General features: G+C 45.6%; 1 long non-coding RNA gene and 1 pseudogene across 5 annotated transcripts; one reads left to right on the forward strand and one right to left on the reverse strand.

Annotated features, from left to right (window-relative positions):
* The first annotated feature begins 12,250 nt into the window (after window positions 1–12,250).
* Window positions 12,251–17,118, forward strand: LOC132417872 (uncharacterized; annotated as a pseudogene).
* Window positions 17,119–21,400: 4,282 nt separating this feature from the next.
* Window positions 21,401–44,965, reverse strand: LOC132420294 (uncharacterized). Of its 5 annotated transcripts, XR_009518349.1 has the most exons (5): window positions 40,851–44,965; window positions 40,615–40,699; window positions 25,832–26,240; window positions 24,808–25,105; window positions 21,401–22,107 (listed from the first exon to the last, which is right to left on the reverse strand). It is a non-coding gene; the product is annotated as an uncharacterized lncRNA (long non-coding RNA). The 5 variants fall into 5 exon arrangements; XR_009518348.1 differs by having other exon boundaries at window positions 40,615–44,965; XR_009518350.1 differs by lacking the exons at window positions 40,615–40,699; window positions 40,851–44,965 and adding an exon at window positions 37,319–37,457.
* Window positions 44,966–50,501: the final 5,536 nt, after the last annotated feature.

The following is a 50,501-nucleotide window of genomic DNA, read 5'->3' on the forward strand; positions in this document are numbered from 1 at the left end:
CTTTCAACTGAAAAGGCGGACTTATAAGAACTCAGAGCATGTAAAGAGTGATTATGAAAGTTTTAAGCCTTTTTTGTGTTATTGACTTTGAGCTATTTTGTTGATCCTTTATTGTTTAGTTAATTGAATCTATAATTCTTTTTTTTTTTTTTCAAAAGAGACCCTGAGTCAGAATAGCCCTCTCAGGGTCAGACAATAGTAGAGAGCAGGAAGCCAGGCAGGTGCTGTCACCAGGACTGCTCTAGATGCCCCCGAAGTGGTCATACGTTACCGCTGTCTACCTGAACCACTCCTCCGCCCAGTAGATGTGGTACAGGGCGGCTGTCCGTCACAGTACCCACCTCCCATACCCACCAAATATGAACCACCAGCAGTCTCCTAGCCACCTGACAATGCAATTGGCTCAGGGGACATGCTGGCCTTTCTTGCTGCCTGTGTGGATCATGCTCTGTGTAAACTCCAGGATTTGCTGCCCTTGAGCTGTGCAGTGAAAACGTGCACAGCCATAGCATGGGTGTACATCCAGAGCCTGTGGGTACTGCCATAGCATGGGGTATAACCATAGCTTGAGGGTATAACCACAGCATGGGGGTACAAGCATGGACTCCGGAGCCAGACTGCCTTGTTTCAAATTCTGGTTCTACCAGTTCATAGCTGTGTGGCCTTGGGAAAGCAGCTTAACTTATCTGTACCTCAGTTTCTTCATTTGCATCGGAGGTATTAATGGAACCTAAATCATAGGCTTTTTTTTTTTTAAACAGGGATAAGTTACTGTTTGTGACCTGCTTAGAACAATGACCAGTTACTTAAGTGCTGGATTCAAAAGAAAACATCTTGCATCTGTAAAACACACAACCCACGTGAGGCCAGCATTCTTTCCTGGGATTGATTTTCAGAAGTAGAGAAAAGCAGCTCTTTTTTCTACTGGGATTTCTAAATTGGGGCTTCTGGTGGCCATGATCCTCACCACGTGGCAAAGGATGTCTGCTGAAAGAGAATGAGGGCAACAGGCAAGGATACAGGGAGACAAGCAGAAAGGCGAGCAGGGGAGAGCCCTGCAGGCTGGAACAGCCGTTGCTGTGGCTCCTACAGTCCTTCGGCGCCTTAGGTCAGGGGCTCCAAATTCAAATGCCAGCAGGAGCCTGGCGGTCCAGGGTGGAAAAATCCCTTTTAATGGCAAAGGGAACACTGAGAAATCTTCCTCGACTGTGAGAAAAACAGTCGTGCAAGTTCAGGGTCAGTAGCACCTGGCTGCATGTGAGGGACGTCTCGGGCGTGGAGCGGAGAGTGAAGAACTGTCAGGCCTGCACTCTGTGTAACCAGCATAGACCATTTTGCCACGAGAGCCCAGTATAGAATATCCTTGATTTTTTTCTTTTCTCTAAAAGAAGACGTAAATCTGTGACTCTCCGAGTCCATAAACGTTGGATCAGTTTTTTGTTTTTTACAATATTGTGCAACACATCTGCAAGCGAACGTGTCCCCCAGGTTGCTAGTTATCACCGTAGCAGTCCAGTTCCAGGGTCTCTGCCTGAAATCTAAATAGAACCAATGTCCTGGGACTCCAGGTCTGGGGTTCAACCTCTGGCAAAGCATTCCCTGCTCCACCCACACGTCAAAGCTGGCTCTGTGTAAAGGGATTCCCCATAGTCCTACGGATCAATCCATTCCTCCCCACTGTCCTAACCTCCTCCCTTTGGCTTCTTGCCCCCAGGCTGTATTTTTTTCTGTATGGGGGCAGGGGTGTGGTACTGATGGAGGAGGTCTGCCAGCCAAAGGTAAACCCACAGCAGTTGGATGCTCCGGTGTTACTTGGGTTTTCATAGCTCCTGTAGCTGGAACCTGGGTGCCCAGGGCCTACAGCAAGAACATTCAGGGCCAACCTGGCAAGTGACAGAGGGAAGCTTTTCTGGAAGTCTCTGAGGGCAGGTCCATGGTGGCAGCCATCCAAGACCTCTGCTTCTGTCTAGCTGAATCATCAGCCCTGCTCCACTGAAACACTTAGAACAGGACAGAGTAAGGGGAAATGGCTACTTTAATGTGGGAAAAGCAAGTAGGGATTTCGGGCTCTCCTTGGAAGACTCTTTTTCTGCACTCTTCTTCTGGAAAGTGAGCCGTAGGAGGAGAAGCCTCTTGTACGCTCTAGCTTTTGTTGGTGCAGACAAAAAGAACCAAGAGGTAATTCTCAAGAAATACTCCAAGGGTTTTTAGAGACAGGGATTGTTTCTATGTGAAAATGAGAAGAGATCCTTAGACGCCTTTCAGAATACAATTATTATTATTATTATTTTTTTTTTTGCGGTACATGGGCCTCTCACTGTTGTAGCCTCTCCTGTTGCGGAGCACAGGCTCCGGACGCGCAGGCTCAGCGGCCATGGCTCACGGGCCCAGCCGCTCCGCGGCATGTGGGATCTTCCCGGACCGGGGCACGAACCCGTGTCCCCTGCACCAGCAGGCTGACTCTCAACCACTGTGCCACCAGGGAAGCCCTGGAATAAAATTAGATGAGAGAGGAAGCAAAGGACATGAGCAGTTAATGCTCCGCCACGCCATTTTGGAGAACCTAGAGGGGCTTTCTTGGAAGCAGCCTCCAGAGGCTTCCCTTGACGACCCAGCAGCTGCTCTGTCCAGGGCACACACATTTAACTTCATTCACCTGGTGACTCTGGGGGGTGTGGCCCGGTACCTGAGAGGCCAGGTATTCTTGACTGGTCTCACCAAGGCAGACTTCCTCTCATTTATCGCTAAAGGACTTCTGAGATTTGCAAATGCTGAGTCCAGAAGAGAGAGATTAAGGCAGCACTTGGAACCCTCTAAGGTTTTACCCTAATTTAGAATCAGCAAGGATATGAGCACCTGGGCAGCAGGCTGTTGCTCTGCTCCCTTCTCTCATCTTGATCGGTCTAAATCCCTCACACAGGGCCTGGCTTCAATGCATGCTCCAAGAAGGCTGCTGAACTGAATTGGAGTAAGAGGCACAGGAAATGAATTCATTCATTCATCTGTTTGTTCATTAAGTGCTTCTGCACGCTGAGCACTGTGCCGTTGGAGTGGTTTCAGGCCCCCAGTGGGAACTCCGTGTGAAGGGCACGCCTGGAGCTGTGCGCCTCAGCACAGCACTGGATTTATGCCCCTCCTTTACTGGAGCAGAAACACTGAGCTCATGGCAAACTAGAAAACTGCAGGTGGGCCCCAGGGATACAGACATTGTTGCTGCTGAGGACACAGCTTCACAGGGGATGTGTCCACGAGTCAGGGAAGTTCAGCCCACCTCCTGCCAGGATTTGGGAGCATGTCAGAGTCTAGGCGGAGCCAGCCAACAATCTAGATTCTTAATTCCTTGACATTCCAGGAAAGTTCCTGTAATTCCTGCAATATTCACCTGCTCTGTATCATGGTCACCTTTTCCCAGGGTCTCAGCCTGCTTTCTCCTTGAACTTCACCATCTCACTCCCTAAGCGTTGCCTTCTGCCCTGCCAGCTTTCCCTGCCTTTTGAGACTATACCAGTCCCTCTTCCTGGTCCTTTTGCTTCTGCTCTATAACTTCCCCACCCGCTCTAACTTCACCCGATAGTGGTGTGGGGAGAGTTGGACCACTGGAACTGTGCTTTCCAGCATGTTCAATTCTTTGCACCCCAGGTCTTACCCCTACCCCTACCAGGGAAATCTCACACACAGCTTCCTGGTTTCTAACTTCAGCTGAGTCCTCAGATCCTTTAAAATAACTAGCGACACTTGGAAGGAGGGACCTAGGATGAGGGGTGAAGTGGTGGGAATGGATGAGCTCAGCCAGACACAGAAGAAGGGAGAAAGGGGTGCATGCTCGGTAATGTCAAAGGCTGCAGAAGGACTGGCTAGAATGAGAACTGAGGAACTGAGGAAAGGCTATTGGGATTGACCGTTACATCTCAGATGATCTTCGTAGGGGCTGTTTCTGCAGAGGGTGAATGCAGAAGGCGGACTGCAGCAGGCTGAGGAGTGAATGGGAGAGGAGGAAGTAGACACAGGAAAAGGAACTTCTTGAAAGGAATTTGGCTGGGAAGGGGAGGAGAGTTTTCAACAGCCTGAGTACAAGTGAGGTTCAGAGTATTAGAGGCAGATGAACCTGGAGTGAGCCCTAGTTTCATCACTTGGCAATTGCTTGAGCTTGGGAATGAATGTCACTGAATTCCCTGAAGCCTCGGTTTCCTCATCTATAAATGGAAAGGATATCTCCTACTTCACTGGGTTGGTGTGAGGATTAACCAAGGTAAGGCAGGTAAATCACCAGGCACCTGGCATATAGCAGGTACCCGGATCACCGTCTTTGTCACATGTGCAGGCTCATGGGAAGCAGCCAGTGGAAAAGGAAAAATTAAAGATGCTGGCAGGGGTGGTAATTGGCAGGGTGTGTCCTAACGGAGATGGGAGAGGATGAGGTCAACCTCCAAAATGGAGGAGGAACAGTTCTTCTGAGGCAGGAGAGAATGAAAGGATGGAGGAAGATGCAGATCAAAAGTTGATGTGAAGGGACTGGAAGTTGTGATCTGAAGAAGTTGTAGCCTTTCTTCAGTTCTCCGGGCTCCCTTTCCACCTGACCAATCAAGTGTTTGACGGTTTTCGAGTCGGTAAATCAAGTCCATAAATAGACTGAACATCAGTGGTTTCTCACATGGTGTGGTTTCGCACAAATACCATCCTCCTGAGATATCCTTCCAATATGTTTAAGTGTCTCTTAAAGTGTGGACCCAGAACTGAGCCTAAGCATTTCAGATACGGCCCTGCCCTGTGACAGGGCTCCTGCCTCCCTCTCTAGACACTGTGACTCTGCCAACCCTGTCAACGGCTGTTCGGGCTTCCAGCTGCTAGATCAGACCTTACACGGAGCTTGCAGTCCAACAAAATCTCCAGGCAGCTTCACATACAACACCACCGAGACGGAATTCCTTCTTCTTTCGTCATTTTTTTCCTTTTAACCACTAAGTACAACACTTTACTTTGATTCCCTTAAAATCTTATCTTCATTGTGACCCATCCTTCTAGTCTTTCAGATTCAGTTCCCCTGGCCCCAGAGGAGGAAGTTATATTTCAGACCTGTCAGGTGACTCAGCCGCATCTACACAAAGAGTCCTTGTTAGTTGCAGCCAAGCAGCTCTGATTTCCCCGGGGACAACCCGGGACTGTGCAAAGATAACTCTGGGTCTCCTGAATGCCCAGGAGGCTGTGCAGGGAGACAGGGGTTCACCTGAGCCAGGATGCGTAAGACTTCTTTGGAGAAGTGGGCCCCTCCCTGAGAACTTGAGACATAGCTTTCAGAAAAGGTTGTGAGTAACATCTACTTTCAAGTTCAAAACCACCCTTGGGAAATGAAACTAATTGTACAGAAAGGTCAATACGAATACATACTCTTCCTGGTAGCAAATGGAGGCAAGGTTTCCAGACAGCACCTACTGGTGCTCAGTAAATGCCGAATAAACAGAGAATGAATAAATGAGCCAATGAATGAATCAAATATAAACGTGGGTGATTTTGAAGCCCCTGTTGATGTAGGCTACGCTTTGCTGGGCACACACACTTGCTGTGCAGTGGGGACGAACCTGGCCCCAGGGTAGGGATCGTACTGCCCAACGTAAAGACCGGGAGGACGTGGTGCCCAGAGATCAAAGAGCTGTGGTGGCAGAGGAATGGGCTCTGGGAATCGCTGGTCTTTCCCCAGGTCTTCTGGCATCTTGTTTTCCTCTCCCATGGGCATTTTATGCTGCCCTCTGTCCCCTCCCTTATCATGTCACCTGGGAAGAGCTCGTGTAAAGAGTAATGCAAAATGAAACAGCCATTTTGAAAAGCCAGCTGTTTCACTCCTACATTCCCAAGAAAGGTTTGATGTCAAACCAGCTCTTGGGAAGCTCCACATGCTTCACAGCTATCACTGCTTTCATCAGCACAGAGTGCAAGGGATGGAGGGAGCTGGGAAGAAACAAATGTAGTTGTTCTCAACTTGGAAAGGGCTAAACTGAGGCAGAGGCTCAGCTAGGGAGTGGGAGGTGATGGGGCAAACAGAAGACACCGTTGCTGCTGTTTCCAAGTGTCTACCTGCAACTCCCCAAGCCCTGACCCACGTGAAGTACCTTGAATCCTCACTATCTCTTCCAGGAGACAGACGTGGGGATTTAGAAACCAGCTTCTTCAAAGACACTTACAATTACAAATGCAGGAAGCAGGACCCCAGCTTCTTTTGATTATTTTTTATTTTGTTTTGGTAATTGACATGAAATAAACAGTCATGAAATAAAACACAATTCTTTTTTTTTTTAACATCTTTATTGGAGTATATTTGCTTTACAATGGTGTGTTAGTTTCTGCTTTATAACAAAGTGAATCAGCTATACGTATACATATATCCCTATATCCCCTCCCTCTTGCGTCTCCCTCCCACCCTCCCTATCCCACCCCTCTAGGTGGTCACAAAGCACCGAGCTGATCTCCCTGAAAACACAATTCTTATCTTCCCTATTAGACAGTAAACTCCTTGAGGGCAAGGATGCCATCTTTTTCATCTCTGTGATTCTCCATGGCTCTTAGAGCGGTCCCTTATACATAATAGATGTGTAATAAACATTTTTAAAAATAGTAATGATGACGATAATAAGTGCTTTTCTCACCCAGAAGTACTCAGGCCCATATTCTATTAATATTTACTGAGCCTCTACCAAGTGCCAACCAGCATTTTAAGCACTTTGCAAATGTTAAGCAGTGAACGAGGAGGTTGGGTTTCTTCTCTGAGATAGTTAGTTGCTTGGTTGTGAATGACCTGCCAGTGTGGCTATAGCTCTCCTAAGGTGCAGAAAGAGCTCTGGGATCCAACAGCCTTGCATGGAATGCCACAGTTCACTTATTCATATCAAAGGGTAGTGAAATACATCAAGGAATTCTTCCCACTTAATTTTTTTCACTAAGAAAGCTACTATTGTGTGTTCTCAGCTGAGACGAGGTCAAGTAGGGACACAGCTCCTTTGCCTGTTCTCTGGCTCCCTGAAAGTTTCCTGAGATGTTTCTCTGGATCTAATACCATCATAAGTCCAGCTGTGCTGGAGAAACTGAGATGCGATTTGAGTCCTTATTCCCTAAGGACAGTGACTCCTGAATGGTCAAGACACAGAATGATGGGGAAGGTTTCCCCAGGTGGTCCCAGGCCATTCCTTAGCATTTGTAACAGGAGGCTGTTACACACACAACTGATGCAAATGGAACGAATTATTCTTTTTCCCAGCGGCCCTTGTTACCAAACGGAACTTGAGTCTGCTTGCCGAGCAGAAAAGCCAATTTACTGACACCAGGTTGTGGTGAAGGAAAATACATCATTTATTGCAGGCACCAGGCAAGGAGAAAGGGCAGCTCATGCTCAGAAGACCCTAACTCCCCAGTGGCTTTCAGGGAAGGGTTTTTTAGGCAACATCTGTGGGGAGGGCTGCAGTGTACATGACTTTCTTCTGATTGGTTGGTGGTGACGTAACAGGGTGGTGTTCCAGGAATCTCAATCATCAACCTTCTGGTTCCAGCCAGTCTGGGGTTTCGGCCGTAGTTACCATCTTCCACCTGGGTGGGAGTGGGGGGGTCTTAGTTTCTGTAAAACAACTCAAAGGTCTGTGTCAGATTGTTTTGTATGTACCCTGAGGAGGAACTAGGACTCTGTTTTACTTTTCTTGCTTGACTACTTTTCCTTTGTTTCTGCATTCCCTCACTCCTTGTGCCTGCTTTTTGGAGCCCAGGGAAGGCCTAGGAGACTATAAATCCTTTTTCTAAAAATAAGACATGGGGAACATGGAGGGGCTTTTGTACCTGGGAAGGCCCCACAGGGTCCTGCTCGGTTCCATTCCCCCCTTTTCTTTGATACTCCTCAACCCTGAGGGGGATGGGGGAGGTGTTGCAGGAAGGGGGACTCCTTCCAGAGCCTAAGAGTGGGCTCTTGTCTAACACTTGGAAATGAATTGTCCGAGGAGACACATGTGCTGACAAAGCAAGAGATGTTACTGGAACTTGTTGCCCAGGCAGAGAGCAGCAGGGCAAGGGAACCCAGGAGAACTGCTCTGCCACGTGGCTCCCAGTCTCAGGTTTTATGGTAACGGGGTTAGTTTCCAGGTTGTCGCTGGCCCATCATCTTGTTTGGCCCATAGTGTGACTCAGGGTCCTTCTCGGTGGTGTGCACATCTCTCAGCCAAGATGGATTCCAGCGAGAAGGACTCTGGGAGGTTGATGGTCTCCTCCCTCTTTTGGCCCCTCCCGAATCATCCTGGTTAGTTTCTGGCAGCTGCGCCGTGCTCCTTACTGGGACCTGCTGTTGTGAGACAACTCAGGCAAGCGGGCCTGGTGAAGGCAGGTGGTTTCAGTCAACAGTTCCCTGACGGAGGGACAGGAAAGAAAATAAAGTTTTGGATAGAGAGGTTAATTAAAAACTCAGCAGGGGAGCTTGGTTTCAGGGACACTCGGTTTCACCCTCATTGGCATCCCCAGAAGTGGAGCAGTTCCTGTAAGGGGTTTTGCTCTGTCCCATCATAGGGTAACCTATACGGCAGAGACTCCTAGTATCCCCCAGTATCCATTTTACCTTTCTTCCTCAGGAGTGGACCCCCCAATATTTAGCAGGCACAGGGAGTAAAGGGTGTCTTTCAGCCTCCCCTGTTGGTCACGTCTCTGGGCAATGATGTAAGTGAACGTGATGTGTTGGGGTGGGAGGGAAAGGGGGAGCAGGGGCGGGATAATGGAAGGAATAGGCCGAATGCTGAGGATGGTGAGAAGGTGCCGTAAATAGATACTGGGTTCTTGACAACTTCCTGAAGCCTAAGTCCAGACTTTCTTTACACAAGAGAGAAATAGATTTGTCTCGTTTTAACCGTTCGGGGGGTGGAGGGTGGGGTCATTACAAACTGAATCTAAGTCTCACTGGCACCCGGTTAGGGCATGAGGCTGCTTGTCCCACTGAAGGTTTGAAGACTTCTGGAAGTCAAACACTTACTCCAAGAACTATTTTCCAAGTCATAGGGGGGGATCCAGATCTCCATTCCTGCCCTGGCCGCTGCCATCAGCTCAAAACAATCTCAGGACGGATTCATACCAGGGATCCTTGGGGAGAAAACGTCACTAGGGTCCAAAAATTCTGCATGACCAGAGCAAGTCTCTCAGAGACTCCTTTGCAAGAGTGTGTTGCGAAAAGCACAGTAGAGGCAGATTACATGGTTACGAGGGAGGGAGGGGAAGGGTTTTAATAAGCAGTGAGAAAAAGGCAGCATTTTACAGATTCCCGCCTCTCCACCCCGGTTTCTGTTATTCCTTCCCCCTGCTTCTTTTTTCTCGCCTTTACCTAAAGAAACACATCATCTCCAATTGCTAGAAATCAGTTTACACATCAGACAGCCAGCAGTCAGGTCTCTTTAAACTGAGAGTGAAATAAATTCCAATTCAAACGGACCTAAACACAAAGGAATTAATAATTTATCAGCTCATCTAACTAGAAAGTCCAGGGGCTCCACACGCAGCTGGATTGGGGGTTTAAACTGCGTCCTCAGGACTCTCTCAGCTTTGCTCTCCTCAACAAGGATTCCCCCTCCCCAGGCAGTGGCAAGAAGGCCACCAGGAGCCACAGATTCACCTAGTTCCAGCCTAGTCAGCCCTGCAGAAGGCCACATCCTCCTTTCCAATGGTTTCAGTAAAAATCCTGGGACTAACTCTATGACTGACTTGGGCCTGGGCCTATCTCCGAACGCACTGCTGATTGACGGGCCAGACCGCCTATGCTGTGCGGCCCCGCCCGTGTCACGTGTCAGTCCTGAGCCTGGCTGGGGTCAACCTTCCAGTGAGCAGCGACGGGGCAATGCTACAAGAAAAGAATCCCGACGCGGCTGAGGAGTCAAAGCACAGCGTTTACATCTGTTACATGCAGGGTCACCTCCTACCCAGGAGGCCGAGCTGGCTTACTCATTTCGGTGCTCTTCATTAGGGAGAGACCCAGCACGGGAAACTAAGGAGGAGTGGGGTGGGGCGTGGAGCTTGTATGGGTAGGAGTTTGGTTTTTTCCAAGCCAAAAGCTAAGAGGGTGGGGCAGTGGCCTTGGAACGAGGTATAAGCCTGTCTTCTGAATCCTAATTGCTTATTTTAAATGACGGCCGATCTCCGTGGACCCAAGAGCGGGATGTAAAGAGCAGTTCGGTGGGGTGAGGATCCTGTGCTGATGTGTCCAGGGGGAACCCCAGCTCCCTGCAGAGCCGGCCCACAAGATGGGCAAGTAGGTCTCACCGCACTAGCTACGCACTAGCTACGCAGGGAGCGCAGCTGTCAGCATCACAACCACCACCTCCCCCAACCCTGTCTCGGGGACTGGAGGCTTCAGGAAAATACCTAGATGCCCCACCTCAAGGAAAGCGCTGTAGCCTCCACCGCCAGAAGTGCACTGTCTGCTTCGGAAAGTCGCCTCAGCCCACATTTATGGATGTAAGGATCAGAAAGGCAACCACTGCCCCGCTCCCTCAAGGAAATCATCCCTAACGACATTCTCTGTCACTGTCGCCTTCTGAAACAGGCATTCACTTGGCTGGCCTAGCCGAGGAGCAAGCTGAGACTTAGACCTGCCCTTTAGGGGATGTGCACAGGGTTGCAAGGACTTTTCATCATTGTGACCACCCCCCCCCCCAATAAAAATGACCAAATCTGCCCTTAGGTCACCGGCAGAGAAGCTGGTCCTTGTGGGAGAGTAGCAAATGGCCAGGGCGGCCGCACCACTGCCTCTGCAGACCTCTGTGGTCCAGAATACGGGCAGGTTCAGTTACCCACATGCTCCTGCCCCAAGGCTGCCCCTCTCACCTGCCAGCTTACACCTGGCTGAGCGTGACCCCCAGGGAGAGCAGGGGCTGAGCCAAGCCTGAGAGGCTCATCCCTAGAAAAAGTCACCTCCTTTTCCCTTCTGCCTGCCGTCTTAGGTGCTTGGACACCTGCACCTAGAAACTAGATTGGGAATTTAAGTTTTTCTGCAGTTTGGGGCTAAGAATTGAGGATCAGGTCTATAAGCTCAGAGCACAACCTTTTCTTACAACATTTCCTAAAGTCAGTTAGAATTATGGTCATCGCGTAGAAAAGTTAAGACTGTGGACGCTCCCAAGTCCAACCTAAAGGAGAGAAGATATGTTCTCATGGAATGAATTAGAAATAATCCTGATTTTGAAAAAATCAAGACCAGAAGTCTCTCAACGTTTAAACTTTACAGACTAATAGAATCTAAGCTGCAGGGTTAAACATAATAAACAGCGCACGGTAACAAACATTAATGATATAACACAAAAGCATCAGAAGCAGCACTAGAAATTTGCTGAGGTCACCATTTAATTAATCCAAGTTGAACGTATGGCTTTGCTTACATGTGGTTCCAGGCCAGAGGCATGAAAGCCAGCATTTGTGGGAGAGCCAGGAGGAAAAGCGGCCAGTACAGACCATGGAGCAAAGGAGTAGCCTTCCTCACCCCAACCTTGACACCCCAGCTTCCAGTGCCCCCACCTTGGGGTGCATGCAGCACCCATCCTTCTCTTCACCACTGCACTGACCCCACTTATAACGCTGTACTTGCTAGATTGTGAGCTCCTTCAAAGCATGGATGTTGCCCTGTTCGTTTTAGAATCCATGTGTGCTTGTGGAGAGAATGAATGAGTGAATGAATAACCCAGGAGAAATAAATGGAGAGAGGCAGAGGGGAAGGGCAGCTCTAAGCAGGGAAACTTGCTCTTTCCTAGAAAATCCTTGATGAATATGGAGAGAGTTGGCTGAACAAAAGATAATAAAACGTCTGCATTATTATTTAACTTATTAAGTTATTTGAAAAGGTGAGAAAGTGAGTCAGGTCTTAGATTGCAAGGAGCAGAGATCCACTAAGTTCCCTTAAGCATTATAGGGTTTATTTTAAGGCCACACACAGGGCTTCCCTGGCGGCGCAGTGGTTAAGAATCCTCCTGCCAATGCAGTGGACACAGGTTCGAACCCTGGCCTGGGAAGATCCCATGTGCCGTGGAGCAACTAAGCCAGCGAGCCACAACTACTGAGCCCGAGTGCCACAACTACTGAAGTCCGTGCACCTAGAGCCCGTGCACCGCAATGAAGAATAGGCCCCATTCGCCACAACTCGAGAAAGCCTGCGCGCATCAACGAAGACCCAATGCAGCCAAAAGTAAATAAAATAAATTTAAGGCCACACATAGATAAGGAAGTAAGGGCCATAGACCAAATGACAGGTCTAATGGCGACCCAGGACAAACAACACAGAACCTGCATGGAGTCCAACAGAGCCCCAGATGTAGTTCAGGAACCAAGAGGTCTTTCAAGATCAAACACAGCCCTAAAAACTGGCACTCTGTCATCTTGCCAGCTGAGCAGCAGGCTCCATCCATCCTTGCCTTCGTGCTTTGTCAGTGGGGCAACTCCGGGACTCCTTCTCGGCCCCTGTTCTACCTGTTGCTTATTTACATGATTCCTGCTTCAGGACCTCCAATGCCTGCTTTGTCTCTGTCTCCTTTACTAGCAAGTGTTCCCTCTAAGTCTCCTTGTAAAGTTTGCCAAAGAGGATCTCATTGGTCACTGGGCTGAGCCTTCACCGGCCGGCCAACCAGAAGAGGGCAGCTGCTTGGACCAGGTGCAGGGCCCAGGGTGGCGGGTTCATGGGTATGACTCTGTGTGGGGGCAGAAGTTCTTTGCAGGGATTGTAGGTGTAGCAGGTGTCCTGAGGGCCAGAGCCTCCAGCCCCTGATCGTAGACACGGTATGATTAAAGTGTGAGAGGAGAAGGGCAGAGGCTACTTGGAGTAACGTGTCGAGTTTGTGTACTTTTGACGATTCTGGTGTGTTTCTGACAATCATAGAAATTTCTTTTACTCTGAAAAGTTGGTGAACACATATCCCTAGGTCCCCCTGATGCCATGTGTGTGCCCCACTTGGGTCAAAGTATCAACACTGGGTGTTCTGTGTGCCTTTCAAGCGGATGGTGGATTGGTGGGGGCTATAGTGGAAGAGGGACATGAGCCTTGATAGAGAGGGTGAACATGTGCCCGTGATTTCATTTATTTTAGTAGAGAATGTAGAGGGGTGACACAGCTGATTTTTAGAGGATATAGGAACAAAGATTTTGTGCACTAGGAGAACAAAAAGGAATGCTGAGGTAAGAATGCAAAGTTAGATACAAAACTGTTTAATGTCCTACAGGGGCAACAAAACTATAACCTTTGGGGTTATTTTTCCTACCAGATAGAAATCATTTGCATCTCTACTAAAAAGTCATTTACATTTTAACAGTTGCTACATAGCCTCATCTAATTTTACAGTAGTATGCATGTCTGGACTCTAATAATAGTAAACAGTCCAAGTTACCTTCCCCTGGAGAGCCAGATGACCCTCAGATGGGCTCATTAAACCATTGCTTTCATTTAATATGAAAGGTTCTTTTGCCCCTCCCCTTCCCCTCTGCAAGTTTTAATCATTATTTTTGCGGTACACGGGCCTCTCACTGTTGTGGCCTCTCCCGCTGCGGAGCACAGGCTCCGGACGCACAGGCCCAGCGGCCATGGCTCACGGGCCCAGCCGCTCCGTGGCACGGGGGATCCTCCCGGACCGGGGCACGAACCCGTGTCCCCTGCATCGGCGGGCAGACTCTCAACCACTGCGCCACCAGGGAAGCCTAATCATTATTTTTTAACAGGGAGAAACATCAACCACATTTTGCTTCAGTCGGTATTAAAGAGGGGAAAATGATAGAGAATTAATTGGCAGGCCAAATGCTCAAGGTGCGGGGCACCAGGGTTTACTACCTGGCTGGGCATCTCGCCAGTAGGGTGACCTTAAATTTGATTGCACTTGTTCTCGGTGTCCTCGTCTATAAAATGGGGCTTTGGGACTGTACACTTGGCAGAACTTTGCGCTAAAGGTCGTTTTTTAAATTAAAAAAAGGAAAGACACAAAAAACCCCGATCCCGGCCCCCTCCCTTATCACCCACACTAATTCTGAGAGAGAAAGAGGAAGGGGAGAACAGGCCCAGAAGCAATTTACTGGGAGAGGATCGTTGTGACCGCTCCAGAAAACACCACCCAATCATGCATATTTACAGACGGATGAGGGGAGCAGAAATGGGGCTGGTCCTCAAGGAGCAAATCTACAGGCGTTGCTTCTTTCGTTGTGTGTAGGACAGGAGAAGGACGGCGATCGCACTCCTCTATCACAAGTCAGATTGCTTGCGGGTCTCCTCTCCTGCTCGCTCCAGCGGCGGCAAAGCCTGCGCGGCTCTCGGGCGCCGCCGCCGCCCCGCGACTCCACCCCGCAGGGGCAGCGGTGCCGGAAACCCCCCCAGCTCGGCAGAGCTCCGCCGGCCGACCCCAGGGACGACCTGCCGCCTCGTGGGCACGGAGCCAGAATCTCCCTGGGGGACTATCAATGAGCCACCCTTGTTTTGTGAAACACACACTCCCCGGTTTCAGGCAACGCTAGCCGGTTGCCACGGGCGTTTTCTGTTTTGACAGGAGCAGGGACAAACCGAATCCCCCGACTCTGAGTTGCAGATTGTGGACGTTGGAGTCTCCTTTACCCCGGAAGGATGAAGGGCTGCACCCGCCCTTCTCACATTCCTTTTCAAGTCACCTGACCTTGGCTAAGCGCCAGGTGTTTCCGCTCAGGCTTGAGCCACGGGGGCACCCTTTTCCCTGGCAGGTGAGGTGAGGCAAAAGGATTTTCAGGAAGGCGAGCCCCTTCCTCTTTATCCCCCAGGGATAAACCCCCTTGAACACCCTTTTTTCACAGTATATGGAACTGTGGAGCCCTGCCCTCTGCTTGCTTCTATGAGACCCAAGAAAGGCCAAGAGTGAACTCTCTCCAGTAACGCCATGCAGGCATCCCAACACGACGAAGCAAGGAAACGGGCCCAAGCAGATAGCCCGGGGGGCTTTGAACCTGCAGAGAGGGTTTGGAAACTCAGGGCTGAGCACTTGTCCAACAGGGCTGTTCTTGGCTTGGTGAGGCTGGCGTTGCACCGCAGGAAGTGTAGCATCACACACACACACACACACACACACACACACACACACGCACGCATTAATGGTGTGGCACCTCCCTCTCTTTGTAACAACTCAAAATGCCACCACCTGTGTCCAAATACTCCTTAGAGATTATGCATCGTTAGGTTGAAAACCAGTTAAATCATTTCCTAAACTATATTCCAAAAGACATTATTTAGTTCCTTGAGATGTCAGTAGGAACCATATGAAAAGAGTCCATAGTCAATATCAGGCTGAGTTTGGGAAATGACGGGTTAAAAAATAGGCAACAGAGTTCCTGAGAAAAGGACTTCTCAGAAACCTTAATATAAAAATAGGTGTTTTGAATGATCAAGTTTCCCCAATCTAACTGACAGTGGAATTCTTTCTCTTTGGGTCTCCCTTTGGGTGGACACACCTTGGACAACTCTTAGCCACCCCCAGGGACTTTTGTATGCTCCGCAGTGTGAAGCCCAGAGCTGAGTGGTCAGAAGGCCCTTACGTTTTGACTGAATTGAACACCCTCAGAACTCTGGCAAACCAGAACGTGTGAAGCTACCAGGAAGGAGGCCAGAGTGTCTGGAAACCACTGCAAAGATGACCTCACAAAGAAACCAGTGTGGTGGGGCTCCCAGAGTGCTCAAGGGGACGCGTCCTGCCTGAGAGAGAGAAGGTCGCCAGCGCCTTTGGCTGGCGTAGTTCAAGGAAGCTGAAACAGCCCAGGTGATTGGAAGAGAAGTACGTGTGCATGAAATTATTCAAATGCTGACAGGTGGGCTGGAGGTCTCCTCTCCTGCTGGCCTGGCAGCCTCTGCGTGGAAAGCCTCGCCTGGGAGATGGGTCCCGGCCACTCCGGTGAGATGCTGGAAATACAAGCCCAGCAGATACAATGGCTGTGAGTCACAGTAAAGCACCAGCTGTCAAGTACTCAGGGGGGAAGCTGAAGCCAGGAGACTCACTGAGCTGAGCAAGAAGCAGGGCCATCCTGTTGTGCAAAAGACAAAGAGCAGAGTGTTCAGATCCCAGGATCAGGTTTCTCATAATGGAAGCCAGAGCTGTGCGCTGAGCTTCAGGCTGTGCTCCAAGGTCGGGGGACAAAACCCTGCCTCTTCCGTTCCAGGAGGATGCCACCCAAACACACCCATTCCTCCCAGGCGAGGGCCAGCGGGGATCTGCCTCTGCCCGTGAAAAATTGGGTGAGCAGCCCAGCACCTGTCAGGGGCCCAGCACTTCAGCTACAGCCTCCCAGGCTTGGAAATCTGGGCTCTGTTTTCCGAGGGTGCTCTGTGCTAGCAAACCTCTCCGAACAGCTACAAGCTCTTGGCTCCTAAATGTTTCCAGTTTAACTGGCCTGGCCCGTGCCTGAGGCCTTGTGTTCAAGATCCCAGCTCTAAAGAAAGAAAAGAAATGAAAAGGTACGTGGCCTCCACTTCTCCAGGGCTGGTGGGCTCCGAGCCTCCTGCCTCTCAGTGTGCTGGACCGCACAGAGCGGCTAGGGTTTTTTTTGGCCTGGGCGACTTTTTTGCTCACAGGTCACAGTCAAGCTTCTTAAACTTGGATGACAGTAAACCAATGACTAACTGGGTAATTAAAGCCACAAGTCAGGAGACCTGAGGCCCCTCCTCTGGAACCTCCTCCAGTGGCCTGTTCCACAGGCGACGCCCCTCGCTCTTCCCCACAGCAGGAACGTTTTTTGTGAATGTAAAGCCCTCTGCGGTGACCTCCACCTCCTCTCAAGGTCACTTCTCCACTTGTCCATTGCTCCCTCCCCCCTCCCCACCCCACCATCCCTGTCCACTGCAAGGAAGGAGGAAATCTAACCACACGCCCCACCCGCTGCCCCAACGGGAACATGACAGAAGGTTTCCAACTAAAACCAAAGTTACTCCACAGCGCTTCCGCCAGGCTGACATGCTAGAAGGCATGGTGTGCTTCCTCTGCTTCAGGCACTCGAGAGCCTCCCCACTTCCTGGGGAGAGTGGATGAGAACTTCAAAGCTGACAAGGCCGCAGCTGAGAAGAGCTGGCTTGCTTCAAAGACCGTGTCTCCTCCGGGTCTGGAGCTCTTGGTGAATGTCTCTCCCTGCTTCTGAAACAAAATGAAGAGCTGCTGAAGTTTACGAAGTCCCCAGAGACATTTCTGTGTGCCTCGCTCTAACAGAGGACCCCTGCGTCTGCACAGCAAGGTCCCTAAGCTCCCCTTGGCAGGGATGCTCTCTGTGTTTTATGCCTCTTTGATGCCTCTGCCCTCTTTCCGGCTGGCCCTCTGGCTGCCCCTGCATCCTCCGTCTTCTCCACCTGCCCTCTATCCCTCCTGCATCCCTGTTTTAAGCAGCAGCCCCTTTTCCACTGAGGAGACATGGGTGGAAGAGGAGTTACAGTTGGGGGTTGGAGGGCGATATGATTTTTTTTTTTTTTTTTTTTTGCGGCACGCGGGCCTCTCACTGTTGCGGCCTCTCCCATTGCGGAGCACGGTCTCCAGACGCGCAGGCTCAGCAGCCATGGCTCACGGGCCCAGCCGCACCACGGCACGTGGGATCTTCCCGGACCAGGGCACGAACCTGTGTCCCCTGCATCGGCAGGCAGACTCTCAACCACTGCGCCACCAGGGAAGCCCCTATATGATTTTTGTATGCTATTCCAGAATAGGTTTGTGGTTATTTTAATTAAAAAAAAATAATTAATGTTCCCTCCGAATCTTTGAGGATCTTTGATTGCAGGAAGCTGTGGACCATGCTAAGCCCATGGCTCTCTGATGGTTACCCGCCTCGGCAGGCTGCTGCTTACACTGGGATATAACAACCAGGACATGAGAAGCAAGGGTAATTTGGATTTTTACTTTTTAGCAAGGATCTCTTTCCACTGAAACTGTAAAACTCTAGAAGGCAGGGGCTCTCTGACATTGAACCTCATGGTCTTGTGATAATGCCTGGAAAACAGTAACTGTTCTCAGAAGATGTGTGTTTGTTAAGTTCCTGTCATTCCTTAAAAAAAAAAAAAAAGATTAAAGAAGTCACTCTGTGTTCTCAAGATGCTGCATGTGTAAGTGTTTAGGCCACATACATGTTGAGAAATTGCACATATTTCGTCTTCATCTCGTATCGCCAAGACCTGATGTTACCAAACCTCTTGTCTCATCCACTGTCTTATCATCTGTGCTTAGCAAACTAAGACATAGCAAACCAGACGAACTTTCGGGAAACCTGCAGACATTTGAGGGCATTTGAAACAAAAAAAATCCAATAGAGTTCTAAACGGAAACAAGAAGCAGAAAGATGGTCCTGTTGTAAAGTGGCCCCAAGCCTCAGACCTGCCTCGGATGTCACCAAGTGCCTCTGGCCTTTGGGGCCATTGAAGATGCTCAGCTCGGCATCTCTGCTGTGGCTGGACTTCCTGGCCAGCCAGGCCCGAGGGCGGCAGAGGAGGAAGTGCTGTGGGTGAGGTGGGGGGAGCACAGTGCACACCCAGGGGTGACTGCAGGGAGGAGACTTAGGACAGAGGAAAGCACAGGACGGACGACCCCCTCTGCAGAAGCGACTTTCTGGCCCCCTCGTCTGCCAAACACGCCCTCCAACTAAAAAATATTAATTGTGCCTAATTCTGAAGGCCCACACGTGTGTGTATGTCTATACCTGTGTGTATGTCCTACCATATCTCTTTGTTCCTGGGGAGAAACATAAGCTACAAGCCTCACATGCCTCTTCCTTGCTGAGTTACTACTGCTTAAAAAGTCAGAGAAAAAAAGCTCAGCCCAACCGTCTATGAACAGATAAATTTAAGCAAGAACGGCTTGAGTTCCTGCCAGTTGCTGGTGAGGCAGTTGTTAAGTGTGATGACAACCACCAATTTAGTGAAGGGTCAGTAGTTTGTTTGTTTGTTTGTTTTTAAATATTGAAACCCTCTCAGTTATACTTGGATCCCTTACTTGAAATCATAGCAAATAGTAGCATTATGGTGACAGAAAGAATTCAACCACTTCCTGGCAAGTAATGAGTACTTCATTTTATTCTACTTTTCTAGAGTTAGTTTAGAAGTCACATCAAAGTAAATTTTCGCTGATCATCCTTGAGTTTGCTGATCCCAAGGAGGGACTCAAGGGCAGGATCCCCTGGGATCCACTCTGAGCAACGGGGAGTCCCTGTCCCCCAGGCCATCTGCTGCCAACAAGCCAGGGCACTGGACCTGGAGGGCTGCGTTTTGGTCATAATGAGCCATCTGGCTGCCTGGCAGAAGGAGCCCATGGGAGTATGTGTCTGAGATGTTACTGACATTACCACTGACCTTTGCCAAGGAGTGGCTTTGGTTTTATCCAGAATGGCTCAGCCTGGTGGTAAGAATACATCATCTTGGTCCAGGACACTTTCAGGGATTAGGCTCAAAATCCTCAGCCTCCAAATTGAATATTTTCTTGTAATTATTTTTTTAATTGAAGTATAGTTGATTTATGGTATCACGTTAGCTTCGGGTATACAACAAAGTGATTTGAGTTTGTTTTTTTGCAGATTATATTCCATTATAGGTTATTACAGGATATTGGGTATAATTCCCTGTGCTATACGGCAAACCCTTGTTGCTTATCTATTTTATGTATAGTAGTTTGCATCTGTTAATCCCATACAGCTAATTTGTCCCTCCCTCCCTCCTTCACTCTCCCCTTTGGTAAACCATAAGTTTGTTGTCTGTGCTTTAGTCTGTTTCTGTTTTGTACATAAATTCATTTGTTTTATTTTTTATATTCCACATATAAATGATATCATATAGTATTTTTCTTTGTCTAACTTACTTCACTAAGAATGATATTCTCTAGGTCCATGCATGTTGCTGCAAACGGCAATATTTCATTCTTTTTTATGGCTACTTGAGTAATATTCCACTGTGTATATATACCACATCTTAAGCAATCTTCTGTTGATGGGCACTTGAGTTGCTTCCATGTATTGGCTATTGTAAATAGCACTGCTTTGCATGTCGGGGTGCATGTATCTTTTTGAATTAGAGTTTTGGTTTTTTCCAGGTATATACCCAGGAGTGAAATTATTGGATCATGTGGTAGTTTTTTAAGGAACCATAACTGTTTTCCACAGTGGCTGCACCAATTTACATTCCCACCAACAGTGTACAAGGGTTCCCTTTTCGCCACATCCTCTCCAGCATTTATTATTCGTAGACTTCTTGGTGATGGCCACAAGTTGAATATTTTGTTGAGCGCTAGGGGCGTATGCTGCACCTGGGTTGTTCTGTGACTTCGTCCTGCCCATCCCTCTACCTATCAAGGAGGGGCGTCTCTACCTATATTGTTGCTCTTCCATGTGTCCTGACCCACCACAATGGCAGGGCCAAAGCCTGGCTTCTGGAGGTTTCCTTTGTTTTTTTAGATAAATGTGCAATTTAAGGATAAAGAGGGTTTGATATATAATGTAGCTTTAGAAGAAATCCTTTAGCTATTCCTTGCTCCCAACAAAATGCCACCCCCAAGATTTTCCCACATAGAAATTCTGGAGCCACTACTCATCTATGGGACGTGTGTCCTGAATAACTTGTTTCTGCTAGAGTTCCAAAGTGCAGAAGTGATTAACCTTTAAAAACTAAATGAAACATCAAGGTTGTCCGTGTCATAAGTTACTCCCATGTTACTTGGGTTTGGTGGTTTTTCTAGGTGGGGGAGGAGATGGTGTTACAGTCTGTATACTGGGTGTCACACCCAAGGAAGTCCAGGGAGTGGGCTGTGTTATTAGGGGTGGTTGGGAGCAGGGCAGACAGAAGCAGAGGGCAGGTGAGCACTGCCGATCCCTGGCCCTGCAGTGGGGGTGGGGGGGCGGTGGGGGGGGTTACACAGCAGTAAAGAAAGTGGATTTCGAGGGTCTTAGAAAGCCAGAGAACTTCCTTCCCCTCCAACCAAGGAAATCACCAAGGAGATGGATTTAACTCTTAAGACTTAATAGCCTCCTTTGGGGGTTCTGCTTTTTTGGGGAATAGAATATTGGAGCACAGCCAGACCAGTCCTCTGAGCCAGGTTTTCTACTCAGAGTCTCAGACTGTGGCTAGAAGTTGTGATTTGCTTGGTCTGAGGAATTTTGTAAATTCAAGGTGTCATCATGCTAAAATTGGGAGAATTCAGGTAACACGGAGACTTCTGACTTCTCTAAAGAAGCAGAAGTGTTGGCAACATTAGGCTGTCATTGGTGCACGGCAACAGCAGGCGAGAGCAGGTGCTGGCCGACCCGTTAGCTGAGGCACACCCGCTCCCCCCCTACACACGTACCCGTGCATCCCCCCTCCTGCTTGGGTGCCCTCCAGGCAGGGAGGGTCCTACCATGGACCACCGCACCCCTGTTCTCCCTGCCACTCAGAAGCAGTCTAGACACACACTTCTGGATCAAAGTCAGCCCCGAGAGCCACGATTTATTCCTGCCTCTGCCCTCACACAAACACAAAAGGCTCCTCCCCATTTACGAAAGCCAAAGAATGTCAGCATTAACCCATGATTGAAACTTGTGAAAGAGGAGCTCAAGGCAGCTTCAGCCTTAGCATTCCACAGCTCCTCATTAGAACGGGGACTTTTTGTGACTCTGGGACAGCTGGAGACACATGACGGCATTCAGAATCTCACGCGAAGGGTGCCGGCCTCGAGGACGCAACTTGTGGGATTCCTGACGTGCTCCTCGGACTTGGGGCAGGCGTGCTGGGTGTGCCGCACCACAGCACGATGGCGAGAAGGACCGGGCTGTCGGGAACAAGGCGGTGGACAGTCACCGTCTGGGCCAAGGTCCCGCCGGCCCCAGGCGAGGCCAATTCACTGGCTCCAGAGCAGAACCAGCTAAGAAACAGGCACGGCCCCGGCGCCCTCTCCCCCACGCCACGCAAGTTACACACTCTGACGTGCTGGCTGCTCCCCGGGGTACATGCTGACTCTCTCACGGGGCTTCACGGTGAGGGCCGCCGTCTCCTCTGGGCTAAACTGCGTGGAACTGCGCAGAATATGCTCCAGGGGGCTTTGGAGTCAGAGAACACTGGAGCCCCGCGAGGCATCTTAGATAGCATCTGCTCCAGGGTTCCCAACGGAGACTGCTCTTCAGAATCACCTAGAACACAAAACCCAGATTCTGAGGCTCCACATCCCACCTCCGCAGCCTACTCCCCAAAACACACACAGTGATTCTGCTGACCAGTCAGGTTTGGGGAACCGCTGATATCGTCCGAACCCTTCACTTCTGTTTCTGAAGTACAATCCTGGGTTAAGTAAGTTTTCCAAGGTCACACAGCTGGTTTGGCAGGACTGGGCTTAAAGTACGGGTCTCTTGAATATAACCCAGGGCTTTTTCTACAACACACCACCTCCTGGACGTACCCATGAAGGGAACGCCAGACGACCCCAGAGGGTCTGGGTAAGGAAAAGGCTAAGAGGCATAGTCTTTGTGCATGTGAAGTAACCCCAGATAGTTTCCCAAATACTGGCTCCCACTGTGGTTTATGACGCAGATGCCATAGTCTCATGTCATCTGGGCAGGAGATTCTGCTTCTGGCTCTATAATTACCCCAGTTTCACTTGTCCTTTGAGAGGTCAGGGAAAGAACTGTGCATGTGTGTATAGACTTCTCTGTGCCTCAGTTTACCTCTATAGAAAATGGAGAGAATGGCGGCACCCTTACGCCTGCCTCTTTGGAGCTCTGCAGACCTATTGCATGACCACACAAAGGCACCCTGTGATCCCCTAGGCAGAGAAAGAAGCCTTCCGTATCCACACAGAGCTAGTCATAAACTCAAGGCCACTCTTGCCACATTTTAAATAGTTCTATGTCAGAATACCACTGTGACTCCACTAGCTACCCTGCACGCCCTCCAGGAAGGGCTGCTCGTCTCCTCCTGGTCTCTGGAGGGCTGGTGAAATATTTCCTGTGGGTGATCTTGGGAGGAGCCCCAGTTTTGAAGGACTAAACAAGATTTAAAAAATTAGATACTACTACTAGTAGTGAATAGCTGGCATTGAGTTGTTATTAAGTGCCAGGCACTCTGCCAAACACTTCACATGCATTTAATCCTCACTACAGCCCTATAAGTGAAGTGTTATGAGTATTCCCATTTTACAGACGTGGAAAATGAGGCTCAGAAAAGTTAACTTGCCCAAGATCACATAGCTGCTAAGTGACAGAGCCGTGATTCAAACCCACATACTCCAGTCTCCAGGGGCAAAGCTCTGATAAAGGGGGTGGATGAACAGGTCACTGTCGTCATGAGGTTAACCCTCCACGTGACACTGCCTTGTACTTGCCAGTGGAATGTCACGCCCTAATGCAGCTCAAGCCAAGGGCAGCTTGGGCGCTGCAGCTGTGACTGTCTGCTGGGATGTTCACAGCTCCTTCCGTTCAGGGACTGCCTGACCCAGCCTGACCAAATTAGAGCATCTAACGGGCATGACATAATTTGACATGTACATTGTTAGCTGAACCCCTTGGGAGATGATTTTAAATAGAGACAATACCATGCTGTGAACTATTTTGGGTCACCGAGCCCTTATTCTCTAACTCTTGCAGGAAAAAAGAATTGTGCCATGATAAACTGAAAACCCCCAAGAAGCTGCTCCAGGGTCAGGAGAGCAGCAGGCTAGCTGGATTGGCAGAGATTCTTCCTGAGAGTTTCAGGGATTTCACCCTCATTTCCTAGCACTTTATCCCCCAAACATTCCCAAAACCCTAGTTAAGAACTGCTAAGTCTATCCATCCTCCTCCTAGATTCAGAACCCCAGTCAAAATCCAGCACTGGTAAGACTGCAAAACAGGCACAGCGTGAAGCCCCCATATGCACCCCCCATCCTGCTTTTCCCTTTCTCAGGTGCACAGAACCAGCAGTCTACCCAGGGCCATGCTGAGGGACCACGCAGGTCCACGCTCTCTGGGCATCACCCGATGCCCAACTCCTAGTCATAGCAAGTCTTCCCTGTCCTATTTCCCATGGCCTCATACTTGCTTCCTGACCTTCCTAAAGAGTATGTGCAGCCCTGTGTGCTAGTGCCACTGATACTCATGGCTTAGACCTACTGACTATGACATGTAACCAGCACCCAAGAAATGTTTAGTGTTGAATTAATGAATGAAAGTAAGAGTAACAGTTTCTCTGGCAATCCCATGCCTTACTCCCAACCAGTAAGTTCAATGCTGGTTTTCAGGCTAATAAAAATGAATTTGGGAGCAAAAGACCTTTGCCTTTTAAAAAACTGAAGCCCTTGAAATAACACTACTTGAGAAGGATGACCAGGAGAGATATAGAGCACATGGTGGCCTTCCCATATGCATTTCTTTCTTCCCCTTCCTAGCAGGGCCCCATACTTCCCAGCCATGCACTTGGGAAGGATTAACCTAATTGCAGTTCTCTGGGCAGACCTCGGTCAGTTCAAGCCATCCAGTCGGTTCCATTGTCCTAGCTACCCTAGCCACAGTGATTGGCTTGGGGATGGCCACCTGGTCCAGATATAAGGAGATTTTGCTTTCGTGATCATTAGGTGGGACAGTCTAAGAATAAAACCATGGCAGACTAAGAAGAAATGGAAAGACACTGGGTCTTCACTGGCTTGTCCAGCTACTACATCTGGCCTTACCTAAGCCCACTCAACCTCTGGTCTTCTCAATTACATAAGCAAACAAAGCCTTTTTTGTTTAAGCATAATGAATACATAATACAATAATACATAACCCCTTGATTCCTTTTATGATTGAGCTCAGAGACTATTTTGTCAAGTTACATCACCCTTATCTTACAGCTTATTTAGCTTAGAAAAATAAACATACCAAAAGACAAGCAAATGAAATCCCTAATTTTTCACTCTCTGGTTAAAGCCTTCCAAAGATTCCCTAGACTTGTGATGTCCCAGGTGAAGGAGGAAATAACAGTGGTTTCAATAAGATAGAAGCTTATTTCTCTCTCATACAAAATAAGGCTGGATTCTGGCTGGTATGGGAGCTACAGTGTCATCAAAGTTCCAGGTTTCCTCTTTTTGTTCTGCCATACTTAGCATATGGCTTCCATCTTGAATTCACTTCATGGTCCAATGTGGCAGCTAGAGCTCCAGCCATCACATTGATCTTCCTGTTCCAGGAAGGCACAGGAGGGAGAAGGGAAAAAAAAAAAAAAGATGACATCAGTAGTCTAGCCCCTCTCAAGGCATCTTCACAGAAGATCAACCCAACAACTTCTGCTTGTATCTCAATGGCCAACCCAGCTGCAAATGTGGCTGACAAATGTTATCTTCCAGCTGGGCACATTGTCATCCAGTTTAAAATCTTGGTTGTGTTATGAAGGAAAAAGGGGAGAGTAGATACTGGGTAGGCAACTAGCAGTTTCTGCCCCACCCCACTTAACAACCAAGCCTGGCTTCGGTGTTCAGTTCTTTTTTTTTTTGAATTTTATTTTATTTTATTTTTAATACAGCGGGTTCTTATTATCTATTTTATACATATTATTGTATATATGTCAATCCCAATCTCCCAATTCATCCCACCATCACCACCCCCGGTGTTCATTTCTGTCGCTCAGTACCTGTTCCTCCAAAGAGACCCCCTGGTTCAAGCTGCAATTACTCTCTCTGCAGACCCTTAACATCCCAAGTTGGTCCCCCCTCCACCCTGCCCTCCACCTGCCAAGGATCTTCTGACCAGCATCTTGTGATTTATCCAGTTGAGAAGCACTTATTGAGCCAATAAATAAGTAAATTAGAACACTTTAGTCTTTCATTAGCATCTTGGCTTCAGTTTAACTCATAGCACACTTGACCTTCTTCTCTGTCTTGCTCTAGTCAGACCCATTCGTACTTACCCTTCTTCATTCACCAGTCTCCCTTGAACTATGTTCTTTCCAACACAGGTCTGCTCTTCAGTATCAGTTTCTAACTTCTTTCTGACATTACCGTTCTCGGTCCCATGGGTAAGAGCCTAGGGCAGCAAGGGCTATGGTCAAAACAGCAGCTGAGTGGGGGCTGGTCTGCAAATCTTCATGGATGACAGGGTGTGATTTTGTCTGGGGACAGGTGACTGAGGCCAGGGCAATGACTTCTTTTTCAGTTCTCCCAAGGCCTTCTGACCCGTTCTTGTACATTTCAGATCCCACGGACAGCATTGCAGGCCTCAGTTAGCAATGAACAGCACACACAAGGCAAATCAAACAATAATAATGAAGTGAATTATTGCCTTGCTAGAGGCAACACATCTGCTCCTCCGTATATCACCTGCACAAAAGCAGAAAAAAACAAGAAAAAAAAATCAATGTCTGATAATGCTAAAAAAATGTGTTACCTTGAGTCCTCATATAAAATTAAATTTTTCCATTTTGATTTTAATTATAAACTGAAAGCTATTGTAACTCAAAAATGTACAATCTCTTATGTCTTTTCAAATAGCAACATCATTAGGCAGATGTGAACAATTATCCCCAACTGGATTTTTTTTTAAGTTAAATTCTTCAGAGGAATAGATAGGTTATTCTTTAAATCCTTGGTTTAAAACTAAACCTATGAGACACAATATTATAGGTTTAACCAAGAGGGCTTGACTTTGGATTTAGAAAGTTTAATTGATCCAGTCATCCCTTTTATTAAAGCTATCCATATATTTTTAAACCAAAGAATTGTAGTAATGCATATTTTAGGGCCAGAAGCATTCATCATCTTGACGACCAAGTGATAAACGGTGAAAAGATTTGAGATCTAAGACACTCTGTTACTATATTGAAAGGTCAGGTAAAGAAATTCCAAGGGAAGGTGTCGGCATATGTCCCCTCTGCTTTTTAATTTCCAATGACAGACACTTAATTTCCATTCCAAACACTTCCCATTTGGATTAAACAGAACTTCATTCTCCAGGGAAAACTGGCAGCATAAACTAAAAAGAAATGCATCTTGCTGAAAAGCGAGTCTGTACTCAGGTGTCACACCACCATCAGCGTGACAGGATCCCCACGGAAAAGCAATGCTGGGAGTGACTTCACTCCCTTAGAAGCATGGTCACCAGTACCCAAGGATGTCAGGGGAACTGGTTGGATCTCAGAGGACGTGTCTTTTTGGTGCAGGAGAGGGCATACTGAGGAAGGCAGATGCTGAAATGGACATGGCTTATCTCAGAAAGGTGGAGAGGGCTTATCTCAGAAAGGTCATTTGAAGGAAAATTTACCCAGGAATGACATTCTCCTCTATCTTGGAGTAGAAGACCAGCCAGATACCGGCAGCCCTACAACCTGGGCTTCTTTCCAGGGCTGCAGCTCCCCTACAGGCGGTTGAGCAATGTCACCCTGGCAGCACAGAAACCCTGGACAGGCCTCTGAGACTGGGGCATCTGACCAATAGCTCACTGATGAGAAATTGCACTGTCCTTGGAGACATTGCCTTGCCTAGACTTTAAGAGCCTCCCTTGTTTTTTCCCCTCCAGTATACCACAGCCAGCTTTCCTCTCCCCTTCCTGCTGTAGTATTTTGCTCCGAGGACCTTGAGCCACAAAGCTAAGGGGGGTGTGTGTGCATATCATTTTACACAAGAGGCATAGGTCCTGTACAACTAGCTGTGCGATGTTGGGCAATTCACTTAACTTCTCTGTGCTTCAGTTGCCACAACAGTAAAGTGGGGATTATGATTGCGTTCACCTGAAACGGCTGTTAACCAGCATTCAGCGAAATCCTACTGGAAAGTGCTGAGGAACAGTGCCTGGCTCATAGAGCTCCACAAAGGCTGGCTGTCACTGCAACTGACAGGGGAGCAGTTTCTCCCTGGGTTTCCACTGCAACACACGTTTGCCTCTCCCAACACGGGACAAAGATGATAAGAAAGTGAAATGTCTCACTTGGTCTAGGAATCCTTTCATTTCGTCAGTGGTTCCTGAGTTATCAAAAGATATCTATGTGTGTGTATGTAGATTCCTTTAATTTCCTAAAGACTATGCTGATTTGGTTACTTTTTTATCTAATGGTGAAAGGCTATGTATTCAGCCGTTAGGGCAGGCTTCAGGAACATGTGGATAAAATGTAACCAGCGTTATCTTGGTTCAAATTCCTTTTTTGTGACCAACTGTTGTCTCAATGAACCTTCGCAGGGTTTTTTGTTGGTTTTTTTCTTAGTTACAGCAGAGAATAAAATAAACACATCCAGGCCTTCTCACACAGATGTAGGCTGACGCCCAATTAGGTCTGTGGAGGCCTCATTTTGGCTCCCCTGGTCACCATGCCGAACAGATTTCATGCATGTTGAAGACAGTCCATTAGTTCTTGGCAAGGAGGATCAAGTTTTCAAAGCTGCTTTCTCTAACAAGCTCCACTCCCCACCCCCGCTTCTCATACACAAAACCTTGTTGAAGGGGAGAGGCTCTCCCCCATTTGTGGAGAAGAGGGGTCAACCCCATCCAGATCACCCCGAGAGAGATTACCCAGCCAGAGCCTTGACAGTCATCATCTCCAGGACGGCCCTGGACTGTGCTCCATCATTAGATTCCCAGGGTACCACCCAGAGTTAAAAATCTCTCCTTCCCGCTCAGGAAAGAAGCATTTTTATTTCAAAATCATACAATGAGAGATTTGAAAAGTAGTTTGCAACCTTCTCTGCCTCTAGGGAAGGCACGTCCATTCACGACCGAAATGTTCCCTCAGTGCATTAGGTGTTGCATTGACTGAGCTTCTGACCTCTCACGGTGCAGCCGAAAAGGAAACAAAGACGTTTTGCCTCTATCTGTTACAATGGAAGTGTAAGCCATGATGATATGGGTTGAGCCAGGGTTCTCAATGGAATCTTTAGACTGGTTCCTGGGAGGAAAAGCCAGTAGGTTTCTGTTATAGTACCAACTGCCACTGGGAGTGGGTTCCTTGACCTAAATGTGCTGTGAGCAAGGCTTCCCTTCCCATAAGGGAGTGAGCACTGTAGTGAAAGGTGCTGAGGTGCTGAGGACCAATATTAACCAGCATTGTGGAGCATGGTTACCATGGTAACACTGTCAGCCCCAAATGACTGTCATGAGGTGAAAAAATTATCTTAAAATAAATGAAACCAGAAAAGGTATATTTATCAACCTCTTACCAAACACCTATCTGTATGCAAAGTAGAACCTCTTCCTTAAGCTACAGATACTAGAAGATTGGGAGAAATTTCATGACATAAACATTTTCTTAAAAGAATTGTTATTCTCACCTCCTAAAAATGGTCGGTAAAAATAACGAATACAGATTTTTTTTTTTTAAAACAAGGAGAGTTCTAAGGAGTCATTGGCCTATACACTTAGATATTATGCAGCTATGACATTAAAATTCTTCACTAAACTACAAACCAATAGTTGGTTTGAAATTTGCAGAATGGTACTTGACTGGGAGTTTTCTTCTAAGTTGTACAAATTATTTCTGGCAGGACCAATACATGAAGCGTATGGTAAAATGTGCTATACAATGGGAAAAAGATATCGGTCACACAGCTAAAAACACGCGGGCACAGTTTTTGCCCTGCTCTTGCGTAGCTCCATCTGCGCTTGCCTTTCCTTATGAACAGAACCACCCTTTTATTTAGAGCAGCAGTGTGTCCAGCCAGAATGCCCAGTTTCACAGCCTCCCTAGCAGTCAGAGGTGGCCAGGTGATGTGGTTCTGGGCAGTAACGATAGGCAGAAGTCCCGGGGGTGGATATTGTTGGGAGACAGTTCTCTGTGGTCTCTCTCATTTCTATGTACCTTGCAAGCAGAGGCACTTACTGATAGCAGCAGAGTATCTTCCCAAGGATGCTTGCATAGCATACAGCCTTGGAAGATAGAGATGCTGTCTCTCCAGAGCAAAGGGGAGGCTTGCTTAGAACCTTGGAAGATAGGGATGGTGTTTCACTCCAGAGCAAAGGGCAGGCCTGCCTACTGCCAATTGTGTAAGATTTGGGGAACCTGAGTTCAAGGTTCCTCTCCCGTGAGGCAACCCACTGAGTGCACCAGCATTCCTGTGGGCCTATCTCTGCCACCCCTATGGGACTTGAGGGTGAGGAGAACTACAGCAAATCGTGCTGCATGCTGTGTACTGAGTAATAGTGCTGGCTGCCTCTGACCTAGGAGTCTCATGACTTCTGCCAGCAACCATGAAACCATGGCAGGCTAACTTCTTAGCTTGCAAACAGGACGAAACCTCAGGCCCTTCATTTTTCTTGGTTGGATAAAAAAAGAAAAGCCGGAGAAAGCTCTTGCCCAGTGGCCCTTCTCCTTTCTTCCTGCCCTAAGGTACAGCAACCATTTGGGGACCACGTGGTGAAAGCATGAGGACACAGGTCTGCATGCTAAGGATGGCAGAGCAAAAAGATGATGAACCTGGGTCCTGATAGAGAATTACTGTGCCAGCCCTGGATTGCATAACTTCAGGCTTGTTATATGAGATGAATGGGCCTCTACTTACTGAAGTCAGTGTTGTTTTTCTCCAAGCAAAGCATCCCTGGAGTTTGTATCAAATATAGTAATTACATAATAGTAATTGTGTCAAACATACGCAACTTAGGGCACGTATGTTGCTACCTTCCTTACTTCTTGATCCGATTCTACCTTTCTGTATATTAAAATTATTACATATATCTTTTATAAGTTAATTCAAATCGTTTTGGGAAAATCAGGTAAAAGTCAATTCAGTAAGTACAACTGAGTCCTGGGCCACATTTATCCCTGAACTATGAGTTATCCCTTAAGTTATTTGTCAAGAAGGCAGTAAAAACAATAGGACTATCTCTTTCTGGAAACATCTACCACATGCCATGAGGTCTGTTTAGTTACCAGTATGTATCCAGCACCCAGCAAAATGGCTGGCTCATAGCAGGCCCTCAAATTCGTATTAACCAAGTATTCATGAAAGGTCTCTCTTTATCAGATGTGTTGGTTATGCCCCCCCAAAATTAAGATTTAACACAGAGTATTTCAATATATTAGATCTGTCGTTTGACTGTAATAAGCGTTTTAAGAAAAGACCACAGGTCAACTTCAAAGAAACAGCTTCTTATCTTTGTTCCTTATGACTATAAAATGCTGCATAACTTAACAATGGAATCCAGAGAATCTGTTCAACCTTGAAAACTGGTGCAATAGGATACCAGAAGTAATAACAATCATCCTCAGAGATTAACACATCTTTGAATGTCATGTACACAAATTATTTTTAGAACATTAGATAGAATTTGAAACTTGTGTCAGGGGACTTCCCTGGTGGTGCAGTGGTTAAGAATCTGCCTGCCAATGCAGGGGACACGGGTCCGAGCCCTGGTCCAGGGAGATCCCACAGGCCACGGAGCAACTAAGCCCCTGCACCACAACTACTGAGCCTGCGCTCTAGAGCCTGCGTGCCACAACTACTGAAGCCCGCGCACCTAGAGCCCATGCTCGCAACAAGAGAAGCCACCGCTATGAGAAGCCCACACACTGCAACGAAGAGCAGCCCCCGCTCGCTGCAACTAGAGAAAGCCCGTGCGCAGCAACGAAGACCCAATGCAGCCAAAAGTAAATAAAATTTTTAAAAAAAGAAAACTTACCAGAAAAAAAGAAAGAAACTTGTGTCAGGTAGAAAAGTCAACCAGTACATAAGATGAGACTATAGGAGGGCAATTTAGAACTTTACACCAAAAATAGAATAAACCAAAAGATACTGTGCACGATAAGATGAGTTACAAATATCCTAAGTATTATTTTCAGTATATGTTATGATTCCTAGTTTCAGTTCCAAACCTAAATTATATGAAATTATATATGGGTCCTCGGTATGATTTCTGTTTCAGTCTCTCTCCAAACCAAGTGAAATACCATTTCACACCCATTAGGATGGCTATTATTTTTGAAAAAAATGGAAAACGGCAAGTGTTGGCAGGATGTGGAAAAAATGGAACCCTTGTGTGTGCTGGTAAGACTGTAAAATGGTGAGGCTGCTATGGAAAACAGTTTGTGGTTCCTCAGAAATTAAACATAGAATTACCATATGATTCAGCAATTCCATTCCTAAAGAATTGAAAATAGGGACTGAACCAGATATTGCACACGAGTGCTCATAGCAGCATTATTTACAATGGCCAAAGGTGGAACAACCCAACTGTCCACCAGCCTATGAAGGGATAAACAAAATGTAGTAAATGTATACAATGAAATATTATTCAGCCATAAAGATGAAGAAAATCCTGATACATGCTACAACATGGGAGAATCTTGAATATATTATGCTAAGTGAAAAAGGACAAGTACTGTATTATTTTTGTCCCAAACCACAAATATTGTATTATTCCCTTTATATGAGGTCCCTGGAATAGGCAAATTTATAGAGACAGAAAGTAAAATGATGGTTACCAAGGACTGCGGAAGTGGGGATGGGAAGTTGTTTGGGTACAGAGTTTCTGTTTGGATTGATGAAAAAGTTCTGGAAATAGTGGTGACAGCGGCACAACATTGTGAAGATGCTTAACGCCACTGAATCATACACTTAAACATAGTTAAAATGGTAATTTTTATGTTGTGTATATTTTACCACAAGCAAAAAAAAAAAATCTATGAAACAAATTAAACCAAAAAGATGGGTTTTGTTTGTTTGTTTCAGGAAGAGCAAATAGAACAGATTTTTAAATTCCGTGTGAGTTTCGTTTTCTCTGTCTTTGCTTTCTTTATGCCCTGCCTGCCCGTGCTAGGAAGCAGAGTGACGAAGATGCCCCCAAGACATTGCCATGGCCTCTCAGGCTGTGGGTTTGAGTGGTCATGTGCCTCAGAAGGTCTTATGTCTCGTTTGGAACGCTATCTAGTTCGGGAATTTTATTTCAGGGCTTCAACGCTCAGGAGAGCATATCATTGCAGCTCCCCTCCACTGACCCCTCAGGTTTATGTTGGGCCAGAATTTGTTTGTGAAAATATTATTTTAAGATTCCTTCCATTCCTATCATCTGCTTATTTTCCTTCCTGCATATTTCATAATGTAGCATAGAGATTTCTGATTCAGCAGTTAAAACAGTCTGTGCATTAGTTATCACTTCCTTGTGACCCACTTTATACACCATTACTCATTCTGGCATTGAGAGTCCAGATTTAAAAAGAAAAAAAATTCCTGGGACTAAAGTATGTATCTGTTGGAATAAAAAGGAAGGGGAAAGATATTGACTGAATATCTACCAGTAGCATTCAAAGCACCCCAAAGTGGGCTTCCCAACTCAGCCCATTTCCTGTCCCATTTACTCTCCTGCAAAAGCTCTCAAATTACACCCTCTTCAGTTATTCCACACCCACAGTCCCACTTTTTCCACCTCCCCTACTTTCATTTCCTTCCGAAAAAATACATCTCTATGCCGAATCCACCAAACCTTGGTACACAATTAAAATTCAATACATAAGAGCTAATGTTATTCTTATCATTCTAGTTTTGTCTTTAGGATAAATTCCTAGAAGTGGGATTACTGGAACAGGAGTGTACGTGTTACTAAATGGGACATATAGAAACGATGTGTACAAGTTTCCAGTTTTATAAAAGTGTCTAAATTTGACTGCTAGAGATAAGGATGTTTATTCATATCTGTAACACTAGGTGCTTGGGAGGATACATACCAAGATATTAGCAGTGGTCATCTCTGGGTATTCTCTGTGTTCTTGCTGCATTCGGCCATGGCTCATGGGCCCAGCCGCTCCGCGGCATGTGGGATCTTCCCGGACCGGTACATGAACCTGTGTCCCCTGCATCGGCAGGGGGACTCTCAACCACTGCGCCACCAGGGAAACCCGAAGAAGCTTGTTTTAATGCCTGGAAGTTAACACTTTTTCTCCCAGGAGACTCCTATTAAAATGCAAATATATTACCTGGGAAAAGCACCACTTTCAACTTGAGATCAGCAGCACACCCCTCCCCCAGGTGATTGATCCTGGCCCTGAATTAGGACAGATGGAAGGACTGGGGCAGGGCTACCATCCCCCCAAGGACAAGTCCACAATAAGAGTGATGGCAGTGGGGGTCCCAAGAGCTAGAAGGCACAGCAAAAAAGATCAGATGCTCAAGGAAAGGAAACCAAAAACCAAAGCTATGAGCAGGTTTCTAGAGGAGTGCTTGAGAGGGAAGGGCTGCTTGCTCTCTGAGATGGTGGATGTTCAGTCTGGGGGCAGAGGAATGAACCAATGGACCTTTTGATACCTCCTGCGCAGTTCTATGAAAAGCCAATTACTGGGTGAAAAGAAAGATCATGAGACTAGAGATTGCTTACTTGCACACACCTGTGCTTCTTGGCATATATTTTAGAGCAGAAGGTTATCGTTTATACAAGTGAGCTCCAAAGGGCTGGTAAGTGAATCACTCTGAAAGCAATTCTGAGATCTCCGAGTAGATAGATGCTACGAGAGTTGGCATTAAACTGACTCAGTAAAATGTTTTCTGTATGCAAACTTTCCTTTTTTGATTATCTTATTTCATAGCTGTATTACTTTTGACCATAGGGCTGCTTTTAGAAGAGCAAAACACTCTACATTCCCTCCAGGATACTTTCATACCACAATTGAAATCTATGTTTTTGGAGAAATGCTGTGCGAGACTGATATTTCTGAAATGCAACTTTGTTCTTTTGACTTTTCCAAAATTCTCTTAATTCCAATTTAAGACAGAAACACTTTTTTTCCCTACAGCTCAGAGCCACCGCTGCCCAAATCAGAGTCTAAACTTCAAATCGAAATTCAAATTGTAAGAAACAGAGATTTCCGGTTCCAAAAGACAGGGGCTGGGTAGAAAAGAGGATGCTTAGGTTGTCAATGGGGACAAACAAAGGCTGACACTGTCTTGCATTTATCATAACAGAAACTAAAGGGAGATGGGAGACTGAAGGGAAGGGGCCGACTAGTCTGTAACCCGTCTTACATACTCTTCCTCCACCAGGCCCCTACCTCCGAGGAGGCTCCGGGATCAGCTCTTTCTGGGCTCTGTCCTTGAAGGAGACAGGTCCAGGGGGTGGCTGGGCCTTCTGCTCCCTGGGTGAGGATCTCAATGCAGATCTGGTTGTGGAAGGAGCCTTTCTCTCTGGCCCTTTTTTTTTTTTTTTAATTTATTTATTTATTTATTTAGGGCTGTGTTGGGTCTTCGTTCTGTGCGTGGTGAGCGGGGGGCCACTCTTCATCGCGGTGCGCGGGCCTCTCACTGCAGTGGCCTCTCCTGCTGCGGAGCACAGGCTCCAGACGCGCAGGCTCAGTAGTTGTGGCTCACGGGCCTAGTTGCTCTGCGGCATGTGGGATGTTCCCAGACCAGGGCTCAAACCCTTGTCCCCTGCGTTGGAAGGCAGATTCTCAACCACTGCGCCACCAGGGAAGCCCCTCTCTGGCCCATTTAATAATTCTGGAGGGAAAGGAAAGTGATCCCCCAGGCAGGCAAACCTGAACAGCAAATAGAGAATGGGATGCACAGGGGAAGGAAGGGTGGTGGGAACCGCTGGAGCTTCCCTTTCTCTGGCTGCGTGGCTGCTGCGCTCATCTGTCCTGGATCCTCTTTGCTACTCTCCTACGAGCTCCCCATCAGGGTATCTCACCTACCTCTCCAGCTCCAACCTGCCTTAGCGCTGGCGTTTCCCAGATCCAGACTCCTGCATCCACCCTCCACAGGGACATCCCACAGGCATCTCAAACCCGACCTGTCCTGAGCGAACTCTTCACCTTTCCATCTAAACATGCCCTCCACCTGGATCCTCTTATCTCTCAGCCAGTGGGCATGGGGTCTCTGCTCACTTACACCAGAAACCTTGCCCACCCAGCCACCCTCCCCCATCTTGTCAATTACCAAGTCCTCATTGCCAGCTTGACTCCTAAGCCACCCTGACTACCACCTGAGACTACAGGCCACCGTCACCTTTCAGGGAATTGGAGCGGCAGCCTCCACCTTGGCCACCCTGTCTCAACTCTTGTCCTCCTCAAATCCGGCCCGGATGGTTTTTTGAACCAGCAAATCTGATTCCATTTCAAGCCTCTTTCTATGTTCCCCACTCCCATGCAATATGTTCACAACCTAAACTTGGCATTGGCAGCTCACAATTCTATTCAGAACGGCAGCTTTTTAAAAAGTTACATTATGAACTATTTAAAACCCACAAAGAGGCATAAAGGATATAACAACACCCCTATCCATCCCCTAACTTTAGAGATAAAGCCTTATCTCTAAAACAGCCGAAGCTCCCCATGGACCCCTCCTCTCCCTCCTTTCCCACAGAGGTAACTGCCATTATTCCTCTGATGTCTTTGTAATTTTCCTTAACATGGCTTCTTTATTTCATTATAACTTGTCATTCTTCCTTATGAGCCTCTCTTGCTGGTTAGATTTCAGTGAAGTCCAGAAAATGCTATGAAGAGACCGTTTAAAAAGTTGTCCTTTCAGGCACATTCTCAGGCTCTCAGGTCATCTCTCCTCCTTGCTGCTCTGCAATGCGAAGCCTGAGTAATTCACTGGGTGGGAGGGGTGTGGGAATTGAGAGGGTAGGAGGCAATGTGCTCAAGTCCATACCACGTTCTCCAGATCCTCACTGATTCCCGCTGTGGGGTGGCTGGACTCAGCCTGTTCAGCTTCCCCTGCCACTCTGACTCCAGGGGTGCTATGCCATCCTCTCTCCAGCCCATGGGAGAGGTCCAGGCTTTGCTGTGGGCTCCCCCTGCTCCCTTCACCACTGCAGACCCCAGAGTAGGCTCTCTGATTCTCAACTCGACCATCTCGCATAAGATATGGGAACTGAAGGGGGTTCAAAGAAGCCAAGCTCCATCCCTTCCTCTACCTAATCACACTACTCTGTCTGTTTCACTCTGATAAGTTGGGGCAGTTTGAGAGGTGTTTTCCTTTCTGATCTCAAATATGAAGCAGGGCAAACCCCCCAGGTCTGGTGTTCACATCAACCTCCCTGACAAGCAGATGAGGTTGTTCCTCATCTGTACCCTTCTTACCTCTGTGGTAGGTAGTCTCCGAAGAGGACCACTATTAATTCATCTCTTCCTGTATGTGCAAACTGCTCCTCCCATCAAGAAGTATAAGCTATTTCCTCTCCCTGACTCAGGGCTGGTCTTGTGACTTGCTTTGATCAACAGAGTGCAGTGGAAGTAATGTTCTGGTACTTCTGAACCCAGACCCTAAATGTGCTGGAAGCTTCCTCTTCCTCTCAGTTGGAAGCCATCTGCCATGTACCGTGAGATCATCATGCTGTGAGGAAGACCTGCCTAGCCACATGAAGAGGCCAGGGAGGAAGAGAGAGAGAGAGAGAGAGAGAGAGAGGCCCAGCCAGCCCTAGCTAGCTCTTCCATTTATTCCAGCCAGGCACCAAACTTGGGAGTTAAGAAGTTTTCTTGGGGACTTACCTGGTGGCGCAGTGGTTGGGAGTCCGCCTGCCGATGCGGGGGACAAGGGTTCGTGCCCCGGTCCGGGAAGATCCCACATGCCGCGGAGCGGCTGGGCCCGTGAGCCATGGCCGCTGAGCCTGCGCGTCCGGAGCATGTGCTCCGCAGCGGGAGAGGCCACAACAGTGAGAGGTCCGTGTACCGCAAAAAAAAAAAAAAAAAAAAAAAAAAAGATATTCCAACCCCAACAGATACTCCATGAACAGAAGAACCACCCAGCTGAACTCAGCTCAGACTGCAGAATTATAAGAAATGATGAAATGTAGTTTTAAGCCACTAAGTTTTGGGGGTGGCTTATTATGCAGCAATAGCAAAATGAAACACCCCTCCAGCTGCATTTCTCACCACTGCCTGCCTCATACTTTGTGCTCCAACAACTCAAAGCAGCTTGTGGCTCCCTGCGTATGCTGTGCTGCGTCTCACTTCCATACCTTTTATTCAAGCTATAATCTCTTTTCCCACCTCTCTCCTTTGCCTGGCTAACTCCTGTTCCACATCTGACTCTCTCTTTTTTTTTTTTTTTTGTAGGTGTCCATGATACCCTGGGCAAATCACATCATTACACTAATGGCATTATACTATAATTATTTATGTATCTGCCTCCCAAACTAGGCTTGAATTCTTTAAGGCTGGGTACTATGTCTCATTCAGCTTTGAGACACCGCTTTATATGGAAATGTGAGCAAGTCCCTTGAACTTCTTTAGCTCAGTTTCCCCGTGTCAATTGGGGATAGAATTCAGTTGTCTGTAGCAGAAACCCAACCTCATTGGGTTAACCAAATAATGGTTTATTTTTTCACACAACAAGTCTGAAAGTAGGTCTTCTGGGGCAGAAAGAGTGGCTTTACAATGTCAGAATATCCCAGTTTCCTTCTATAGTCCTCCTTCACCACCCTTAGGATATGGCTGTCCTCCTTATGGTTGCCTCAAGGTCACAACATGGCTGCTCCACCACCAGCCTCGTATCCACGTTCCAAGCAGGGAGAAGGAAGGAACAAGGAGAAAGGGGCAATATCCATATAAGGACAGCAACACTTTCCCAGAGATCCCCAGAAGACTTCTACTCAAGTCTCACTAGCCAGAACCAATCACATGGCCATCCACAGCTGCAGGAGTGACATGATAAAATGTTTGCAAAAGGATAAATGTCTGCAGTAATTGCCCATGGATCATAAACTTTGAAGTAGAAGCAGTAACTGCTTGGGGTTACCTTTCTGTAAGGAACAAGGAGAGGATGGATGTTGGGTAGCAACTGGTAGTTTCTGTCTCACTCCCCACCTACAGAACAGGATTAGGACCTACCTCACAGAGTTGATGAAATTGAGAGAGAACGTAGGCAAAATACCGTTCTTCGTACCAAGGACACAGTAAGCACTCAATAGAAGCAATTATCTTTCTGCATTTCCAGATGTGGCACTTAATTCAAACATCCAAGAGTTTTCCCTGAAGGGGCAGAGATTTAGTTGGCTCAAGGCAATTGTCCCACTCTGTCTGCAATGCTTCTGTGGTGAATTTGCTTCTGATGATTAACAAATCTTTTCTCAATAGTCTGTTCAACTATTAATAAATCCAAACAGGATTAGCATTATGACTCTTCACTTACAACGTGTGACCCAGAAAAAAAACAAAGCTTTTTGTCTGGAGAGACACGAAAGGCAAATGAGCTGTTTTCATTGCTTTGCGGCTACAGTGCTGCATATTTCATTTCTGATTCATGGAAAAACATCTAGCACACAGGAATCAGTTAGATTGGTGAGCAGTCTCAGACCAGGGGAGTTAAGAATAAAGTCTCCAAATTCTTAGTCACGGGGACCTGGAAATGTTAGCAACAGGAAGACTTCTTTTTGCTGGGAAACTGCTCTGTGAATCTGCAACTCCCCTTGCTCCACTGGGGTTTTTTGTTTGGTTGTTTGTTTAAGCAGTATATCTAAAATTTTCTGTATTGGTTAGGACATTTTTGTTTGCAAGGGAAAAGCATAAAATGGCTTATTAAAAAGTGAATTTATTGCCTTGAGTGACTAAAAAGTCCAAAGTAGAGTTTCAGGCACAGCTGGCTCCAGGTGCTCAGGAATCTCTCCATTTCTCAGGTTCTCCCTCTGTGGTAACAAAACAGGCCCCTTGCAGCTCCTAAATACCAACCACCAGCTCAGCATCCCCAGCAGAAAGAGGATGCCTTTTCCCCAGTGGTTCCTGAAAAACCTCCAAGATTGGACCAACTTGGGTCACATGCTCACCCCTGAGCCAATGACTGTGCTAAGGAAATGCGGTTCTCTTATTGGCTAGTCTGGGTCACATGCCTGAGCCTGGAGCCAATGACTGTGCTAAGGGAATGTGGTTCTCTTATTGGCTAGTCTGGGTCTCATACCGAGAGCCAGGAGGTGGGGTCAGCCCCATTCAAACCACTTAGGTCAAGAATGGGAGAGAGATGGTCGTCCAGAGGACAGTTGGGGTGCTACTGCCAGCAGAGTAGTGTGGCCAGACCAGCCTCACAAAGTCTTCTGGAGCTCTGAACAGATTCAGCTTCATTTAGATATTATTGAACGTTAATACCATAATAATACCAGTGACACCCTTTGCCATCTGTCAACATCCTCATTTTTCAGGCTCATTTCAAATGTCACCACAAACAAATCTCCTTAATGAGATTAATTTTCCATCAGCACTTTATTTTCCTCTCACGGCATGTATCATTTCTCGCCATGGATTATGGTGAGTTACACACCCATTTGTCTCCACTCTAGAGCTGAGCAAGGCATACCTCTCATTCATCACGGACAGCCTGAGGATAAGGGCTTCTGTCTGGCTGTGACCAGGACTTGGAATGAAGAGAATGCAGCATGGTAAGGAGGGGAGAGATCACATGGCCCCCTCCAGGAAGAAAACGCATCCAGGGGGCAAAATTGGATTTTAGAAGTCAGGCTGGCTTTTCTTTCTTAAGTTATATTGGAACCGTATTTTTTTTTTTTTAATATACATGTGTGGCGAAACCTGGAGTGAAACTGAAAACAGATTCAACCCCTGAGATGGCAGTAGTCTTGGAAATATATCATGTCCTGAATGAATTAGGGCGGCAGGGAGTTGTGAGACGCTTTCCTCCCTTCAGTAAACAAAAATGCAAATATCCCAGATGCCTTTTACACCCTCCCCAGGGCTAGCAGCTTATTAATCAGTTCAGAACCTTTCCACGCTGCTCCAATTTTTTACAAGCTGTCTGTTTCCTCTCCTGTCATTGGTGGCTTAATTCCAGGGACACTCACCTTGGGAGAGAAGGCACCGACATACCAAGATCCTTCCAGAGTCACCCTTGCTTGCAGGCACCTGCAGATTTCCCTTGGATGTTTCCTGTTCAACACAACAGGTTTTAATTATGTGAACGAATATTTGCTCACTATTAAACCATGTTTACCCTCGTAAAAGGCAAACTACAAAGGACGAGGATTAGGCAAGCCCAGAAGGAGCTGAACATTTATGTAAACGTGCTCAGGTTTCCTACCACCTCGCCTTTCCTTCCTGCTCCATCCTTCTGGGCGTTCTGCACGTTGGTCTTCTCATTTGAAACAAATGATCACAAGTTCTCTTTTTGCAATTTCCACCTACTCCTCGTGGAAGCAGGACTACGTTCTCCTCCTACAGACACCTCATCCTTCTGTGCAGAAATATCCTCTGTTGGTTCCTTAACAAAGACTAACTCTTTGTGACCCTAATGGTGCTACAAAGGTGCTTCCCTTTCTGTGGCTTCTGGGTCATATTTCTGAACGAAAGGAAGACTGCCTCAGAAAATCTGAGATGTATTGTTTCTCAGTTCTTGTCAAGCATGTCGCATAGTTTGTTCCACTGCCAATTTCTTCCTCATAATTCTGACATGTTGGTTCTGAAACACATTCATTTCCCATAACCGAAAGAGCCCGAGTGGCAGGGGTGAGGGAGGGGACTTTACAATTCAAGAGAGATAAAAATGGAAGCTAGTTGTATGAGACTTCATTTATTACAATAGTGAACACAAAGGTTTCTAATGTATTGTTTTGGGTGGTTGTTAGAGTCCAATGTTCTTATTTAGAGCTGAGAGATTATGTTAAGGTCCTTTCTCCCCTTCCCCCCCATACATGCACACCAGGCTGCTCACATGCAGGGTTGAGGGGGAGACGTCTCAGGAAAGGAAGCAAGAATGAAGTCACACATCTATCAACCAATGGAAAGTGAGCCATTTTATCCACGAAGTAGCTGAAGCTAGCGCGTGTAAGCTCCCTTTCATCTACAACAGAGCCTGTGCTTGGATCACGAAAAGTCTGACCCACACCAGAAGTTTCAGTACAGTAGACATTTCACAAGGCAAAGCGCATGCCCTTCCTCTTCTCTAAATTAGTTCTGTGATGCTGGTGGAATGAAAGACTTCGGCTTTCAATACACATCACTCCGATATAAATAACCACCTCTGAGGGCCTCACACTTGACTTTCTCAGAGCTCAGGTCTTCACTTCCCCCAATGTGTGGTCAAATACACCTGTTCCTCCAAAAAATAGCACACTGACTTCTTCTAAGTAAATTATCCTCAGATATTTCCAAGGCAAAGTCCTCTACCTAGGGGATCCGTTGCACGCACATGCAAGATGCTCCATTGCATTTCTCCAAAGACACTAACCTACAAATGCAGACAGGCGATTCTGGAAATTAAAGAAAACCTGCCATACACTGTGATCTTTAATCACTGCCTGTCTGTAGGTATAAATAGTTCAGCTGAAAACATGCCTGTTCAGACAAGCCTGTGTACACTGCACAGGCGCACATGCACGCACGCACACGTAATGCCATGTGTCACAAACAGTAGAAAATTCCATGCTTTCAGGACAGGCACCAGCCAGATCCTTACATTGTGAAGCTAAGAATGCAAGTGGCAAAATGAGTGATTTCAGGCCACTTTTGATTATATGTTTGGAGCTTGGCCAGCAGAGCAGATTCCAAGCAAACCAGCTCAGGTGGTTCACCGTGGAATGTGCAGTTCACCAGCCTGAAACCAAGTTCTTTGTCAAGCTAGGGGGATGTTTCTTCTCCTCATCCCAGCTCAAGCTCCAGTTCTCTAACATGTTAACTAAATCCCAGGTAATCAGCCTTCCCAAAAATGTATAAGGAAAAAGGTTTCAAAGAGGAGGGGCAGACAGAACAAAACCAGCTCACATCACAAGCAGCTGGAAAGTCTGCGAACAACCAGACAAGCCCATGCTGAGCACCACTAGTTAACAAACACGACAAGGAGCCGATGCGCCATGTCAGGCCAAGGGGGAGAATAGACTGAGTTCAAACACACTTCTCCCCTATGTGACCCTACACCCAACATCCAGCTGGTCAGGAAAATAGTTTCCCCTAAGCGGGCAGCCTTGCTTGAGGAAGTCCTGTCTAAAAACAAAAGCTGACCCTGGGGATTTGTGATAAAGTTCAAATTGGACCCCTTTTTATACTGAGGATGGACTCAGAGCACATGACCTATTTTGGGGCATCTACTCAGATTGAGAGGAGCTGGGGCTCTAGGAGGGAAGAAGCAGCTGTGGTTTTCCTAGCCCAAGAACCCAGATTCAGTGTGCATCAGGCTAGCTTGAAGATTCCAGAATGGAATCTTCCTCCTTATTAGACACAAGAGTCTATGAGAACCACACCTTTAAGTTAAATAAATGCACAGTAAATGAATAACTAGTTATTGACCATTTATATGCATGGCATTTGGGGTGGCAACCACTGATATAGAACATTTGCCCCATTTAAGATCTAACTGAGGCGTAAATTAGGGGAAACTATACCAAAGTAAAAAAAAAAATTTTTTTTTATATTTTTGACAGTTTCTTAGCTCTTTGATGTTATCACCTGTCTTGAAATTCAAAAAAAATAAATATTTAAAAATCTAGGCAGCAAAGGGTACAATTTTATTCATGCCCTAAGTGTTGGATAATAAATTAGCCTCTGTCTCTCACCCTCATAAATTCCAGATTGATTAAAAAGCCTAATGTGAAAATCAAAATGAGTATTAAAAGGAAACATGAGAGAATATTTTACAATCTTGAGATAGGGAAGGACTTTCTAAGCAAGACATAAAACTCAGAAACCATAAAGAAAAAGATTTATAGCATTGACTAAATAAAAATTTTAAACTTTGTGAACTAAAAGTCAATATAAATAAAGACCAGGAAAAAATATTTACAATAGCTATACAAAGAATCAACATCCAGACTAAATAGAACACATACAAACCACCTAATAATTAACATACAAGGAATAGTCATAGGAAATTCACAATTAGCCAGTTTGATAATACTACTCATGACCCCAAAATTTCATTCCTAGATATATATACACAACAGAAATGTATGCACATGTATTCTAAAAAACATGCACAAGAATGTTCATAGCATCAATATTTGCTAATAGCTGAAAGGTGGAAAGAACCCAAATGTCCATCAATCAATAAATTGTGGTATATTCACATAATGGAATATAATAAGCAATGTATATTAATATATTACAGCTACGAGCAAGTACATGAATACTCATAATGTTGAATGAAGGAAGCTAGACCTAAGAGTGCATGTTGTATGATTCCATTTTATGAAGTTCAAAAACAAGCACAACTAATCTATAGGAGGTATATTACAGGATAGTGATTTCTTTGGGGGAGGTGGGAAAAGGTCTGATAATATTCAATTTCTCGACCTGGGTGGTGGTTACAAGAAGAGCTCAGGCTGTGTTAATTCTTTCAGTAGTACACTTACGACTTGTATACTTTTCTGTATTTTTATACTACAAGAAAATGCTCCCCCACATCCAAATGGTCAACAGGCATATGAAAAGATGCACAATAAAACTGGTCAATCAGATAAATGCAATTTTAAATGACACGGATTTTTCTGCATGTAATGTTAGCAATTTTTTTTTTAATTGATAATGTTCAGTGTTGATGAGTATTTTGGTGTCTTTGTAAATTAGAACAGAATTTTTGGGGAGAAGCTTTAGTATTATTTACCCCAAATTCAAATGTGCATGCCTTTTGGTCCAGAAATTCTACCTCTAGGAATATATCCTTCAGAATATTTATGCATAAGCACATAAATTTGGGTCCAAGTATGTTTGCTGTAATATTGTTTGTGATGCTGAAAAATGGCAAACACCTATGTACCCACAATCAGGAAAGAATGCAGCTGTTAAAGATAATGAGGGAAGCCTCTATGTACTAACACAGAAAGAAGTCCAGGGTACATTGTTAAGTTAAAAAAAAAAAAGTAAGTCACAGGACAGAACATATTATATGATCTTGTTTATGTATAAATGACCTGAATGTAAACTTTTAAAACAAACAAAATTTAAAACAAGAAAACAAAACTGAAGTCTGATGTGGCTCATTTATCTAAATATCTTACAAATCCTATCACAAAAGAAACTTAACTTCTCTCTGGAGATAGAATGCACCGTATAAGAATTCCCTGGAACCGTCTGTCTGTTTCCTGGGACAGATCCTGAGAAGCCTGCACCACGACAGCGAAGAACTGTTTCTTGTTCCACAGACTCCTGGAGGAGCCTCAGTGTCTCAGAAATGCCAGCTCCCACACAGGCCTGAGCAACAGCACATGGAGTCTCTCCAGCCCTTTGTGCTTCCCAAGCACTTTTCAATAATTAACTAATCTGCCTAAAGGGCGGGGTGGGTGTGGCTCCCGCAGACTCCGCATTCCCGTCAGACGCAGTCCTCTGGAACGCAAGGGCATCCCTTAGCAACGGCTGTTCCTCGGCCCCTGCCCTTCCTCAGCCCCCAAACTCAGGGAGGCGAGGGGGGGCCTTCAAGGGCAACTGGGGGGCACCAGAAGGTATCTTCTCCGGGAGGAGTTATACTATACCCTCCCGGCCCCATCTCCACCTACGGAGGAAAAACATTGCAACACGCAGCAGGAGGAATAACATCTTAGTACTGTCAGTTTCAACTCTCCCATTTTTTGCTCAAGGATCCTGCGAACAACAGAAAAATGTATAGATCCTTTCAATTTCTTATTGTACAAATAAGTAGCAGGAGCAGTCTCTGTTACCATATTTTCAAATGGCTGGCATCTGCAGCGAAGGTTTCCAGCCTCTGGAATTCAACAAACCATTAAAATTTCACAATTTGGGGGGGAACCCAACAAAGAATTGCTCATTTTTATTTTACCCAAGTACAGACATTTTAAAAAACAACCTGGCTCTTGCTACCATAAATGAGTGGGCACCTCAATACCAAAACAATGTGATCATGACAATCTCAGATTTTAAAAGCAGCATTTTAAGTTTAATACACTTAGATCCATGAAAAACACGTATTCCTCATAGACTGGTGAGCATTTCCTCACAGAATGGCATCAGTCCCCTTGGAAAGAGTTGACAGAGAGTAAATCCTAAATTCCCAAACCTGTCTATGCCTGAGAAAGACAAGAAGGCATTTCAAAGAAAATACAGACTCCAGGTTCCCACCCCATATTTACCACATCAGCCTCTCAGTTCTTCAAGAATGGGGCCCTGGTATGTGTATTGTTTTTAAAAAAGTTTTTTTTTTAACTATGATAAAATATTCATAATATAAAATTTACCACTTAAACCATTTTTATGTGTACAAGTTAGTGGCACGAATACACTCACAGCATTGTGCCATCATCACTACTATCCATTCTGAAACATTTTAATCATCGCAAACAGGAACTCTGCAAGGGTTTAAAAATAACTCTCCATTTCTCCCTCCCCCTGCCCCGCCCAGCTCCTGGTAATCTCTATTCTACTTTCCAGGTACCACATATAAATTGAATCATATGATATTTGTCATTTTGTTATTTTACTTAGCATAATATTTTCAAGGTTCATTTACGTTATAACATGTATTAGAATTTCATTCCTCTTTATGGCTAAACAATATACATTGTATGTATAAAGCACATTTTCTTTATCCATTCATCTCTTGGTAAAACAGTTGTGTTGTTTCTATTTTTCAGCTACTGTGAATGGTATACAAGTTTCTGGTTCAGTGCTTGCTTTCAGTTATTTTGGGTATATACCAAGGAGTGGAATTGCCGGGTCACATGTAATGCTGTTTAACTTTTTGAAGAACCATTAAACTGGTTTCCACAACAGCGCACCTTTTTACATTCCCATCAGCTATGCACGAGAGTTCCAATTTCTCTACAATTATGTCAACACTTGTTATTTTGTTTGTTTTTTCATTTTGAGTTTTTGTTTGTTTTTTGTTGTGTTTTATTTTGTTTTGTTTTGGGTAATAGCGATCCTAAGGGGTGTGGAGTGATATCTCTTTGTGGTTTTGATTTGCATTTTCCTCACGACTAACGATCTTCATGCATCTTTTCATGTGCTTATTGGCCATATGTATATCTTCTTTGGAGAAATGTCTGTTCAAGTCCTTTGCCCATTTTATTTTTTTATTTTTTAAAATACATCATTTAATGCGCCCATTTTAAAATTAGGTTTTGTTTTGATTTTTTGCTGTTGAGTTATAGGAGTTTTTAATATACTCTGAATATTAACTCCTTATCAGGCTTGCAAATATTTTTCCCATGCTGTGGGTTGTCCTTTTACTCTCTTAAGAGTGTCCTTTGATGCAATAAAGTTTTTAATTTTGTTGAAGTCCAGTCTGTCTATTTTTTCTTTTCTTGCCTGTGCTTTTGGTGTCATGTCCAAGAAATCATAACCAAGTCCAATGTAATGAAAATTTTCTCCTGTGTTTTCTTCTAAGAGTTTTATAGTTTAGCTCTTAAGTTTAGGTCTTTGATCCTAAACAAAACGGATTTTTGTATATAGTATAAGGAAAGTGTCCAATTTCTTTCTTTTGCATGTGGATATCTAGTTTTCCCCATACCATTTGTTGAAAAGATTGTCCTTTCCCTATCACATGGTCTTGGCACCCTTGTCAAAGATCATTTGATCACATATACAAGGTTTTGTTTCTAGGATCTCTATTCTATCCCACTGGTCTATATGTCCATCCTTATGCCAGTACCACACTGCTTTGATTATTGTAGCTTTGTAGTAAGTTTTGAAATCAGAAAGTGTGAGATCTCCAACTCTGTTCTTCTTTTGAAATGTTGTTTTGACTATTCCAGGTCCTTTGAGATTCCACATGAATTTTAAAATAGATTTTTCTATTCTGAAAAAAAAAAAACTGCTGTTGGGATTTTGAAAGAGATTGCATTGAATGTGTAGAGCAATTTGGGCAATATTTTCCTTTTAACAATATGAAGTCTTCCAGTACATGAACTCAGGATGTCTTTCCATTTATTTAAGTGTTCTTTAATTTCTTTCAGCAATGATTTGTATTTTTCAATGTTCAAGTATTTAGCCTCCTTGATTAAAAATTTATTCCTGAATACTATATTGTTTTTGACACCCTGATAAATGGAATGATTTTTTTAATATCAATTTCAGATTTTTCATTGCTAGTGTATAGAAATGTAACTGATTTTTTGTGTGTTATTTTGTATCCTGCAACTGCTACATTTTTAAAATTAACTCTAACTGGTGTGTGTGTGTGTGTGTGTGTGTGTGTGTGTGTGTGTGTAATCCTTAGGATTTTTTACATAAAAGATTCTGTTGTCTGTGAACAGAGATAATTTTACTCTTTTCTTTCCAATTTGGATGGCTTTTTTCCTATTGCCCAATTTCTCTGGCTAGAACTTCCAATATTATGTTGAAGGAAGCAGACACCCTTCTTTTTTTCCTAATCTTAAGTGAAAACCTCTCAGTCTTTCACCATTGAGTAGGATATTAGCTGAGGATTTTTCATATATGGCCTTTATAAGTTGAGGAAGTTTCCTTCTGTTTCTAGTTTTGTCATTGAGTGTTGAATTTGTCAAATGGTTTTCTGCATCAATTGAAATGATTCTGTGGGGTTTTTTCTTTATTGTATTAATGTGGTATATTATAGTGATTGATTTTTTAAAATTATTTATTTTGAATTTTTGAAATTTATTTATTTTTTATACAGCAGGTTCTTATTAGTTATGTTTTATACATATTAGTGTATATATGTCAATCCCAATCTCCCAGTTCATCCCACCACCATCAACCCCCCCACCCCTGCCAACCGGCCCACTTCCCCTCTTGGTGTCTATACGTTTGTTCTTATAGTGATTGATTTTTAAATGCTGAACTATCCTTGCATTCCATGAATAAATTCTATTTGGTCATGGTATATAATCCTTTTAATATGTCACTGAATTTGATTGCTAGTATTTTTTTTTTAATCTATATTCTTAATGGGTCCTGGTCTATAGTTTTCTTTCCTTGTTGTGTCTTTTACTGGCTTTGGTATCAGGGTAATGCTGGCCTCATAGAATGAGTTAAGAAGTGTTCCCTTCTGTTCAATTTTTGGGAAGATTTTGAGAAAGAGTAATATTAATGCTTCTTTAAATTTTTGGTAGAATTCTCCAATAAAGCTATCTAGTCCTGGAATGTGTGTTTCTTTTTTTTAAATTTATTTTGTTGAAGTATAGTTGATTTACAATGTTGTGTTAATTTCTGCTGTACAGAAAAGTGATTCAGTTATACATTCTTTTTCATATTCTTTTCCATTATGGTTTATCACAGGACATTGAATATAGTTCCGTGTGCTATACAGTAGGACTTTGTTGTTTTGAAATGTGTATTTCTAAACCAACTTCTCCCTCTTCCCTGCTCCCATGTTTCTGATATACAGTTGGGTTTGGGACTAACTACCCCAAATACCCAATTTGAACACTCTTGGATATAACTCTTGATAAATTAGTCACATATTTTTTTAAAGAGAGGAAAAGCTTTGGGTAAGAGTTGTACTCAAGCTACCCAGCTCCGGAAGTGCCCACAGGAGGGAAAGAGGATACAGGGGTGAGTGAGCCTCTGAGAACAAGGAGAGTATTGACAACCTCAGGAGGAACCGGGTGCCTGGTGTACAGCTTCCACCCTTCACCTGAGTGCGGCTGTTTCCATCCAGATAGCTTCTCCCCACAGCTTTACCTGGCCTGTTACCACTAGAGCTCTGGGCACCTGCTTAGTCTGAGAGGTGGTGAAGGGAGGAGGTGTTATGTACAAAATGTGACTCACAGGAGTCAGACCGCCAGGGGTCAGGTCCTTCTCTGAGCTCTAATGGGCCAAGCGGATGGTGGTGCAGCAGGAAGAGGAAGCTTCTTGGTACAAATTGATTAACGTGAGGTTATTCTCACTAAATGTTTTCTTAAGCTTGTGCACAAAGATTATGGACAATGGAAAAGTGTCATAAAACTTGTAATCAGACAGAAAAGCTATTTTCTGCAGGTCCCTTTGCCTTTTAACCTCAATCTCTCTTCTCCCCACCCCATCTTTCCTCAGGCACCAGGCTACATTTCCAGTAAAAACTTGCTTGGCCACTTGTGTAGAAAGAGGAGTTAATATTTGAATACTCAACGGACTGGTTCTCCTTGGCAGCAAGTAGCCAAGTAAATATCCAAGCGAGAACAAGGGAAGGAACAAAATGGCACCAAGTCCAAATGAGAAGTGCCTCAGTCATCCTGCAACACCCTGGATGCCCCCAGTGAACAACATCCTCTCTCCAGGTGAGTCATGTCCTCCACACCCAGCAGGGTGTAGACACACTGCACTGAAATAAAATAGTAAGACTAAGTCAAGCAGGTAAAACACTCCCTTGTTGTCAATTTGATAAAATGTTCAATCCTGCTTCAAGAATGGAAGACAGAAGGAGGGTTTTCAACAATACCAGGTTTTATATAATCCCACTAGAACTAGGGATCTGCAGTAAGGCTTGAAAATGTGTAATCTCACAGATATTTCCATCTATAAACACAAAAGTGCATGGAAGCTATGAAAAAAGTTTTTGTTTTGTTTTAAGGGGAGGGGAACTTCTATAGTGCTCTAGACCTTGAATAGATGATAAAAGACAGTTTGGAAGATCTGAGTTTCCTCTTCAAAATCCAAGATGTAAATGCACACCTCAACTATTCCTACTTCTACTTTTTCTCCCCCTTACACCTTATACCCTTGAAATAGAGAAGAGAAAGTGATAATAGCACCCCAGCTATGCAGAACTGGCTCAGGAGACCAAAGGCCTAAAAGAGATTGTAACGTTAGCAAGAAAGCCTGTGATTAAAAGTCACTTAAGACCTAATGC

This window comes from Delphinus delphis, chromosome 2 (assembly GCF_949987515.2).
Source record: "Delphinus delphis chromosome 2, mDelDel1.2, whole genome shotgun sequence".
Lineage (NCBI taxonomy): Eukaryota > Metazoa > Chordata > Mammalia > Artiodactyla > Delphinidae > Delphinus > Delphinus delphis.